This window comes from Lactuca serriola, chromosome 3 (assembly GCF_051521515.1).
Source record: "Lactuca serriola cultivar US96UC23 chromosome 3, Lser_US96UC23_V15, whole genome shotgun sequence".
NCBI classification, from domain to species: domain Eukaryota; kingdom Viridiplantae; phylum Streptophyta; class Magnoliopsida; order Asterales; family Asteraceae; genus Lactuca; species Lactuca serriola.
This window is the reverse complement of record NC_136410.1, coordinates 242,872,959-242,945,047: the sequence shown is the minus strand read 5'-3', so window position 1 is coordinate 242,945,047 and position 72,089 is coordinate 242,872,959. Positions and strand designations below refer to the sequence as shown.

The following is a 72,089-nucleotide window of genomic DNA, read 5'->3' as shown; positions in this document are numbered from 1 at the left end:
TTGCGTAACATAAATCAATGAGTGTCGTGGTTTGTGCGTCGTAAAAGGGTATTTTTCTTGTAGTGCAAGTAACGATCCTATAATGAGACACATAAACATAAGCAACAATAAATATAAATAAATCGATAAGGAGAAGATACATACCCATCACCACATGTGGAGCTGCACGTGCCTCCTCTGCTGTCAACTGGAAGGCTCTGCTCCTCACCACTGGCGCCTCAGCCCAGCCCTAGCGGTCGTCGGTGAGCGGGTGCCGCCACCTGTCCTGCTGCTGCTAAACTCGGGAACTAGGACCGCTTGTGTCCCCTCTGATCACTGGAAGCAAATCAGATATGATATTGTGGTGCTGGTGGTGGTAGCAGTACAGTCCCAACTGACGTGACCAGTTCAGCCGCACTTGAAGCAGCGCGAACTACCCGCCCTGCATGTTCCCTCGTGCAACTTGCCGCAATTGCCACAGCGGATGTGGCCCTACTGGCTCCTCGATTGGTGATCCGATACCTTAGGCTTCTTGGCCGCACTCCCTGACTGAACCCCCTCTAGGTTCCTCTTCTTATCCATCTCCAAATCCAAATCTCTCTCTCTCTCTCTCTCTCTCTCTTTATCTCGCCCACGCAATCCTATCTTCTAGCGTCTTGAAGTTGGATCGGCTCACAAACTGGCGGATATCACTCTGCAGCATCTCATGGTATCAGGCCTTTTTCATCTCCTCGTCTGCCACGTACTGCGGAACGAGAAGGTCCCTCTCCCTGAACATGATAGTGATCTTCGTCACCGTCTCATTCGTCTGTTGGAGATCCTGGAACTCCCTAGCAAGCTATTGCACCTCGATCACAAGTGCAAACTCTGCCCTGAACATGGCCAAAAAGTCACTCCAGGTCATTGCATCTAGAGCAGCATCATCTCCAATGACATGTTCGGCCTCTTCCCACTAGTCATGTGCACAGTCCTTCAGAAGACAGGAAGCAAGTCGGACCTTGTCCCCCTCAGTACATCGGCTCGTACGGAAAGCATTGGTGACATCAGCCAACCACTTGCTTCTAGCAATGGGGTCCCGAGCCCCACGACAGTATGGAGCTCCACAAGCTTGGAACTCCCTGAATGTCATCGTGCGTGCCCCTAGCATGGTCTCCATCTCAGTGCGGAATGCACCCAACCTCTCGTCTAGAATCTCCAAGATTCCCTCCTTGACCGTACCGACCTTAAATGAAATGAACTCTCTCATCTGCTTGTCGAGCTGCCCAACTCCAGAGCCCGAGCCTGATCCCTTACTGGCACCTGAACTGCCAACTGGTCTAGTGCATAGCGTCACCCTACTGAAAATACACCATAACAAACATCAGAATACTCATCCTAACTCGAGGGATCTGTCACACCCCAAACCGCGAGGGCGGAAACATTTAGGGGCGGAGGACGTCATGTACAGTATTACAACAATGCACAATAGTAAAACAAGAAACTACATCCATTGCATTAATAGAATAGTTAATACATGTGTGTTCTTTGTATAATTGTAAGACACCAAAATATATCAAAATAAAAGACGAGTCTGAACCGGCTCCGTCTTCTCCAAAACCTGTGCTAGTGTACCTGCCTACTGATTTCCTGAGAATACAAATTATTTTGAAAGAGAGTATCAACATTTAAGTTGGTGAGTTCATAAGTATTTAGTGTCAAATGCCTACGTTTGTTTCATGAAAATGTTTGTATTTTTTTAGTGAAAATGTGTCACACCCCAAAACCGGAACGACGGAAACGTTCGGGGGCGGAGGACGTCATGTATAGTATCACAACAATGCATAATAGTAAACAAGCAACAACATTATCCATTGCCTTAATAATATAATTTAATACAAGTGCATTTTATGTGTAGTTTATAAGACACCAAAAATGAATAATCAAAATAAAGACGAGTCTTGAAAGCTCCGTCTTCTTAAAACTAGGTCATCGGTACCTGTCTACTGGTCACCTGAGAATACAAGTTATTTTGAAAGCTTAGATCAGCATTAAAGCTGGTGAGTTCATAAGTATTTAATTTCAATGTTTGTATAAGTTTGAATGAAATGTTTGTAAATGTTTGATGTACAAGTTTGTAAGTGTTGTTTGTAAATGTTTGAATACTTCCTAGAAAATCCTATATTTTCGACTAAAGTAGTCTTCTATCAAGACTCGACTGATTTGTAAGTTTGTTATTTTGTAAAAGTGATTGTTTTCCCCAAGTATGACTATCATTAGCAAAATATATTTTTCATTACCGTTTATGTGAGAAGATCACAATATGAATGAAAAGGGAAAATAAAGATGTACCATAGTTTTGTCTAAGTAACTACCAATGTACTAACTACCTTAAACCTTTTTGTTTAATTAAGGTAATATGTGATGATATTATAACCATACTTGATTGACTAGTAAATCACGATGTTCGAGACGTCGAAATGGTATGACATTCGTCACCCGTAGACCTGCAGGTTCCACTGTAGCTAGCAGCAAGGTGTAGGATGGTCAATCTCATATAGATCTATATACAAATTCACACTCTCCCTTCAGGAGACTCTGGTTACAAAACGTGACACGACAGTATATTCTCGCGCCATGAAGTAGTGGCTCACATAAATGTTATCTTGTTATTGTATTAGTGTAGTATGTTCTCTCTTGTTCTAGTATGCAGTATGTTCTCTCTGTTCTAGTATGTAGTATGTTCTCTCTGTTTCTCATTATAGTATTCTTATACTGACTCATGTATGAAATGAGTCTTGTATGTTTCATTGTTCTAGAAATAGTAAGTAATGACTTCCTAAACTATACCAATTATAGTTTACTAGTAAAGTTGTTTGAATGACTGATTATGTTTGAACACCTTTGCTACCCAAAGAAATTGGACTGAAAGAAAGGACTTTTATGCACATATATACATATATATATATATATATATAGTGTTTTATACTTGTATTCTCCCCCATAAAAGCATTTAAAATCATTTAAAAGATAAGTTTAAGGGGTATGAACTCACCTATAGTGAGTGATACGAATGTAAGATCGATACAGGATGCTAAGTGTCAAGTGAAACCTCGAGCACAAACAGATCCTAATAAGCATATAATGATACATATATGGATATAATTAGTGTTTATACAACTAATTATGAAAGGAAACCACCCTAGGAACTAGGAAACACTTAGATTGAAGTGTTATAAGTACAAAGGATTGCATAAAATGGGTGTACGACCACACTAGTGTGTGTACGGCCAAGTGGTGTACGGCCACTTGTGTGTACAACCACTTGTGTGTACGGCCATGGAATGCACGATCGTACAATCGTTGAAGAACATGTCCAAAAAGGCGGTCTAAGGCTCTATCTAGCATCCTCTAAGAGTTCTTGATCTTTATTTGGAGTATAACATGAGTTTTAGGCCAAATATGCACTAAAAAAGGGGTGTACGGCCACAAGAAGGGTGTACGGTCGTACACTCTTTGTGTTCATGCATTATATGATGTTTTAAGGCTAGAAAAGGAGTGATTCACAAGCCTAAATAGAAGATGGAAGAGATACTTACGAATTAGAAGTCTTTAGGGGTGTTTTAGGTCCAAGAACTAGTGTGTGTTCTTGGTGTTCTTGAAGATCTAACCAAAAGAAGTAATTTCATGGATGAAATCATGGATCTTCACTAGATAGTGTAATGAATCAACCAATCAAAGGAAGTAACACTTACATTTTAAAGATCTAGGTGAAAAAAACCCGATGATAGTTGAGAGAGAATCGATTTCTTGGCTTGAAGGAGTGAAAAGTGATTAAAAATGGCTAAGTCCCACATATATATATGTGAGAGTGTACGGCCAGGAGGGGGTATACGGCCGTACACCCATGTGTATGGCCGTACACTCCTCTTGAAGGAGTGTTTGGCCCTTTTGAAATGTGATGAACTTAAGGAGCTAATTTCTAAACCCTAACTTTGATACTACTGATGCATTAACCGCCTTGTAACCAAACTGGTTAATTAATGTTTTAAATGTGATAAGGTTATAACCACGCCTTATTGACTAGTATAAAACACAACATTCTTCAGGCGTCGAAAATGATATGACATTGTCACCCGTGGACCTGTAGGTCCCACTATAGCTAGCAACAAGGTGTGAGATGGTCAATCCCGTATAGATCTATAGACAAACTCACGCTCTCCCTCCAAGAGAATCTGGTTACAAAATGTGACATAGAAGAATATTGCTATAACATGAAGTAGTATCTCACATTTTAGCTATCTAGTTCTTGTTATAGTATGTAAGTTCCTTCCTGTTCTTGTAAATGAATAGTATCCTTTGTAATGAATAGTAATAGTATGTAAGTTCCTTTCTGTTCTTGTAAATGAATAGTATACTTTGTAATGAATAGTAATAGTATGTATGTATTGATTCTCTTTTCTAGAAAATAGTATGTATTGATCTCTAAATTATACCTATTATAGTTTACTAGTATGTTTGTTTGAACTGTAAATGATTTAGAGTAAAGACTCATTTGATCAGCGTATACCACTGAGTTAAGTATGTTGGATGCATCACAGTATACCATGAAATCTTCTATCCCTTCTGGGAGGGATAATATCGGTGTGATGCACAAGGCTTGCTTCAGCGTTTGGAATGCCTTTTCTTATTTCTCTTCCCAGTCAAAGGTCACACCTTTCTGGGTCAATGTGGTAAGTGGTTTCACAATCTTTGAAAAGTTCTAAATGAATTTGTGATAGTAGCCTGCGAAGCCTAGAAATTGACGAATTTCCTTAGGCGTCTTTGGTGCTGACCAGTTCTCAATAGCCTTGATTTTGGAAGGGTCACGTGAATTCCCTCCTCGCTAACCACGTGAACCAAGAATTTGACTCTTCGAATCCAAAATTCGCATTTAGAGAACTTCGCGTAAAGCTTCTCTGCTCATAGTCTTCCCAAGATATGTCGTAAGTGTTGGCTATGTTCCTCCTTAATGCATGAGTAGATAAGTATGTCATCGATGAATACTATCACGAACTTATCTATGTAAGGACGACACACCCGATTCATTAAGTCCATGAACACCGCAGGTGCATTGGTTAATCAGAAAGACATCATTACAAACTCGTAGTGACCATAACGAGTTCAGAAGGCTGTTTTAGGAACATCTTCCTCTAGAACTCGTAACTAGTGATACCCGGATCCTAAGTCAATCTTTGAAAATTAGCTTGCTCCTTGAAGTTGGTCGAACAAGTCGTCTATCTGGGGTAGAGGGTATCGGTTCTTAACGGTAAGTTTGTTTAGCTCGTGATAGTCGATGCACATATGGAATGATCCATCCTTCTTCTTCACGAACAAGACCGGTGCTCCCTAGGTTGAGAAGCTTGGTCTAATGAATCCCTTGCTTAGCAGTTTGTTCAGTTTACTGGATAGTTCCTGCATCTCAGCTGGTGCTAGTAGATAAGTTGATTTGGCTACTGGGGTAGCTCCTGGAATTAAGTCGATTCTGAACTCGACTTGACATTGTGGTTGTAATCTTGGAAGATCTTCGGGAAAGATGTCGGGAAAGTCGCGGAATTCTGGGATGTTCTTTATGTCATTCACCTCATGGCTCGCATCAACTACGTGAGCAAGGAACGCATGATATTCCTTTCGTAAGTATTTCTGGGCTTGAATACTTGAGATGATTTGAAGGTTGATGTCTGGTTTGTCTCCATAGATAACTAGGGTTTCGCTATTTGGTAGATTAAGACGAACGACTTTCTCAAAACACATGATGTCAGCACGAGGAAGACTCAACCAATCCATGCCAATAATGACGTCGAAAATTTTAATTGAGACAGGCATGAGGTCGATTTGAAATGAATAGCTATCTAGAGGAGGGTGCATCCTATGTATATATCGTTAGTGCTCTCAGTCTTCCCGTTAGCCATTTCTATGGTGAACGTTTCTTTTAGTGCTTGTGGTTGTTGTTTAAGTAAGTGTGCAAAATTTTGATTCACGAAACTACTCTCCGCTCCACTATCAAATATGGGTGAGCATGGTGCGGTTCGGTACGATTTTTGGCCAAAACCGAACCAAAACTGCAACTTCGGTTTTTTGAAATTTATAAACCGCACCGTTCGGTTTTTGCGGTTTTTGCGGTTCGTTTTTTTTTGGCGGTTTTTGGTTAGTTTTTTTTGTTTTCGTTTTGCCTTTTTACTAAAACTCAAGTAACTCAACGAGTTACTTTGACTCAGATGAGGAGTGCTAATCATTTATTGGAGATAAACCGATACCACCACCTCTTGGTTTGAAATCAAATTACATAACCACTCATCTAACATGTTTCTAATGCTTCAATATAATACGAATTTAATATAATTTTTGTTTCACAAGTACATACGATATCGTATATCAATTAATATATTCATAAAAATGATACTATACTACTAGTACTCTTCGTAATTAAATGTTAAAAAAATGTCATAAACATTATTTGTTATTATAAATACTACTAAATGTATGCTTAAAAATATACAATCATCCTCCGAAAGATAAAGTAGATATTTATATTTGTAGAAATTTTAATTGTCATGAGTTCTTTGTTCTTACAAATATCAACAGTTAACATATATATATATATATATATACACACACACACACACACACATATATATATATATATATATATATATATATATATATATATATATATATACGGTACGGTTCTTTTTTTGCGGTTTTTGCGAGACTAGAAACTGCACCACACTGAGTATTTTCGGTTTTTGCAAAACTAAAAACCGCACCATCGATTTCATTTTGGTTTCGGTTTATGCGGTTTTTTCGGTTTTTTTTGGTTTGCGGTTCGGTTTTTTTCACCCCTACTATCAAATAGTATGCATGCATAAGAGTTATCGAGGAGAAACATACCCGTGACCACCGTAGGGTCTGCCACAGCTTCCTCATGGCCTATCGCCATAACTCTCCCTACTCCACCAGTATTCCCTGCTTTCGGGCAGTTCCTCTTGTAGTGCCCAACTTCACCGCACCCGTAGCGTGCCTAGCCTACTCCAATACCAGGGACTTGGGTGATTGGTCTTGCCAGAGCTTTACAGAAACGGTCTGTGTGCCCTTTACTTTTGCAGTTAGCACACTGCATCTCCCAACGGGGTCCGTTGTGATGGAAGTTGCACTTGTTGCACTTTGGCAAACTTCCAGCATACTGCTTTGTCGATGTAGGGACAGCAGGAGTTGTTGCGGCATTAACAACCACAATCTGATGTTTCTTGGCAGTGTTCTGCGCCGATTTGTTCTTCTTTGTGTCCCAAAACTTCCTCTTGTTGTAGTTTGCTTGGGCCGGTTCTGGAACAGAAGGGGTTGTTGCTGGTGTGCGAACTCCATGGTTAATGAGTCGTTGTGCCAATCGTTTGGCACTATCGAATGTGGAGGGGTTTGAAGCCAATACGTTCCCCTAAAATGGAGGTACCAGTCCCCAAATGTACCTCTCGATCCTTTTGCTCTCCGTGGGGACCATCCCTGGACATAGAGCCACTAGATCACTGAACCTAGTCGTGTAGGCTACTATGTCGGAGCCTTTCATGGTCAAGATCCAAAGTTCCTGCTCGAGTTTTTGAACTTTATCTCTCGGGCAATATTCTCCTACCATCAAATCCTTCAATGCATCCCAGCCCATCGATTTAGCCACTATGAGAGTAAGTGACTTAACATGGCCATTCCATCATGTGCGGGTCCTTTTCTGAGAAAGTGCATGCAACAAATTTTACTTTGCTTCCTTCTGGGCAGGAGAAAATCTCAAAGATAGACTCCGTTTTCTCTATCCATTGTGATAGAGCAATGATTCCACAGCTACAGTTAAAGGCTTTGGGTTTGAAGTTGGTGAAGTCTTTGTATGAACACTCTTTTGGGTGCCTGTGACTATCACCTTGGGTAGAGTTAGCACCCGTTCCACCTCCACTAGCACCGCTAGCGTTGATTTGAGTTACAACTTCTGTTACAGCCGCGGTCACTGCAGCTTGAAAACCTGCAGGATCGTATTGTGGAGGAGGTGGTGGTTGAGTTGGAGTTATTGGTGGATTGTGTCTGCTCGATCTACGAGGAGGCATCTTTCAACTATAAGTTTATAAAAATGAAGATAATGGTAAGTATTCAACAGTGAGAATAATGAGAGTGTCCCTTGAACTAATTCACCATAGTTCAACCTTTAATTGTTTGAGTGTTTTCAACAGAGGACTACCATTAGAAATATGAAAGTATTTGGATAGAGATTTTCCAAGAGAATTGGGTGCCTGAAAATATCATTGGTATTATAGATGCATAGAGTTTGGGAAAACTTAACCTTGTAATAGGTCTACAACATTCCAATATAGAGAAAACTTTGACAGCACAACGACCTAACGAACTGAAAGTTCAAGGCCTAGATATAAACAGGAAAATAATACTAGAGTCTAAAAGTAGACCTAAGCTATATCCAAAAGAGTGAGTAGAGTATGCTCTACTCGCGAGGAGTGTTGTTCTGGTTGGTACTAGATTCTGCCCTAGTCTCAGCCAGCTGATGTTTTGTTTCCCACACATGCCTTTCCAATGCAACTTGGCTCTGTTGAAGTTCTCTAACTTCAGATCGGTCGGCATTCAGTTCCATCTGTAGTGCATCAGTGTGAGTCCTTGTCAACTCCTGGCCATCGGTCAGATGGTGGAGGTGCACTATGTTGACTCCTGAGTTATCCCTAATTTCCATGACTTGGTCGATGGTTGCTCTTCCTTGTTCAACATTGCGAGCAACACGACGAACCAAGATAGGGAGGATTCTGTTAGCGGAGCCTCCCTCGCTCAAGTTGTAGAAGCTTCGGTCTCCATTGTAAGGAGGTGGTTGTCCCTATTTGTGGCTCCACCTTCCCAAGTTCACTACCCACAGAGGCGTCGGGCCTTGAAAAATCCTGTCAAGGGTTAGGATTTTGGGCAACTTGAGGTGGATTATAGACCTCGGGTTCTGAGTCAGAGTCTTCTTGAACTTCCTCTTCATTCTCTTCGTCAGAACTTTCCTCGGGGTCTTCTTCTATTGGGACCACATGGTCATCTTCTTCTTGTTCAGCTTCAAGCTATCCACCGTTCCCTTGATTGGGAAAGTACGGGTCACCAGGTAGATGAAATCCAACCATGATATCTAAGCGAGAAAAGGGGTGTAAGAGACATATAATAGATGTATTACTAAAGATATATATAGGATGATCCTTACCAGTTACTTCTATACTTACATAGTGCATACCAGCTATATATAACCAAGATAGAATAGACCTTTGAATAAGTGATCCAACTCTAAGACCACAACTAAACAAGGAACAGGAAGTAAAGCAAAGATCACAGATTCTATGTCTATAGCATCTTAGTCACATATAACCTTAGCGTATCCACTCAGCAACTATAGACCTACTAGTAAATACCTTTTTAGTTCTCACATAAGTTAATTATAGTTCCAAAAAATACTCCTATAGTATTTTAAGTTTATGTTATGTTTTAGTGTTTCATTGTAGTAGAGTTGATAAGTTTTAGACTTGTTGCAACACCACAACCATTCCTAGGCATATGCTAATCACTTCTCATATAGATATATTTGATCAGGCTATATCAATCCCAGACCTGATTATATGTCCCCAAGCCTACTTGTGTTGTTCCACAATCACAATACTTTTGTTTTGCTCTAGTATGACACTGTTCTTAGTATGAATGCATGTATGTATACTTTGTTGGATAAGGTGTCTAAGTCCATAACTATTTCTGGTATGTACTTGACCCGTCCCGGCATGGTCCATTTGGGTTGCGTGGCACCATGCAATTGGATAGACTAAATGAGAGAAATAACACTTGTGGTTTATTAATATATTATAAGTTCTAATATATTAATAGTATTATTTAATTAGTATTGATCAAGAATTAATTTGGAATTAATTAAGTGATCAAAAGATAACTAATTAAATATATGGGTTGATTATGTAAATCATCCATAACTTGTATAGTGTGCTAAGAGGCTCCATGGATTATCAAGTTGGGTTAAACCGATAGGATGCTCCATGGGAGTTACAAACCCATAGGTCATGGAAATGAAGAGTCATGACACATTAGGGTTTACATGGTGTAACCCTAGATGTGTCAACACTATATAAGGAACCCATTCTCCACCAAAATTGGCTACACATGAACAAGTGAGGGCTAGGCCGATTTTTACAAGTGTAAGATTCTTTCAAAGTTTACTCCTTTGCATTTGGTTTTGTGTGAAGCATTTGAGGCATCACACTTGGGATGCTAGGCTCACAAGGTTTCAAGGATCATAAGCAACAACAAGACAAACATAGATCCAAGGTTATTAGGGTTGCATGTACACTTAGGAAGTGTAAGAATGCTCAAAACCCATCATACTTTAGTAAAATATTTTATTATTTAAAAAGCATAATCTCTTGGTCAGAGTGTTTTAGTCCCGTTGTGTTTATAGTTGTATATCTTTTATGGGTTGATATACTTAGTTCACTATAAACAATGCTCTGATACCAATATGTCACACCCCCAAACCGCGATGGCGGAAACATTAGGGGGCGGAGGACGTCTTGTACAGTATCATAACAATGCACAATAGTAAAACAAGCGACAAAATCCATTGCATTAATAGAATAGTTAATACATGTGTGTTCTTTGTATAATTGTAAGACACCAAAATATATCAAAATAAAAGATGAGTCTGAACATGCTTCGTCTTCTCCAAAACCCGTGCCAGTGTACCTGCCTACTAGTTTTTTGAGAATACAAGTTATTTTGAAAGAGAGTATCAACATTTAAGTTGGTGAGTTCATAAGTATTTAGTGTCAAATGTATGCGTTTGTTTCATGAAAATTGTTGTATTTGTTTAGTGAAAATGTTTGTATACTTTCCAAAAAATCCTATATTTTCTTCTAAAAATGAAAAGTAGTCTTTTACCCAAGACCCGACTGTTTTGTAAGTTTGTTCTCTTGTAATAGTATAAAATGTATGTTTGTACTTGAAATATTATAAAATGTATGCTTGTACTTGAAATAGTATAAAATGTATGTTTGCCATATTTGTAAACCATTTTTACTAGAAAAATAGTATGCATTTATTATGTGAGAATATCACTGTATGAATGTAATGGAAAATGAAGATTTACAATAGTATTGTATAAAATACACTACTGATGCATTAACTGCCTTGTAACCAAACTGGTTAATTAATGTTTTAAATGTGATTAGGTTATAACCATGCTTGATTGACTAGTATAAAACACGTCGTTCTTCAGGTGTCGAAAATGATATGACATTTGTCACCCGTGGACTAGCAGGTCCCACTGTAGCTAGCAACAAGGTGTGAGATGGTCAATCCCGTATAGATCTATAGACAAACTCACGCTCTCCCTCCAGGAGACTCTGGTTACAAAACGTGACATAGCAAGAATATTGCTATAACATGAAGTAGTATCTCACATTTTAGCTATCTAGTTCTTGTTATAGTATGTAAGTTCCTTCCTGTTCTTGTAAATGAATAGTATCCTTTGTAATGAATAGTAATAGTATGTAAGTTCCTTTCTGTTCTTGTAAATGAATAGTATACTTTGTAATGAATATTAATAGTATGTATGTATTGATTCATGTATTGATTCTCTGTTCTAGAAAATAGTATGTATTGATCTCTAAACTATACCTATTATAGTTTACTAGTATGTTTGTTTGAACTGTAAATGATTTAGAGTAAAGACTCATTTGATCAACATATACCAATGAGTTAAGTATTTCCTTGAAAATGAGATTTAATATTCATGTATATATTTAGCATGCATAATTATGATTTAACCAACATTCGGACTAGTGATCCTACCCTAAGCCCACAACCAAAGAAGGAACATAAGTCAAGGTATTTAGCAATAGTCTTAAGTCCGTTAAAGCATACTTATACATACATACATATATATATATATATATATATATATATATGAATACGATTTTGATAAATAAACAACAATCTAAAATAGTTTAAAAGAGTTTTTGAAATGATTTTAACAACCTTTAAAAGCATAAGAAATCCTTTGTTTGTTTTCACATGTAAATGTTAACACAAGTAAAAGCATTTAAAAAGGTAAATTGTAAGGGTGTGAACTCACCTTATGTGAGTGATTCGTTTGGATGTGCGATATAGGATGATTGTTTCCACGAGTTAGATCTCGAGACAAAATAGGTCCTAAAATGCATTTCACATGACATATATGTATATAATTAGTGTATAGAATCATAGACACGTTAATGAAATCGAATAATTTGTAAGTTTAACTTACAAATAAGAGTGTTAGAAGCAAAAAGGAAGGTTGCTAGGAGTTCACGGCTCAGCCTTAGAGTTTACAGCCCAAGAAGATCTTGGTGTTCTTAGGTTTGCGGTTGCGTGTTCTTGATGAAATAAAGGAGATTCAAGGATTTACGGTTGAGTGTTCTTGAAGATGTGAAGGAGATTCAAGGGTTTACGGCCTAATGATATTGATGAATGAAGAACAATTGAAGATCCAAGCAAGATCCTAAGAATATTCAAAGGATTGAAGGATGATAGTTGAGAGAGAATGAGGGTTTGCAGTTGGTGTTCTTGAGTGTGAGGTGGGTGTTTTCGACTAGAAAAGAAGAAGTGAGGAAGGGTTCATGGTCCAACCCCTATATAGGGTCAAAACTGATGGGACACCTTCATTGGTTTCCACATTGAAGGGATAAGATCGGAGTTTACGGCCGTGAACCTTGTTTGCGGCTGCGAACCGTTTGCGGTCCGAAGTCTCAAGCTATGCGAGGGTTTGCGGCTCGGATGAAGGTTCTCGGTTCCAAATGTTTTCCCTCCAAAACACACAACACTTTTGAATACAATGTTTATACACCTATAACTCATTAATCTAACCAAATTAAGATAATTAAAGAAATAAGTTTGACCTTTATTCGATATGTTTGACTTTCGTTGACCAAGATTGACTTTTACAAGATTTGAAATTACGGGTTTTCATAGGATCACATACACTACAAGTTCCCTGGATTCATCTCATCCCTCCTTGACTCGAGTACGAATCCTCTACTTTTAGTAGTACGGGCCCATACTACCTTCCATATCTATCTATACTTTCCTCAAGACTTGCCTTGACTCCACCAATTCCCTTCTACTACTATTGCTTTTCACGCTAATCTCATCCTAGGCTTGCCCTAGGGTAATCTCCGACTCACTCTCCGCCATCAACTACACAAGAAGTCCCTGCTATCTTTCCCTAAATAGCTCGCGAATACCATTACATATCACTAAGACCAGCTAATTCTTCGAATGAGAGGTCCCACCCTACAACAGTTGGACTCAGAAAAGAGCTACGAAATAGAGCTAGACCTAACCTTATGAAATTATTTAGTCCTCGTAATATGTAACTCAACGTATTCGTTTACTAGTTAGTTAAAGATAACTAGAACTCCTAAAAGCATAAAGAAAGCAGCATTCGAGCATTGAGTAAACCAAACCAAGCATATTCTAATCAGGATGTCATAATACTGACTAATCAGTACTAGCATACAGTTCAATAAGATCATACAACAGGCATATAAGGCATCCTTACTAGATCCTAAACTCTAATCTGGCATGCAGTTCTCATACACATATAACATGCATACAAGGCATCATTCCTATATCCTTAGCCCTAATCTAGCATTAAGTACTCATAATCATATGATAACATAAGAAACTCGTATGGGTAATTTGGGAAAACTTACTTGAGCTCGACTGATTGCATGCACCACACCCTTTTTCTCTTTTCAAAATCCTTTTTTATAAAAATGATTTTTCTTTTAAAAATTTTATACCTATTCCTCAGTTTGAGTTCAGACACACCCAAGAGTGTGCCCAAATCCCTCAAACCAAGGCTCTGATACCAACTTGAAATATCCCAAAAATCATGAGCAAAAATTTCATTTTTAATTATTAAATAAACCATAGTTACCAAATCATTTCATCCAAAAACATAAGTCATCGTATCAAATCAAAGTATCATATCAAAACACATGTTAATATATCATAGTAAAACATCCCAGGCTAAATAAAATGGTGTGTGCACTGCAGTCATCCCGAACTTTTCCCCATGCTACCAGAAGTACCTGAAACCAAAACTGAAAACTGTAAGCACGAAGCTTAATGAGTCTCCCCAAACTACCACATATCATACACATAATCACATAATAACATAATAACATATCTTGGGACTTGCCCGCTAAATCGGGCCCCGCCTGGCATCAGACTGAAGTCAGGCATTGGGCCCCGCCCAGTATCGGACTGAAGTCCGACATCGGTCCCCACCCGGCATCGAGCAAATCTCGGTATACATATAATCATATCAACTAATACACATAAATAATCACATAACAAAAACATATAAACATTCCTCGGGCCTCGCCCGACATCAGACCGAAATCCGAAAACATACAAACATTCCTCGGGCTTTCCCTAGCATCAGACCAGAGTCCGGAAACATACAAAACAAGCACATGCAAGAATCACAAAAACATCAAGCATAAAAACATTCCTCGGGCTTTCCCCGACATTGGACCGAAGTCCGGAAACATATACACCTACATCGGGCATTGCCCGACATTGGACCTTAGCCCAGAATATACTGACATACATAAACGGGCTGACATTGGTGCCTTAGACCCGTTCCTATAGGAGGAAACTCACCTCTATGTCGTGTGAATACTCACACCCTATACATAACAACCTCTTAGATACCATTCCATACTTAAAACTCTCTTCACAGGTCAACCTTGGTCAAAGTCAAAGTCAAAGTCAAGGTCAAAGTCAACGTCCAGTCAAAGTCAAAGTCAACCAGGAGTTGACTCAACTCGTCCGGTCATCTTCTAACTCATCGAGTTTCCATGTTTCTCTGAATCGTGATAAAATGAGTCAACTCGTCGAGTCCTTCCTCAAACTTGTCGAACTTTACCCTTTGCAGGACCGGGACAAATCGTCCCAACTCGTTGAGTTCTTCAGTCTGTTAAGCCTTTCTTAATGGATTAATCCCCTATTCTTCAGATCTAAGTTGCATACTTCACATATATACCGAAAATGTCCTTTTAAGGGTAAAGTTTCCAACTTTACTCGTTAATACCCTTCCTTAAGTGATTTAGCTCGAACTCTAACTCCATAAGACCGAGATCTTGATCCCAAAAGCCCTTAATACTTCAAGCTAAGGCATACAAACTGAGATCTGGACCCTAGACGCTATATGAACACGTAAAGCCTCCAACTTTCTCTCCATGCATGGCCTTTTAATGCTTAAAAGGCCAAAATGATATCCTAAAGCTTGCATGGGGCTTCAATGGCCATAAAGTTTTCACATTTATGCCATGAAAGCCCTTCAAGCCTCCATATCTGAAAGTATACTCACTTGGGGCGACCCTTTCCCAAGGATCATGCTAGTTGGACCAAAAACCCAATAAAAGTGATAGGAAAGAGATCTAAGTAATCATTAAGCAAGTTTGAGACTTGCTTACCAGAAAATACTGAGAATGAAGTGAAGTTGATGGATCTATAACCTCCTTCTTAAGTCCTCAAGCTTCTCCTTCTTCCACAAGCTTCACACACACAAGATTTCTCTAAAAAATGACTCACAAGCTCACACAATGCATTAGGGTTTTGAGATCTAGGGTTTGGGACTTGGAGGCTGGAAATGAGGCTAGCATGAGGGGATTAAGATGCTTAAATAGGGTGCAAAATGTTGGAATAGTGTCTAAGGCTACAACTATATTGGGCAAGTATTTGACCCGATTGTGCATGGTCCTTTTGGGTTGCATTCACCATAGCAACTTGACAGGATGATTTATTATGAGAGAATAAATATTATTAATATATTATGAGAATAATATAAGGAATAACAATATTGTTATTTGATTAATATAAGTCATAAAATTAATTAGAATTAATTTGGTGACTTAAAGAGATTAATTAAGTAAGAGGGTATAAACTGTCAATTGTTTGATAGTTACACTTTGGGCTGTAAATCCTTCATGGATAGGGTTGGACAATTTCTAGGGCTTGGGATAAGCCACAAATCGTCCAAGGGCTTATCTTGGAAAGGATTTGGATTGCTTTGAGAAAAAGTTATCCAATTAGGGTTTAAGGGTGAAACCCTAGGAGCCTTACAAGTATAAATAGACCCGTGGGGTAAGGGGAATCGGCACCTCTAAAAAAGCAAAGAAACCCTGGCCGATTTCTTCCCTCTCCTCTCTCTCAAATCATCCTCTTACTAGTTGGTGTTTGTAAGCCATTAGAGGAGTGACATTTGTGACTCTAAAGCTCCAAGAACAAGAAGATCAAAGAAGTGTTTCAAGGTAAGCTTCTAACTCTGATTTTGTATTGTTCTTATATTCTATTAGCCATTAGAAGTCTTGGATCCAATGCATGTTTAATTAGAGAAACCTAGGTCCAAGCATTAGGGTTTGTATGTGCACATAGGAATGTTCATATGGCTAAAACCCATCAGTGGTATCAGAGACTAGATTGGTTTCTATTAAATTGATGCATGATTGTTTGTTTCTTGCTTGCAAAATTCGAATTTTGTGATTCTGAGTCATGGAATCGACGAGTCCCATGGTGGACTCGGCGAGTTGGCCTGACTCGGTGAGTCCGAGCGTCAGGAAGAGCAAAAATCAGGATTTTTTGATATTTATCTTATGGAAACTTGCCTTTATCATATTAGATCAACCCTAATCCAATTTTTTGATATATATGACTGTAATCTTTATCTAATTAAAGATATTTATCAATTAATAAAATATTTAATTTCCTTATGTGATAATTAATTAATTATTTTGATTAAATTGGTAAATTATTTAGCAAGAAATCATAAATAAATCAAATATGGATAATTATGGAATTAATTGTTAATTAAGATTATTTGTTATTTGATCCTCTATGTTTTGAATAGTTTAAACTTGCCCTCAAGTTTTGAAATTTATGTTTTGTGATTAAAAGTTTAATTTAGACAATTTAAATTTCAAACCCTAGAATTTTACAAGTTTAAAATCCAACCCTATACTAATATAATATTACAAGATTAATATATATATATATATATATATATATATAATTAATTAAAATGCTAGTCTTACCGTTAGTAGGCCTCATTCACGAAGCCGGTCTATAAGGTGGGTATAAGGTTGCTGCCTATAAAATGGCGCTTAATGGGTGTACACTCACACCTACCGCTTGCTTGATCAGTGGAGGGTCGTTAGCCGAACGGGTAGGATAGGGCAACCTCATCCTCTCATTAAAAGTATAATATGAAATACAAAGTAACTACATGTTTTTCTTAAAATTTCCTAATCTTAGTTACTTTAGGAAAAGTGAATTGATGCAATCCCATGAAATTACACTTTGCACCCTTGCTAAGAAGTTAGTGGAGCGTGTGTGGTTTACCAGCACACTAATTGGTTCTAAGCAAAGGTGGCAAATGGTGATTCATTGTTTATCATAGTTTGATGGAGCGTGTGTGGTTTACCGGCACATCGAATAGGTGATCGTTACAATGAAGGCACCATGTAAATTTGCATGGTAATTCACACCCGCTTTATGATCCTCGGTATCCCAGTCACAAACAAGAGGGGCATATCGAGATTTAAAATGCCATTGAAAAGTTTCAATGAATCTCATCTAAACCTAGGAATTCTCAAATACAATTTAGAGCTTAAAGTAATATTTTGTGGTGGAGAATTAGTGAATCGTCATTCACTTACCTTCATACTATTTGCATATTGGATTACAGCATCCCTTTTCTAATATGTAAATATTGTTGTTGGATCCTAGCCCTAATTTTTCTTATTGGGTGATAATTAGGGATTCATATTCTAATCTATCTTTGTCCTTTATATTTGTAGATGTCGAACGCAAACAACGTTGCTGCTAGTTCATTTACATTGATGAGCCTTTGTCAAAAGGTCACTTTCGATGGGACAAACTTTAGCGAATGGATAAGATGCATTCGCACGATTGCTCGCTATGAGGACAAAGAGTATGTCCTCGATGAGAAGCTCGAGAAAATCAACCCTGAAATCGCTACTCTGGCTGAAATGACCGCTTTTGAAACTCACGAGCGCGATGCAACGAAGGTACATTGCATCATGATAGCCACTATCAACTCCGAATTCCAAAAGTCCCATGAGGACATGTACCCGTACGAGATGCACCAAGACTTGTTGGAGAGATACCACCAAAACGCGAGACAAGAGCATTATGAGATTTTCACTAACATGATTTCCGCTAAGATGGGTCATGGAGAGTCTCTTACCGTGCACCTGCAAAAGATGCAAAGGTATGTCGACCGTCTTCGCAAGTTGAATGTTGACTTTGGGGAAGACTTGGCGATCGACATGGTGCTTCACTCTTTGCCTCCAAGTTACAATCAATTTAGGATGACCTACCACATGAACAAAGAAGAGGTCACCCTAAGAAAGCTCCAAGGTCTCTTGAGGGTCGCTGAAAGCAACTTCAAGGACAAGTCTGTTGCACCAACTCCCAATCCACCCGCTGCTCCTGTGTTGGCTATTGGACAAGGAAAGGGAAAGAAGAGGAAGGCTTCGTCTAAGAACCATTGCAAGGTTAAGCCCCGAGATGGTGCCTCTTCTAGTGGGACCAAAGTTGATCCTGCTAAACCCTGTCCTAACCCAAAGGAGGCAGAGTGCCACCACTGCCACAAGATAGGACATTGGAAGAGAAGCTGCCCAGAGTACCTGCAAGCCATCAAGGAAGGAAAGATCAAGCCGTCTTTCGCAGGTATATACACAATTAAATCTAACGATTCATCTCATGATATTTCTTGGGTTCTTGATACCGGTTGTGGTTACCACATTTGTTCTAACGTGCAGGGACTAAGAAGAAATAGAGATGTGGAGCATGGAAGAATAAATCTAATCATGGGGAACAGAAGATCATCGCCTGTAACCAAGATTGGAGTGTATTCTTTAGTGCTTAGGAATGGTTTATCTTTAGATTTGAACAATTATTGCTATTCGCCAGAAATGGCTACAAACATCATTTCATTTCATGGTTTGTTTAGACAAGGTTTTAGATTTTCTTTTAATAATGAGAATGGTTGTATTTTGGCTTATCTAAATGGTGTCTTTTATTTTGAAGCTATACCATGTAATGGAATTTATGAGACCGTTATGATTGTAGATAACTTAGGAAATGATGTTTTATGCATGGATTCTTCCAATAGTATGGATAGAGCATCCTTGTGGCATTGTCGTCTTGGACATGTCAACAAGAAGCGCATAGCCCAACTCCAAAAGGATGGAGTGTTGGAGTCATTCGACCTTAGGGAAGATGACACATGCGAGTCTTGTTTACTTGGAAAGATGACTAAGTCACCCTTCACAAGTACGTGTGAAAGGGGTGAGGGTCTATTTGACCTAATACATACCGATGTATGTGGACCGTTTAGATCAACATCGAAGGATGGGAACCGATTCTATGTGACTTTTACCGATGACTATAGTAGATATGGGTATATCTACTTAATCAAGCAAAAGTCAGAAACTTTTGAAAAGTTCAAAGAGTTCAAGAATGAAGTGGAGAATCAATTGGGCAGGAAAATCAAGATGCTTCAATCCGATCGAGGAGGAGAGTACCTAAGTCTTGAATTCCATGATTATCTCAAGGAGTGTGGAATAGTTTCACAATTGACGCCACCTAGGACACCACAATTGAATGGTGTAGTAGAAAGGCGTAATCGAACCTTGTTGGACATGGTTCGCTCTATGATGAGTCATGCTTCACTATCTATCTCTTTTTGGGGGTATGCCTTAGAGACTGCCGCCCATATCCTTAACCGAGTCCCTACTAAGAAGGTTGCCAAAACACCTCACGAGATGTGGATAGGGAAAGCTCCCTCGTTGGCACATATCAAGGTTTGGGGTTGTAAGGCTTTCGTAAGACGAGATACTTACGACAAGATCGAACCTCGTAGTGAGCGATGTATTTTCATCGGCTACCCGCAGAAATCCTTTGGATATCTCTTCTATAGACCGAAGGACAATGTTGTCTTCGTTGCGAGGAGAGGAGTTTTCCGAGAGCGAGAACTCATAAGCCAAGGAGACAGTGGGAGGCAAATCGAGCTTGAAGAGATTCAAGAGTCGATAGATGAAGGAACCTATACCACTGGCACTCAACCCGAGGAGGAAACTTATGTTGAACCGATTGACGAGTCCTTACCTCTTAGACGTTCCGAAAAGAGTTAGAGTTCAACCCCAGTTTTATGGTTTTCATATTACTGCCGAAGGGGACACGTATATTAGTGATGGTAAACTAATAAACCTTGATGAACCTAATAGCTATAAGGAAGCCATGGCAGGCCCGGTGTTTACAAAATGGAAAGAGGCGATGGACAGCGAGATCCAGTCCATGTATGACAACCAAGTTTGGAATTTGGTTGATAATGTGCCCGGACGTAAGACCGTTGGGTGCAAATGGATCTTCAAGAAGAAGACCGACGTGGAAGGAAACGTACACACATATAAGGCGCGATTGGTTGCGAAGGGCTTTACTCAAACTCCCGGAATTGACTATGATGAGACCTTCTCACCAGTTGCGAAGATAAAATCTATTAGAGTGATGATAGCGATTGCCGCATTTCATGATTATGAGATTTGGCAAATGGATGTCAAGACCGTTTTCCTTAATGGGAAGTTGGCCGAGGATGTTTACATGGCTCAGCCAGAGGGTTTTGTCGATCCAAAGCATCCGAATAGAGTATGTAAGCTTGAGAAGTCCATTTATGGACTTAAGCAAGCATCTCGCAGATGGAATCTTTGTTTCGATGAGAAAGTCAAAGAGTTTGGATTTGTACGAAGCGAAGATGAATCGTGTGTATATGTCAAAGCCAGTGGGAGCATAGTTAGCTTTCTCGTTTTGTATGTCGATGACATACTGCTCATAGGAAACGACATCCCGACTCTGCAGGAAGTTAAGTCCTGGCTCGGGAAGTGCTTCGCTATGAAGGACCTCGGAGAAGCTTCCTATATTTTGGGAATAAGGATAGTGAGAGAGCGAAGTAAGAGACTAATAGGACTTAGTCAGAACACTTACTTAGATAAAGTACTAAAACGTTTTAGTATGGAAAACTCGAAGAAGGGAGAATTACCTATACAAAGTAATGCCAAGTTGAGTAAGACTCAAAGTCCGAGTACAGAAGCTGAAATAGCAGAAATGAGCCGAGTACCATACGCTTCCGCAGTTGGCTCAATCATGTATGTTATGACTTGTACTCGCTCTGATGTAGCCTTTGCTTTGAGCATGGTTAGTAGATATCAAGGGAAGCCTGGCAGAGCCCATTGGATTGCGGTCAAGAATATCCTTAAGTACCTTTGGAGGACGAAGGAATGGTTCTTAGTCCTTGGAGGGAGTGATGACTTGAAGGTGCGAGGGTATAGTGATGCCAACTTTCAAACCGACAGAGACAACTACCGTTCGCAGTCGGGCTGGGTCTTTACCCTTAATGGTGGAGCAGTGACTTGGAAGAGTTCCAAGCAGGAAACCGTAGCTGATTCAACGTGCGAATCAGAGTACATTGCAGCAAGCGAAGCGTCGAAGGAGGCAATATGGTTGAAGAACTTCATCAGTGATCTTGGAGTTGTACCTGCCATAAAGGAGCCCATGGAGATTTTCTGTGATAATGAAGGAGCGGTTGCCTTGACCAAGGAACTGAGAGATCATGGTAGATCACGACATATCGATAGAAAATATCACTTTATTAGACATCGTGTAGAAGAAGGACAACTCGTAGTGAAGAGGATATCATCAGAAGATAACCCAGCAGATCCGCTTACGAAGGGACTGAGTAGGGTTAAGCACTTGCAGCATGCTAGGAGTATTGGGCTGAAGGATGATATTAGTATAGATTAGATAGTAGTAGAAACGTGTAATAGATAAATGTAATTAACATTTGATGATTAAATAAAAGAGTATTATTTATGAGTAATGTTACTGTCTTATGTTAATTGTTTAACTATTGTTTCATTTTGCATGTTTTGACTTCCAGAATAATTGAATTTATTAAGAATAATCGAATTGTTCAAATTGTCCACAATCGTTCATATGTTGGAAGTAAATATGAATGAAGATTGCCATGAATTGGTGTGTAGATTGTCTAAATGGTATTAGACATAGCAAAGGGTTGCTGCAACGTTCATGAGTGCTTATGAACTAGTTTTGAGCATTGGAACAAACCCGCGCTTGTTGGAATCACCTCACGGAATATGATAAAAATGGTGATCGCAAGACGATAATATCATATGGTCTTAAAACCTAGATATATGGTTTGTTATTTGTTAATTGGTTGTACATTGATAATGCGAAAACGCATCAGTAACTCGGTGTTATAAAACGCATTGTTGTGTATAGTTGATTAATGAATAAGTAAATGCATATAAGTTGAAGTTTATCTGTTACTTTTATCCCAAGAGGGTAAAAGCAATATCTCGGCCGCTCGATGATTTGATTTGACTTATGTGCCAGGCCCGGTCAGAACTGAATTGATGTGTTCGATTAAGTTCTATGTCAAATGAATCGGAGATCGAGAAACCAAATACTAGACAAATTATTCCATAGAATTGTCAGCATGATATCTAACAGAGGACTGTACGATCCCTTATCTAAAAGACAAGATTGATTAGATCAAAGTTTGACAACGTCTTTGAGAGCTACGATTGCAAATCGAATTGTACTTGTGCATATAGTTACTAGACTTATCCAAGTGGGAGACTATTGGAATAGTGTCTAAGGCTACAACTATATTGGGCAAGTATTTGACCCGATTGTGCATGGTCCTTTTGGGTTACCTTCACCATAGCAACTTGACAGGATGATTTATTATGAGAGAATAAATATTATTAATATATTATGAGAATAATATAAGGAATAATAATATTCTTATTTGATTAATATAAGTCATAAAATTAATTAGAATTAATTTGGTGACTTAAAGAGATTAATTAAATAAGAGGGTATAAACTGTCAATTGTTTGATAGTTACACTTTGGGCTGTAAATCCTTCATGGATAGGGTTGGACGATTTCTAGGGCTTGGGATAAGCCACAAATCTTCCAAGGGCTTATCTTGGAAAGGATTTGGATTGTTTTGAGAAAAAGTTATCCAATTAGGGTTTAAGGGTGAAACCCTAGGAGCCTTACAAGTATAAATAGACCCTTGGGGTAAGGGGAATCGGCACCTCTGAAAAAGCAAAGAAACCCTGGCCGATTTCTTCCCTCTCCTCTCTCTCAAATAATCCTCTTGCTAGTTGGTGTTTGTAAGCCATTAGAGGAGTGACATTTGTGACTCTAAAGCTCCAAGAACAAGAAGATCAAAGAAGTGTTTCAAGGTAAGCTTCTAACTCTGATTTTGTATTGTTCTTATACTCTATTAGCCATTAGAAGTCTTGGATCCAATGCATGTTTAATTAGAGAAACCTAGGTCCAAGCATTAGGGTTTGTATGTGCACATAGGAATGTTCATATGGCTAAAACCCATCACAAAACCCCTAAATTAGGGTTTCACCTCTGCCAGCCTACTCGTCGAGTTGAGGGCTCTCAACTCGTCGAGTAGGTTACTTAAAACCCGCGTCCCATCTGATCTCTACTCGACGAGTTTGGGGCTTCCAACTTGTCAAGTTTCTCTATAGAAACGAATAATTATAATTTAAATATATACTAGGAATCCGCCGTTACACCATCATTGATAGTCTTTGCAAGGACAACATGGTAGATGATGCTTTAAATCTCTTCAAAGAAATGGTCTTCCAAAAAGCTATTGGTTTCTAAGACCGGATGGAGCCATGTGTGGGAAGGGATACGCGGGGAAATAGGTGGGGGGTGAGGTTGTCGCGTTCTCACTCCTATTCCGATTGGTGTTTAATTTTTTTTGTTCCAACGGTTATATAATTTTAATATATATATATATATATATATATATATATATATATATATATTCCATTCCTCCACTATAAATACCACAACACCCAACATTTTTTTAACCCGTACCTTCTTACTCTCTCTCCAAAAAATAGTAATCAAAACGTCATCATCTTCATCATTCGATTCGATGGCTCAAGAGGAGGCTAAGTTTATTGGTTCCGTCATGGCAAAAATGGTTGTATACTTTGAAAACCGACAAGGCGAAACATCACATACATGATCTAAACTAAGAAACTCATCGTTGCGTAGAAATCACGAAGCCGGACACGATCGTCTTATAGAAGACTGCTTTTCAGATGACGCCATCTATGTTGTAAAGTTTCGACGTCAGTCCCGGATGAGGAAGAAACTATTCTTACATATTGTTGGCGATTTAGAAGGTCGTTTTCCATATTTCCAATGGAAAATGGATGCGAGATGGATAAAAGGTTTCTCTCCAATTCAAAAATGCACGGGTGCAATTCTTTAGTTAGCATACGACATGGGTGCAGACAAATGGGACGAGTATTTGAGGATGTCAGAGCGTACCGTGCGGGAGTGTGTGTACAAGTTTTGCAAAACGATTTGTTTGGTTTATGGGCAACGGTATTTGCGCTAACCAAATATGAACGATATCCACTAATTGTTCACGGTGCATGAAGGCAAGCATGGATTCCCTGGAATGATATGTAGTATCGATTGCATGCATTGTAGTTGGTCATTATGCCCCAACGTATAACGTGGTCAGTACATGAGAGGCAACCACAAAGAGTTGAAGATAATTCTAGAGACTATCGCATCACATGATCTTTGGATATGGCATGCATTCTTTGGTCCACCTGGTGCAAACAATGACATCAATGTGCTAGACCAGTCGCCGGTATTCAACGATATCTACCTTGGAAAGTCGCACGATGTACCTTTTCAAGCAAATGGGGTAGCATATAATCGTGGATACTATCTTACTGACGGTATACATCATCCCTTGTCAGTTTTTGTGAAATCGTTTACATGTCCTAACAACCCGAAAAGGAAAAAGTTTAAAGAGGCACAAGAGTCAGCTAGGAAGAATGTGGAGCAAACATTTGGTGTACTTAAAAGGCGTTGACAAGTACTAGCAGTCGGGGCAAGGTCATATGAAGTGAAAAGGTTACAACACGTAATGTATGCATATATCATTTTGCATAATATGATTCTTGAAGACGAATGAAGAGCGATATGTTGGTACAACGAAAATGAAGTTTTGCCAAATGTCGAAGGAGTAGCCGTTGGTACACAAGAGTATAGGACAAATAGAAGAGAAGCACACAATCACGACATTCATCACACCTTTCGTGCTGATTTGGTGGAGCACTTTATAAGGCTCATATTCAGCCGCTGATAGAGTATTGTCACGATGATTTGTTTGACGAATCAGATGAGGATCTGATATGTTCATCAAGAGCGAAGATTCCGATAACGAGATTGACGTTCATGAGAATGATGAAGACGATGAGGTCGATGACAAGGACGATGATTCCGAGTGACGTATTTTGTTTTGTTTTTTTTTTTTTTTTAATTAGGATATTAATTATGCTTTCTACTTATTTAAATATTAGATTTAATGTAATTTTTATTTTAATTAATGAAATGCTTTTCATTTTTAATTAATTTTATGTTTATCATTAATTTAAAAATTATAAATTATAAAAATGAATTAATTTTATTTAAAAAAAAACAAATAGTGAGAGAAACTTCCACCAATTCATTGGGTTTTAGTGAGAAAAAAAAAGTGAGGAAAGGATGACGTGACAGGGAAAAAAATGATGGAAACTTCCCCTCTTGCGTTCTAAGGGTATGCAATATGCTTTTTCCCATCCTTGGTTTGGAATTTTGTTATGATCCAGTTGTATGTATCAGCACATATCAAGGTTACCATTGCGGTGACTTGTTTTTCGGTGTAATCTACTTACTTTTTTTTTTAATATCATATTAATGTTCAACTTAACATTAAATATTTGTAGCCAGTTTATCATCAATTTTTTTCTCCAAAGTGAACGTCTTCAATTCTGATTTCGATTCAACCCTATATACATTCTTTGTCGGATCTTAAGTCAAGTGTTTTTAAGGTGGTAATTGATGATGTTTATAGCTCCACCTGTTTTAGCCACTTCTATCTGCTATTAAAATTGGTGATTATGGTCTGTTATGTTGTACACGGTTGCTCTGATTCACTATGTTCAAGTTAGGTGGCTCACAATAAATTTAAATGTCCCAAATGATGGTTTATTTTCTCTAATTTGCCAACCTTTACCTTGTGTAGTAAAGAAACACCATTGAAGTCTATGTGATGATTAAAAGAAGAATAAATCATTTGACACTTATTAGACGTGTATATCTGTAACAAAAAAAGATATACAATTTGTCATGGCGTATTACAGTCAAATAATTGTTTAATTACTATTTTGAATAAATGATGAGAGTGATAGTCTGATAGAGGATTACCATTATAATCCTTTGAATGATTTATTGTTTATTTAAATATGATGATTTGATAATTGTTTTGAATATAAATTAAATTTCCAATCAAAAAGGCTAAAAACAAAATAATACAAGTATTGTTAAAATTTATTTAACATGTATTATTAATATACATCGATTTTATTTGATAAAACTTCTCGATTAATGTTATATATTTAACAAATATTCAAATGATTTTAATAATTTCTTATTTTTCAATAATAATCTAACAATCATAATAGGTACAAAATAAGTAAGCATAAATAGTAATACAAACACTTATTTGTGTTATCCCAACAAAACATGGAAAACATATATCATATGTGTCAATCACAACCATTTTCTTCTATAGCACCCAAAAAATGGGTGCCCAGAAATTTTGTTCATGTTAAACAAAAAAGGATATCAGATCTAAGATATCAACCGCTTCGATTTGATATTATTTTATTTCTACAGATATGGTTAACATGAAGAACTACGAAGTAAGAATAGCAATATATATATATATATATATATATATATATATATATATATATATATATATATATATATATATATAGAGAGAGAGAGAGAGAGAGAGAGAGAGAGAGAGAGACAGCGCACTAATAAGTAATAACAAGAGAGAGATAGATAAAAAAAATTATACCGAAAGAATAACTCAATACTCTAACATTATGATTTATCATAATCTTATGTCAAAATTCTTTTAATAAGTCAAAGGTATTGTATATTAGTTAGATAATGGTCAAATAACCTACTCTTTTCTCAAGAAGAAAGCACATGTTGATAAGTGGGTCATCAAATTCATGTACTTCTACTTCCTTTATTGCGGTAGTTTTCTATGTAATGACAATAACATAAACGTAATGAAATATCCTTCTTTTAGTTTCATCGAGATGTACGTAAGGCTTCCATCAGCAAGTGAAAAGCACTTGTTAGCTAAGTTGCACGGAAACGGATACGGCAACGGGAAACGGATACGGAACGGAAACGGGAAACGGCAAAACTCAAAAATTCAAGATACGGATACGGCAAAGATACGGCAATATAAAAATATTAAAAAACATATATATATATATATATATATATATATATATATATATATATATATATATATATATATATATATATATATATATATATATATATATATATATATATATATATAAGAAATTCCAAAATGTAAAGTGTAAATTGAATTTTTTCTTGTTCAATTGTTCTTGATCGTCGACAGGAAGGTGCCCAACAGCGCAAGGCAGTAAACGACTTTGAATATAATTATCATGGGAGGCAACGATCGTTAATAGTTGTAGGGTAATTATAGCCCTTTGCTCCATTAGCCTATTTAGATTTAAAAAGCCCATGTAAAAAAAAAAAAATAAATAGGAAACTTTTTAGAAACTTAACCTGAAACGTTTCTGGATTTGCTGATACGTCCAGGAAACGTTTCACTGCTGTTTCTCCCACGTATCCGTTTCCCCCAAGTATCTGATACGGGTACGACGCCCTAACTACCGTTTCCATGCATCATAGCTTGTTAGTGATTTGGATAAAAAACATATGAGGTTTTAAGTTTGTGGCAAGTTGTATGTTTGGTTTGAATATGAATTACAAGAATATTCATGGAAAGTAAGACACTTTTTGTTGCTTTTTGATACCTAGGCTAAATTACTATGTTAACAATTAGGAAAACAATTTTTTATAGATTGGCATACCCTGATAGGACCAATGAAGACTATAAAGCTACCGCAATGACCAAGTTTCTGGAATCGAAGTCATAGGAACCACATTAACAACCAATGCTCGCGACCATTATATATCGTATAAAATATTTCTAAATTTGGTAGTTACAAACAAAGATCTAATAGATCTAATTAATGATATCCTTATCTGTATATGTTCTAGCGAATATGTATCACTTGAATAAATTTTTTAATCAAATTTCCAAATTTTAGATATTCTTTTATAATACTAAGAGGGTGTTTGGATAGGGAAAAAAATCACAGCTTATTGCTTATTGCTTATTTTCACCACAATAAACTAATTTAAGTGTTTGGATAGGATGCTTAAAAAATTAGCTTATTGCGGTGGGAATAAGCTAAATAAGCTGATTTTAATAAGCAAGGGGGGTAATGCTTATTGCTTATTGCTTATTGCTTATTAGTCATTTTACTCATATAAGCTGTTTTGTTTGCCAAACACTTCAAATGCTTATTGCTTATTGTTTATTCCCACCGCAATAAACTAATCCAAACACATTTTAAAAAAATGCTTATTCCCACCACAATAAACAATAAGCAATAAGCTAATTAAGCTAAAAATGCATTTATCCAAACACCCTCTAAGACGAGATATTTGATCAATTGTTTTGCAACACGCAATGGATGATAATACCAAATTGCACGCCATCCATAATTTTATAAAAGATCATTTTACATATAAGATCAAATAACATTTGTGACATTCTAATCAATTAATAGTTTTTATAAGTTGTAGTTGATAAAAATGCCAACAAAAACAATAGAGGTTGCCAAAAATGAGTAGGTTCGACGAGTTTGATAACATGTCAAAAGTCAAAATCCGTCGTCGGGATGGATTAGATTGAGTTGCATTTGCTTTTCTTTTCCTAAATTATCTAAACATAAATCATAAAAAAAAAAAAAAAAAAAAAAAAAAAAAAAAATGAAACTATTACACAAGTTCTGAAATATGTAAACACACCAAAATAATAGATATAACAAAGAATAATAATACATAATAATACTAAATTAAATCCAACTAACACGTTGTAATAACCTTAGATTGACGCTTCAAGTCATGAAATACTCCTCTTACATATTAGACAAGTTAATGGTGCGTTTAGTTGCAGAAAAATGGGTCATTTTCCGAAAAAAATTTCCAAGAAAAATGAGAATTTTGAAAACGCGTTTAGTTCGTCTATTTTTTCTAAATTTTTCACGGAAAATGAATATTTTCTATTTTCTAAAATTATAAAGAGGTTGGAAATTTTTGGAAAACTGATAAATCATTGTTTTCCACATTTTTCTAATTTCAAAATTTTTCTAAAATATAAACACACACCCACTCCCACCCCATCCATCTCTACCTACCCACATCTTAACACCACCACCCACACACACATACATACCCACCCACCCACCCACACACACACCAACCTACAAACATACCCACCCACAAACACACACACATACATACCCACCAACACACACACCCACCCACAAACACACACACACACATACATACCCACCAATGCACCCACAAACATACTCACACACATACCCACCCACACACAAACCCACACCTATCCCCACCCTCACTGACACACACACCCACACACATAAACCCACACCTACCCCACAAACACAAAAACACACACTCGCACCCCCACCCACCCAACAACACCACCACAATCACCGACTTACCATCACCATCACCACCACCACCACCACCACCGCTGCCGCCGCCATCACCACCACTGACACAATTGTCGTCGCCACCACCATCGTCTGTCATCACAACCACCGCCGCCGACCCGCTACCGTCACCGCCCCCACCCACACCTTACCACCGCTACCATTTTCTAAAAATTAAAACCGATAGAAAAATACACATCTAAACACGTTTTCTAATTTTCTGAAACTGAAAATGAAAAATGAATAAGTTTAACTAAACGCGTTTTCTAAATTTTTCAATGAAAAATGAAAACGGAAAACGAAAATCGAAATGGAAAAACAAAAAATGGAAAATGAAAATTGTTTTTCCGTAACTAAACACAACCTAAGTTTCTTACTTACTTCGTTACGAAAAATGTTACGATTCTAATTGTTTTCAGAAAAACTACATATTTCCGCATATTAATTTATAAGTATTATGTTATAAATGACTATAATTATAAATTATATAAGAAACATAATAACCATAAAATAAACTATTATTATTATTTATTCGCTTTTAATCCAGTAAACATTCATTTATGTACAAATATAAAACAAGCGTCATTTAGTTTACCAGAAGACTCATTTTTCGTATTGGGAAAATGACTTGTAAGGATAACGAAGTATTAGAGTTGTACAAAAAATACCATTGAATTTTTTTTTTGTACACATATCACTAATCAACTATAGCTTTTGTACACATATGACCATTAAACTTCACTTTTGTTCAAAAAATACCATTATGTTACCAGTAATAGTAGGTCACTGACCACGTGGCATGCCATGTGGCTGCTGACGTGAATTTTACTGTATATTATGTACACATTATACCATTAAACTATTTTTTGTACATATTATACCATTATTTTTTTTTGTACATTTTACCATTAAATTTTTTGCACACATTTTACCATTAATCTTATATAATTCATTCAAAAAATATCATTTCAATAAATTTTATAATATTAATTGTAAGATGTGTACAAAAAAAGTTTAATGGTAAAATGTGTACAAAAAAAAGTTTAATGGTATAATGTGTACAAAAAATAGTTTAATGATATAATGTGTACATAAAAAACAGTAAAATCCACGTCAGCAACCATATGGCATGCCACGTGGCATGCTACGTAGCTAATGACCTATTATTATCGGTAATATAATGGTATTTTTTGAACAAATGTGAAGTTTAATGGTCGTATATGTAAAGAAGTTATAGTTTATTGGTGATGTGTGTACAAAAAAAAATTCAATGGTATTTTTTGTACAAGTCTAACACTTTGTTACCCTTACAAGTCATTTTTGGTCAATTGGAATAAAATATTTGATTTTTTCGCCGTTTTTCAAATTATTTAAGTGGTATTTGTTTTCATTTAGAAACTCTTCCAATCTTCCTATTCTAATAAAAGAATAAGTTTAATTTCCTATTGACAAGTGGCATACAATTAGAACTTTTCATTAATGTTATATATCACCTATCATTAATTATTCATTTCAAATTTCAAATTTTAAATTTCTACTTTAATTAAATTAAATTAATAATTGATTATCCATTTCAAATTTTAATTTTTAAATTTCTCATTTTAATTACATTAAATAGATAATTGATTCATCATTTTAAATTTTCTCACTCTAATTATATTAAATTCATAACATTATATTAAAAAATAAAATAAAATTAATATAGATTATACGATGGGGAAATCTTCATAAAAGTCCCAATATTTACGGAAAAGTTACACTTTAGTCCTAAGATTTTTTTTTTGAACGAAAAAGTCCCGAAAACCGGCAAAAATTTATAGTTTGACCCTTTTGACCGGTTGAAACCGGTACCAAATTAATTTGGGACTATTTCGTAAACTAATCCAAAATATTGGGACTTTTCTGTAAACAAAAAATATTAGGATTTTTCTGTAAACAAAAATATTAGGACTTTTCTACAAACAGAACCATTATTATTATTATTATTATTATTATTATTATTAAAGAAATATAAATAAGAATACTATTTTTTGAACTTGTTAGTATTAATATTATTACTAATACATATAAATGAATTTAAGTGAAAAAAAAATAATATTAATGACATTGTTTAAGGGTGAATGTGGAGGAGATGTTGATGCTTTTAGCATTGAAATCATAAATGTTTGCTTGTATATTTTTACTTTGTTATGGTCATTTCACATTTGTTGTTATTGTTTTCAATTCAGAATAATAATACGTAACAATTTAAAAGAAGTTACATATTTGTAAAATTATTTATAAATAGTTTAAGCTAGAAGGATTTCTCACTTTGTATATAAAAATGTTTAAGGTGGATGGATTATTTTTCAAATTCAACAGATCCACTACAAACATCTACATAGGTAGCCCATATCAAAATTCAAAAATATTAATTACAATATCTTGTTTAATAAAAAGTAATAGGACATGTTTTTTGGATTAATACTTTTGAATTTTGATTAACACTTTTGAATTATTCCTATTACTTTTTATTAAACAAAATATTGTTATTAATAATTTTGAATTTTGATATGGGTAACCTATGCAGATGTTTGTAGTGGATTTGTTGGATTTGGAAAGTAATTCTTCTACCTTAAACAATTTTATATATAAAGTGAGATTAAACTATTAATATGCAACTTCTTTCAAATTGTTAAGTATTAATATTCTAAATTGAAAACAATAATAACAAATATGAAATGACCATATACAAAGTAAAAATATACAAGCAAACATTTATGATTTCAATGCTAAAAGCATCACCATCTCCTTCACCTCAACCCTTAAACAATGTCATTAATATTAGTTTTTCATTTAATGCATTTATATGTATTAATAACAATATTAATAATAACAAGTTCAAAAAATAGTATTCTTATTTATATAATAATAATAATAATAATAATAATAATAATAATAATAATAAGGGTTCTGTTTGTAGAAAAGTCCTAATATTTTTGTTTACAGAAAAGTCCTAATATTTTTCGTTTACAGAAAAATCCCAATATTTTGGATTAGTTTATGAAATAGTCCCAAATTAATTTGGTACCGGTTTCAACCGGTCAAAAAGGGTCAAACTGCAAATTTTTGCCGGTTTTCGGGACTTTTTCGTTCAAAAAAAAAATCTTGGGACTAAAATGTAACTTTTCCGCAAATACTGGGACTTTTCTGAAGATTTCCCTTATACGATGATATAACTTCATGTATTTATTTAAATCAACGATTATAATTTTATATAACTAAAAAGATCTCTTGACTAATAATTTATTTAAAATAATTGATTAATAATTTTTATTTTTTAATATAAAATTTAATTAATTTTATAACCATAATTTTCACATGTTATAAACTAGTTTTTTATATCTACACAGACATATTTTTTTGGGTTTCGAAAGCTGCAGATATAAAAAATGTACGCATCCTTAGCATCCTTATTATGTGGAAGACACAAAAGAAAAAAAAAAGAAAAAAAAAATTTGCGCGTTCCACCCTCATCGCCACCACAACATTCCATCGGCGCTTCAGCCTCCCGTCGCCGCCTCACCCTCGCTGGTGCGCCGTCCTTCCGTCGCACACCACAGGTAGGCAACGCCCTTCTCGATTTTCTGAAATCAATCAGCTAGGGTTCATGTATTTTGCTAATGGGTTCTTCCATACAGGTTAAAGTTGTGATTTTGCTATTGGGTTATCTTGCAAATGTAAAAAAAAGTCTCATCTTTTTTAAATTGATTGAAATTATGCAGGAAACAGTAAAAAATGGAGGTACCTGTAGTAATAATTTGAAGATTTCAAAGTCAATATTAACATGGTACCAGATTAAAAACCGGGTCGATATCCGAGATCCATATACCGAGAAGATATTCTCCAACGATCTAGTCAGATCCCACCTCATTAATTATTCCTTTTTCTTCACATTCTGCGCTTTTCTTCCGGAAACAATGGCGACTGATTTCTGGACATCCACACACTAGTAAGATTCACTAACCTCGTTTTATTCATCTAATTGCGTCTACTGTTGGGGTTCTTTGAGTTAAATATTCTGTTTAGTCGTAGCATCAGTGCTCCGATTTGATTGATTTCTTACTCGCTACATGGAATTGATTCATTGAACTGATGTTTCTGCTTATGGTTTTTCTGTTTTGTTGTATTTAGCAAACAGTTATTGGACCAAGAAGAGGTCGATGTGGTGCACAGCCTTGACAAGGAAAGGGGAATCACGCTCGAGGATTTCAAACTCATCAAGTTGCATATGACCAATTGTACCTCTCTCTCTCTCTCTCTCTCATGCTATTTCGGGACGTTTTTTTTCATCTCGTTGCATGAATTTTGATAGCGAGAGAATATGATCAGCATCTCTTTAATGTACTTCTAAACGCATAACTGGTTATACATCAAATTGAATTGACATTTATGTGAAGGAAAATGCACTTTAAGAAGCGATGTAGTTAGGCCTTGATAAACGTTACAGATTTTGAACAAAATCGGGGATTCAATATTCATGTGAGCTCATGTTATCTATGTTGATGATTACAATTTACAAGAACTAGTTCTTTTAATGTCATACTTTGACTTGTGGGTCAAAGTCAAACCTGGTAGTTATGAAATTCATATTCAATATAGATTTTGGATTTTTGTCACAAATTGAACTCCTAGAGTTTCCAGTTTTTACTACTTTGGTACAAATTCTAATGTAAACAATCTTCGCTTGAAAATTTAAGATTTAGACATCTACTTTGAAATTAAAAAAAAAAAAAAAAAAAAAAAAATTCAAACTTGCTTTTTTTTATTTTTTTTTTCTGGAATGATTTTGTAAATTATGAATTTCTGGTGCTGTAACTTGTATTTTAACATCTGAATGCTTTACTTCATAACACATCATATTTTATGTTTTTTTCCTACAGATATTGTGCGATTGGCTCAACATGTGAAAGTGAGGCAAAGGTTATCTCTCGATCTTTTGTTATAAATTGCAGGAGATAGCAACATACTTTCATTTTGACCAATAATAGCAATATGTAACTCATAATAGCAGTGTACTTACTTTTTCGTTACACATAAGAGCAATATATTCAATTATATATTCATAATAGCACAACATATTTGCGTCTTTTTAGTTTTTACCCATGCTAACAATATGTAACAAAATATAAGTTCATTGATATTATAGGCAAACAAATAAAATAACGTACACTGCTATTATTAGTAAAAAAAAATGCAAGTTTCTCATTGCATTTAATACTAATTCAGGGTTGTAGCAACTGCTGTAACGTACATGCGACGTGCTTATACGAGGTATATCTATTTCTTTCCAATCTTTTTGTATTTCATAATATCAAAGATTAAAAAAAACATTTAGAACCTATTTATTACTAAATTTTTTCCATATATTTGGTATTAGGAGAAGTATGGTGGAATATGATCCACGTTTAGTAGCACCAACGTGTCTATACTTGGCATCAAAAGCAGAAGAAAGCACAGTGCAAGCAAGGCTTCTTGTATTTTACATAAAAAAACTATGTAAGATTTTTTTTTTTTTCTGAAACTTAATCATCGTGATTTTTTTTTAAATTATTTTTGTGGGTTTTGAAAAGGGTGTCCTAAAAATTCTTCAAATGTTTTGTATTTGTGTTTGTAGATTCTGATGAAAAGTATCGATATGAAATCAAAGAAATCCTTGAAATGGAAATGAAAATTTTAGAGGCACTAAATTACTATCTAGTTGTCTTCCATCCTTATCGTGCATTGTCCCAGTAAGTCTCTTCCACAAAGAATGTTTCTTTTGTGAATATGAAAAATGACCGTTTTACCCTTCTCTCTAGAAATGATGCCGGATTATATTTTTTTGTTTATTTCAGAACGGTTATAAACTCAAATGGTAAATGACCACAATACAAAATATTAGAAACTAAAAAAATCTCAATTAATGACTTAAGTTGAAGATGGTATTTATTAATTTCAAATACAAAAAAGAAACAGGTTTAAAAACAAATAATACCAAAAAAATAAACAAGAAGAATAGGCTGAATCTTGGGAAAGAAGACAAATAATTTTTTATTTATTTAAAGAAAACGAGAGTTTGATCCAATAAGTCCATGTGTTTAAATTAAGTAAAAAAGAAACACCACTGTAGAATTAATGTTGATCAAAATAAGCCAAAAAAATAATGGTGTGACATTGTATTTTAATTTTTGTTATTCTAAAAAGGTTGCTTCAAGATGCTGGGATGAGTGATGCAACTCAAATGATATGGTAAAGATCATTTTTTATTTTTAATTATAAATTAGAATTATTATATATTCAAAACCACCTGTCTAATCCTGATTTTATTTTATTGAATTATTTTAGGGGGCTAATCAATGACACATATAAAATGGACCTAATTCTGATATATCCACCACATTTAATTGCATTAGCTTGCATATATGTTGCAAGTATGCTCAAAGATAAAGACAACACATCTTGGTTTGAACAGCTACGAGTTGACATGAATATGGTGAAATTTATTATTAATTTTGTTATGAATTCGCTTTTTTAGATTGTTATTTATTTGTTGATTTTTTTTTTAATAAAATCTCGACAGGTGGAGAAAATTGCAACGGAAATACTAGATTTTTATGACTACCATAAAACGATATCTGAGGAGAAAGTAAATGCTGCCATGCTAAAATTAACGATGCGGATGTAGACTTAATTAATTAATTAACTACTTATTTATCTGTAACAAAATTAGGATAGGGTTTTTAAGGGATTGTAGATTTGAATGTAATATCATGTGTTTATATGTTGCTTCAAGTTTAGTGAACAATGTGACAATATTAGTGATAAAATTTAGTGTACCATGTATTGTAACAATGTATAAAAGTTGGCATAGAACAATGTAACAATATTAGTGTTTCGACTATGTGAAACGCCAACGAGTATAAAAGTTGTGACTACGTTGCACAAAAAAGGATACGATATCAACCGATTTGATTTGATATTATTTTATCACCGAAAGAAGAAATCAATATTTTTATGCTTTATAATTAAAATGATAGATTTCTTTTATAGATGAAGGATGCTTTATAAGTAAAATATAGATTTCTTATATAGATGGGTATTGAGTTTTTTTAATACAAAAATCTTATCTATCTTTTTTGCAAATGTTTTTATTTCTTCATATTACTAACTCTCTCTTTATTTATTACTTTTAGTTTTTACTTCATAGCTAGGCTCGGGCTAGGGGGGGGGGGGGGGGGGGGGCATTTGCCATAAGAAATAAACAAGAGATATTTGAGTGTTTAAGACTTGAGTTGAATCTCAAAGTTTTTCATCTGTTGAAATAGTTTGTCTATTTCTGAATAGTAGAGTTCTATCCAAAGTATCCAGAATCATTCACATAAGCATCCAATTATTCAACATAATCCATCATCAATATAATCCAACGCTTTAATCATTCAGGTATAATCTTCTCTTAATCTTTATTAATTCCGTCATGTCTTTAATTTTGGTATCAGAGCTAAGTAACGTTCTTATTATTATTTTGCATACTCAATCTTTTGTTCATAAGAATATATGCATATGCAACATCCTAAACATGATAATGAATATTCATCGTTTTACATATCTGTTCATAAAACCATTATTATTGAAGACACTTGTCATTTCGTTGTCAAAGGAATTATTATTTGTTATTTGTCGTTCTATAATTATTGTTTGTATTTGTCGGTAGAATATGACATAAAGTAGTGTCGGTAGGATGTAACATAAAGTGTAAGACCCTCCATAGTCTAGGGGTCTAAAATGTAAATATATGTTTGTCGTATTGCAATCATATCGATTGCAACAATAATTTTAACCGGCTCTTTCGAGCCTATAAATAGGGTCTTTGACCATATGAAATAAACAAGAGATATTTGAGTGTTTAAGACTTGAGTTGAATCTCAAAGTTCTTCCTCTGTTGAAATAGTTTGTCTATTCCTAAATAGCAGAGTTCTATCCAAGGTATCCATAATCATTCACATAATCATCCAATTATTCAACATAATCCATCATAAATATAATCCAACGCATCATTCAGGTATAATCTTCTCTTAATCTTTATTAATTTCGTCATGTTTTTAATTTTGGTATCAGAGCTAAGTAACGTTCTTATTATTATTTTGCATACTCAATCTTTCGTTCATAAGAATATATGCATATGCAGCATCATAAGCATGATAATGAATATTCATCGTTTTACATATCTGTTCATAAAGCCATTATTATTGAAGACATTATTGAAGACACTTGTCATTTCGTTGTGAAAGGAATTATTATTTGTTATTTGTCGTTGTATAATTATTGTTTGTATTTGTCGGTAGAATATGACATAAAGTAGTGTCGGTAGGATGTAACATAAAGTGTAAGACCGTCTATAGTCTAGGGGTTTAAAATGTAAATATATGTTTGTCGTATTGCAATCATACGATTGCAACAATAATTTTAACCGCCTCTTTCAAGCCTATAAATAGGGTCTTTGACCATATGAAATAAACAAGAGATATTTAAGTGTTTAAGATTTGAGTTGAATCTCAAAGTTCTTCCTCTGTTGAAACAGTTTGTCTATTTCTGAATAGCAGAGTTCTATCCAAGGTATCCATAATCATTCACATAATCATCCAATTATTCAACATAATCCATCATCAATATAATCCAACGCATCATTCAGGTATAATCTTCTCTTAATCTTTATTAATTTCGTCATGTCTTTAATTTTGGTATCAGAGCTAAGTAACGTTCTTATTATTATTTTGCATACTCAATCTTTCGTTCATAAGAATATATGCATATGCAGCATCATAAACATGATAATGAATATTCATCGTTTTACATATCTGTTCATAAATACTCATATTCAAAAGTCATTGTTATTAAAAATCAATTCACCAACAATTGAAACAATTGTTGTAAGAAGGTTTTAATATCATTATGAATATGTACTAAGAAGTTAAATTCACAATTCATCTTTCACAAAAGTTTTCAACTCTCCGTATTACAAAGTTAATATCATCACCCCACTATATTAAATTCTAAAAACTCTATACGTAACTTTGAAAAACATTATCATTTTGTTTTTATAAGGTTTAATCATGAGTTTTGTAAGTTTAAATATTAATAAACAAGAATTAAATTTTTTTCATGAAACATTATTAATTGTATATCTAAAATTGAAGCAATACATATAATAAATAATAATATAAATTGGAAACAAGAACAAATAAAAAATCTTGAAGATAAAATAACACAACTAATCTGTTAAATATGTCGCAAGAAATAGAAAAATCACTAATAATAACTACTTCGTTAGTAAAAAGAAACTAAAGATTTCATTTCTAAAAATACACACAACTTATTAATATTGAAACTTTACAAGAAAAAGTAGAAACATTAACTAAATTATTTGCAGCATTAGAAATTTCATCTGAAATTCAGAAAAATAACACAGAAACAAAAAATAATTCAGATAATAATGACGCAGAAGTAATATATGATTTTTCTTTATATGACGAAAATCCTTATTCAAATCCATATAGAAATTCACAAAACAATTATATACATATATTAATTCCCATCGCATTTAGGAATAGTATACTTCTTCAACTTCATACTTTGGCCACACTATTTTATGAGTATTACTTATGAAATGCACACATCTATTCCCTCTTCCGATCAAAATTCCCTAAAACCACAAGTCGACTCAGATTCTTTTTTGGTCATTTAATCATCGAATTTCTATTACAGATAAAAGAGATGGGATTAATCGTTGCAGGCTTGCAGCCTACGATTTCTGTGTGGAGAAGAAAAGGGGTCGCGACCAAACTCTGACTCAGGCATTGATGGGGCTTCAAAGTAAGAAATCACACTTGAATGTATCTGCCTTCAACACAGGAGTGAGAGAGATGTTTTGTGGAGGTTTGGTTAGCCATTGTTATTGACGATGATTGTAAAGGTGAGGAAACAACAGGGATTGTCGGTGTTGTTGTATTTGGGGTCTGCAAGGGAGGTGTTTTGGTCGGCGCCTTCACAGGTCAGCCGCTATTCTATTCTACATATCCATTAATAAATTCATAAAACACATACAATTGGATATTGATATGCGTTTTACTCTTCAAATTCAGGCGTTAGGGTGGTTGGCGGCAGTTCTTGGAGTGTGAAACACAATTCTTGAAGTTATTGTTCATTATTCTCATATGTTAATCCATCCAATCGCAAGTGTGTCGCCCTTTTCAATCGAATTCCTTTTGTGGGTATGTGATATTAGCTTCAATCTTCATAAATACTGCAGATGGCTTGCAGGAACCTGAAGACATTTAGTCAGGTAACAACGATTTGAACCCATTTAAGCCTTTTATATGATTGTGCCTCGTTTGCACTTATGTGTTGTTATATGGGTTACGCTGTTATGCAATGGATCATCTTGATTATCCAACTTCTGTTATACTCAAGGGCCAAGGCAAGATAACATAATAGAACTTGCACTTGCTCTTGCACCTCATATTTATGTCAATTGTTCTATATGTGTTTGACATTAGGGATATTTATGTCAATTATTCTATCTGTGTTTGACATTGGTTTCTTTTACTATTTTGGTGGCAGAAAATACAACTTTGGACTGGTAAAGAGCTATTTAGATATGAGAGATTATCCGAATCTTATTGTTACTGAAAAGAGTTGCACTAACCCACAAGGATGGACTTTACTCGGTTCTTCTTAGGGATTACAGGCCAGATGAATGAGGTTTTTATGTAGTAGAGTTTGTTTTTGTGAATGTTTTATAGTTATAGTAATGATCCACCTGATTGAAGTCAATTTACCCCAATGGCAGCTGTTTTTGTGAATGTTTTATAGTTATAGTAACGATCCACCTGATTCAAGTCAATTTACCCCAATGGCATCCGATTATGATACTGGAATTCAAACAACCTTGTATGTTTTTTTACCTGAAATATGATAGTTAAGGATCAGTTAATTGTGAGTATAAGAAAAAAAATTGTCCCAAGCGAAGCTTGAGATCACCTACTAGTTTTAGATTAAAACGAAAACAATCATATGTTGAAGATGATTATCAAACTCAATATATTTATGGACCACCTTCATTAGAAGAAATTTTTTTATATAGACAAGGAATGGTTAAAAATAAACAAAACAAATGGGAAAAAAATACCTCCACAATACATACCCAAATTATTTACTTTCCCAACAAATTCAGATATTCTTTTTATTAATTGTGATCAAAATCCCGAAGCAAAAATTCAAGAATGGAGTAATAAAATGGGAGTACAAATTCAGTTAATTGAAGAATTAAGAAATTTACACCCAACACATCTTCTTAATTATATCATTCATAAAACACAAGGTAATGCATATCGTTTTCTCTCATCTCTTGACGAAACTGAAACAATGATCATAACTACTACTGATTCTATGGAAACATTTAAAAATATATTAAGTCGTCTTATTCAGGAATTCATAGGAAAACAAATTGAAGATAAAGTATCACAGGAAGCTTTTCAATTAGAATCGTTATGGCATTTAACAAATCTACGAATCTGTAATATGTATTATCTAGACCCGTTTATATGCGAATATTCTGAACATTATTATAATTTAGGTTCCACTGGAAAAAAGGTAGCATTAGATATGTTTTATCAAAAATTACCATCGTTAGTAAGCCAAAGTGTAATAAAAGATTTTCAAGAAGCCTTACAACAAAATAAAATTGCAGATACTCTAGGAGCACGAATAAGTATACTAAAAGCATGGATGCAAAAAAGATGTTTAGAACAAAAAACCACACAAGATGCAAAAATTGATTTATGTTGTGAAGCCCTTTCTAATAAAGTTAATCAATATGGTTGTAAAGATAATAAAAGACAACGATATAAAAATAAAATTTGGAAAAAACAAACTTATAAACCTAAATATAAACAATATTATAAAGAAGGAGAAAGAAAATATTTTCGAAATAGAAAGCAATATAAACAAAAATATCAATCTAAAACAAATTATTGCCCATCAAATAAAAAGGATTGTAAATGTTGGATATGTCAAGAGGACGGGCATAAAGCTTATGAATGTCCAAAAAAGACAAAGAGGGAAAAAGAAACAAATTTATTAAAAATTGCATATGATCTAGGATATGAACCTATAGAAGATTCAGATATAGATTCAGACATAGATATTTATGCATATACAATTGATTCTGATTCAGATGCAGATAAATAATCCTATAGGGAAAGCATTATTGGGATTAGAACGTAAGGGAAACCTTATATCTAACCCATCCGAAGTATACATTGAAAAAGCATACAGTGGTATAAAAACACCACCAAAAAGCATACAATAATAAAGTATACAGTGATTTAAATATATCACCAAAGCATACATTGATATGAAAATTCTCATATCATCATTTGAAATATTAAAAGCAAACAGATATAAGCAATCATTTAGGTACCTAAAAGGCGCAAGTATTCAGACAGTAGACATATTGACATGGAAGCAATCATGAAGCAAATACAACACCAGCTCAAACAGAAGCAGGAGCAAAAAGCATCATTAATTAGACAACTTGAAGCAGTCAATCGTGAAGAAGAGCAACTACAACAGACACTACAAATTCTATCATCTTATTCAGTATCTAAAGAAGAGGCAGCTAGCAACTCAACAACAAAGCAACCAAAAGAAGACATTCAAGAAATATCATCTGATGGCAGTCAGTCATAAACAATACATAAAACAGAAAAACAACATATGACACCAAACCAAGAAGAATATCCACCACTTCAAACCAGATTCGAATTACGCACAGATTCTAAGTATCTACTTGGCTTTTGGCGATATAAATTACAAGAAGATTATTGTCGAGGACGATTGATTCATTGGCAATTACAATTACATCAATTTCATCCATAGCTCAAGTATATTAAAAGCGCCAACAATCATATAGCAGACACATTGACAAGAGAATGGAAGCCATCATAGCGCAACAACTAAAAACCTCCTTACTCAAAAATGGAAGAAACACCGTTCATGGAAGACTAATGTCAGCAATGACTAAAGCACACATCATTCAGAAATATCTGTCCTTTCGGTGGCGGGAGGAATGACGCAAGCAATGACGTATAAAGCCATTATTATTGAAGACATTATTGAAGACACTTGTCCTTTCGTTGTGAAAAGAATTATTATTTGTTATTTGTCGTTGTATAATTATTGTTTGTATTTGTCAGTAGAATATGACATAAAGTAGTGTCGGTAGGATGTAACATAAAGTGTAAGACCCTCCATAGTCTAGGGGTCTAAAATGTATATATATGTTTGTCATATTGCAATCATACGATTGCAACAATAATTTTAACCGGCTCTTTCGAGCCTATAAATAGGGTCTTTGACCATATGAAATAAACAAGAGATATTTGAGTGTTTAAGACTTGAGTTGAATCTCAAAGTTCTTCCTTTGTTGAAATAGTTTGTCTATTTCTGAATAGCAGAGTTCTATCCAAGGTATCCATAATCATTCACATAATCATCCAATTATTCAACATAATCCATCATCAATATAATCCAACGCATCATTCAGGTATAATCTTCTCTTAATCTTTATTAATTCCGAATTGTAATTATTTGTAATGTAATAAAGTGTTGGTAGATTTGTAATTATTAAAAAGTGTTGGTAGCATACGAATATATTTTTCGTAACAATGTGAATCTGATGTGACATAAAGTTAGTAAAGTGTGTAAAACCCACCATAGTTTAGGGGTCTCAAATGTAAATATAGTTTAGGGATAATGACTTGAAAGGGTAACGAACTTTCGACTTTTGTCACATTTAGTCACTAAACTTTTTTTCGTTATCTATTTGCCATTGAACTATTGAAACTGTTCATATTTTACCCTTATGATCGGTTGTTACCGGTCATAAGGGTAAAATGTGAACAGTTTCAATAGTTTAGTGGCAAATAGATAACGAAAAAAAGTTTAGTGACTAAATGTGAACAAAATCGAAAGTTCGTTTCCCTCTAAAAAGTTCAATGACTAAATGTGAACAAACTTCTTATTGTATTATGTTTTAGCAAATTATTTATTTTTGTTTAATTGTAGCAACATTTGTTGATGAAGAAATCTATGAAATAAAAAAACATAATGTAACATCCGGATTTCCAGGTATCATAATTTAAGTATTTTTCTTTTGAGTTAGGAAGAGAGACTCGACGAGTTGACGCCTCAACTTGTTGAGTAAGGTCGCGACTGATGACTCGGATTAATGAATGGACTCGATGAGTCGGTGAGGCGACTCGACAAGTCCGCGTTGTTGGTAGAAACCCTAAATCTTTGGGCCCGAGCCATATTTAAAGGCACTTATGGCCTTCAATTGCGACTACCTTTCCCATAAGTGAGAACCCTAGCGAGCTTGAGTGTGTAGAGTGAAAGGAAGAACTATCTTCAGCTTTTTGGTGTGATAGATCTAGACCCTTCTAGGTCCAGAGAGTCGAGAATATGAAGCTTTAGTAGAGTAAACCTTGGGGTTCGAAGTTAGGAAGCATTTATGGGATTTTTATGGTATATATAGTTATCTTCATCTTACACATAGATATGAAGTATTTTATATAAATTACGTGCTATGTGTGCATATTATTTGAATACTTGCTGTCTATGATGGATGAACGATTTTATACATGTTTTAAAAGATTTAAACGGTATATTTATTTTATATCTACAAATATGTTGCGGATGAAACATGGGTAGATGAAATAGTTGGTGTGTGATGAAATAAAATGATGAGAGATAGGTGATGACAGAAAGGTGATGATAATTAGGTAAATAGATGATGATGAATATGTGATGTAGGATGAAAGGAGATACCATAACCTTAACCGACAATGTGGCGATGTAGTCATCTACCAGAGTATAGATGGCGACCATGGACTATTCTAAACAACCCAGTGGAAACACCAGCAGGCCCATAACCTGTAGGTGATGAATTACGAGTTCAGGCGATGTTGTAACTACGTATTCATGCGATGATACTCTAACCCCTTACTATGAATTACGAGTTCAGATGATGTTGTAACTACATATTCATGGGATGTCACAAATTCCGCATGCAAAACTAATGGTCTTAATTCACATCAGTGAGAATGGTTCATTTTTTTGTAAAACCAAAATCAGATAAGAAATTTTGATTTTTCATTTTGGAAAATGTCAAACCATTGGTTTTTTATTTTGGTTTTGGTTTTTTATTTTTTTTAAATATATTTTCAGGGTTCTGTTTTTTTTTTTTTATTTCATAGATTTCTTCATCAACAAATGTTGCTACAATTTAACAAAAATAAATAATTTGCTAAAATATAATACAAGAGAAAGTTTGTTCACATTTAGTCATTGAACTTTTTAGAGGGAAACTAACTTTCGATTTTGTTCATATTTAGTCACTAAAGTTTTTTTCGTTATCCATTTGCCATTGAACTATTGAAACTGTTCACATTTTACCCTTATGACCGGCAACAGCCGGTCATAAGGGTAAAATGTGAACAGTTTCAATAGTTCAATGGCAAATAGATAACGAAAAAAAGTTTAGTGACTAAATGTGACAAAAGTCGAAAGTTCGTTACCCTTTCAAGTCATTATCCCTATAGTTTATTGTATTACAATTTTATTTCATTTTATGGAGCTTTTTATTAGAGTTTTATAATGTTTCTATGATTCAACACATAAGCAATATTTACGTGTCTTTTATATAGTTTTCCTCTCCTATTTAACTGAAAGATCATAATTCTTTCCAAATTATTTGGTGTAAACTTCAGCCATTATAAACAACAATTATAAACATCAGAGGTGGCTTTGAGGGTGTATGAGGTGGCCGACCAAATAGGACCCATGTCGTGGAAGGAGTTTTTACATACGATTCAGTCCATTGTCCAACAATCAACAATTTGGTAATCCGAAAAAAAATTTCATGTTTTATTCCAATTTCAAGAGCTCTTGCTACAATTGAAAAGTCTAACAACTCATATTTTAAAAATTAAGATTAAATTAAAAATTGTATTTGGGCTAATAATATGGTAATGTAGATTGCGACAAGCAAAAACTTTTGTTTGTTTGCTTCTTCTTGTTGTTATTTTTCTTTCTTTTTTTTTTCAAATTTATGACAACTACAAAACTTAAGCAACGTTTCTAGTTTTTTGGTTTTCTTATTCTACTGAACTCCACTTATCCTTTATGATTGCACTCCCGCTCTCATCTTTTATTGTAGACTGAAATTAAACAAGTATTCCATTATTTTTGATATCTGAATTTTATGACCTATCGTTTTTATATTCTGATTGTTGTCACTAATTAATGAACGTAACACACTAACACACATACTCTAAACGATTGAATTTCTAACTTCACGTTAGTGCATTACGAAATGTGATTTATGTTTTGAGTGATTTCTCTAATTGCTACTTCCCACATGTTGGGATATCACCAGCTTAACTCCGTCTCTTTGAAGGATGGAATGAAGGGCCTGAGAATCACAACAAAGGAAAGAAGATCGTCAATCTTCGTCCGAGAGGCAATCCCGGAACGAAGCTCCGACAAGCAAGTCAGTTTGTCACTTAGAAAGAAGGTGAAAAAGTGTTAGACAAGTGTTTAAGGGTTTATTTCTTGATTCTTTCTCTTGGAGGAGAAGGGACCTTTTTATACCTGTGGTCGGGGGGGGGGGGCAGATCCCGAATATTATCTTTTACCTTTTCGAGATTGGTAGGGATGGATAGCCTTTGATTGGTAGATCGTGCTCCGCGAGTAGTCGTTTGCCATTGGTGCAGGGTTGGCAGGAGCAGTGTTCTGAGTGTTACACCTGTCGCTATGAGAGACGATTGGTACTATTTTGTCTTTGACACTGGCTTTGGTGCTTGGGCCCTAAGGAATGAATATGGGATCGCGAGAGTGAGGGCGAGAGCGAGGACCCGACGTTAGACGTACGCCGCTCTTTGCCCAAACCGTCTATCAGACTGGCGGTTCTGCTATTTTTGACGTATTCCTGGTGGGATACGTTAACAAGTCCCCTAGGCTAGTAGACGTCATCGTTTGGTTAGGGTAGATAAGTAGTTCTAGCTTACATCTGGGCACACATTTGGTGGGAACGGTTCATGACGTGTTTCTAATGTAATAGAGTCGTCTGGCGAGATAGCGTCGTTTCGTTTCGATTTTTTTCAAGGGCCCTCTATCTTTAGGAACGGTTATACACTTTCTCTCTCCATAATTCACTACAAGAAAAAAGGCCTTTTATGACGCTCATTGCGCGTCGTAAAACGCTCAGACGACGCGCAAATGCGCGTCAAGGAAGGCCCTGTCATAAAGAGAGACGACGCGCTTTTGCGCGTCATCTATAGACGACGCACATTTACGACGCTCATTTATGACGCGCATTTACGACGTGCGGTTATGACACGCAATGCGTATCAAGGAAGGCCCTGTCATAAATGAAGACGACACGCATTTGCGTGTCGTAACCTTACGACACGCGTGTTTATGACACGCAATGCGTATCAAGGAAGCCCTTGTCAAGAAAGGCCATGTCATAAATGAAGATGACACACATTTTTGCGTATCATAATTTTAAATGTTCTAAAAAAAATATATTTATATATTTATTAATTTTTAAATTAAATTTGCATTTAATGTCTCATAACAAGAAAATAAAATACCATATATAAAAAATACTATCCATTACATAAAATTTTTTGTCATACAAATAACAAACTGTATTTTATATTCATACATATGATTACATTATTCATTAAAAAAAACATATACATACATCTTCCCCTAAAATGTTATTACATGATGTTGGCCACTTCATTGATGGATCACCAAGAGGAAAAACAACAACTAACCTAAATGTTCCATGATGTGCCGATACTCATGTCCTGTAACTTTAAATAATAATAAATATTAATTGGAAGTAGTGATAAGTTATTAAATCAAACATACCACACCAACACTGTTTTTGACAAGATTGCCTCTGTTTTCTGCACTTGCTTGATGTAGCATCTGTTTCACAACCAATCCCCCCATGCTGCAATACAATATAATAATATATTAACAAGAATACCAAAATGGCTAAAAGAGAAATTCTTCTGTTTTTTCTCTTTCATTCTTAATTAAATATTTCAACCTATGAGTTACAAATACAACAGGTCGATCTCCAATACGTGCTGCAATAAGCTTTTCCAACAGCATCGAGCTAACTTCCTACAAAATTTCACATTCCAATTTATTTACATTTCCAATAACCAAACATCTCCAAATCTCATTTATTTTTTAAATATATTTCTAATAACACACCACAAACCTGAAGAGGCAAGCTTGATCCAGACCATTGTGTAAGATTCGTCTGCAAAACAAAAGATATAACTCAAACTTCATTTACAATTTACAATCATGTTTTTATACAAAAACAATTTATAATTTTATATAATCACAAACCTTGTACTTAAGACTAAACAAACGTGCATGAGGGAAATCAGTAGAAAGCCACTCCCCTGGCCAAAAAGTCCCATGTTTTCCTGCCTCTTCATCAATCTTTTCCACAAGCCCAGATTTAGATGATGACTTGTTTTCAGATAACCTCCAAGTCTTGTAGGGCCCACCACGAAGCCCATGAACAAAAATAACATCAAGTGAAGGACTCTCTAATCCACCTTCAGAATCATTATTATTATTATTATTATTATTCCTTCCTTTTCCAGAGCATTCCTAATGACTCATTCCAGGGTTAATCAAAATAACATCAAGTGAAGGACTCTCTAATCCACCTTCAGAATCATTATTATTATTATTATTATTATTCCTTCCTTTTCCAGAGCATTCCTAATGACTCATTCCAGGGTTAATCAAAAAAATCGTCTCACCATAACGAGCACAACCATGATTTTTAGAGCCATTATTTCCATCTCCATCATCATCATTATCATCATTACAGAAGATGTTCAACAATGTTGCTCTAGCATAGCTTTGAGTTTTCAGATCACTACATATCTTTCCATTTGCACATTCATCAAGCCAATTACACCAATCTTTATCTTCCAGTATCATTTTTTTAACTTTTGGATGAACTGAAAGGACCATTAACAATCGAGCTGCATGTCTACGGACATGAGCTGTAGGTGGGACCCGGACACTAGACGGGTCCCGGGCATCAACAACAGATGAATCGCCATGATCATTGGCTTCCATGTCTCTTGATGCATCATATGCTTCAATTGCTGATAACTTCTCATAATCATCACTTAATAAAAAGCGGCGTAACAGAGGAATTATGCCATAATCGATTATTTTCTTTTGAGAAATTAAATCATCACTGCAGATTTCTGTCATTGCTTTGATACCCTTTAAAGTTGCAAGTGCAGAATCTAAAGCATTCACTTTAGGGATATTTCCTTTCTTTAGATTTTTGTATGTGTTAATAAATGGTTCAAGGGTAAGAAAATCTTCCAAAGCAAATGAATCACCATTGACTGCTAAGTTGACCACAACACTAGCCAATTGGTTCACACTTTGGGTACCAGAAAGTACATTTGCCTGATCGATTTGTGTCTGCAAGAGAAGGGTATTTCCATAAATTACCATAAACAAAAAAGAAAAAAAAAAGTAACAATGATACAAACCTTGACTTTGTCCCTAGGTTGAGCACTCCCTTTAAGAGATAACTTTCTGGATTTGAGAATGTCTGAAAGCATAATAGCTAACCAACCTTGGGAAATGGGAATGGAAGAAGGCCCATAATCTTCACAGATACGAGAAAGGATTGTGATTGCAGAAGATCTAATAGCATCAGATGAAGTTTCCCTAAATACCCATGGAAGCAGAATGCAAGACCACTTTTGTCCTTCTTCAAGAGACAAACGCATGTCCCCTGAACAAAGTGATTCTAACCCTTTTGCTAATGATTCTTGAACAGACTTATGATTCATAGTCCTTTTAGCAGTCTCCCTCATTAAATGAAGACCTTTTTCCATAACTACCCTTTGAGCACCAGGGCACCTCTCGAGAGATAGTAAAAATGCAGATAAAGCCACACGAGTTAAAGAGATATCATCGGCTTTGCTTGCTTGAGAAACGGTTGTAAGAAGGGTAGAACTCCAATCATAAACAAAATCATTCATGGGGAGATTTTCGTCTTTTAACGACAACTGAGCTACTAAACTCCCGTGAAATTTCACGGATCTTTCAGGAGCAATCAATGCAGACATGACATCATGTCCATTGAAGTCGAGTTCTTGGATATGGGATCTATTTACATCTGATGCCATTGCCCAATTTGCTAAAGCCCATGCAGCAAAAGGAACATCGGACAACTTAATAACAATAATAATACCTCCTAAAAATAAAAATGCACAAGAAACAACACATCATAATGGGATTTGCGAGCAAACAGGAGAACATGATGATTTCCTGCATGCAACCGTTATATCAAGTGTTTGAAGCTTCCCGTAGTCCTAATTACTATACCATCAGTTCATTTTAGGAATAGGAAAAAGGGAAAATTGCATCAATGTTATAGTTAAATAAAATCTTACTGTGAGCATCTTGGCTGGATCAAAACTTTGCATAGGTGGACAAGAACCAAAGATCTTGTGAGTGAGCTAAAGAGCAAGCTGTACAACAGGTAGTTTGCTGTCAATTTCTTGTATCAAATCAGCTGAAAAAAAAATATTACAGAGTATAAGAGTTCCAATTTTTGAATTAAAAAAATGAAACCATCTATCCATTCAAATCCTTGGTTTAAAATAAGAAAAGTAAATTAGCTGCAAGATTTTAGAGAATATTCAAAAGATGTATAAACTTCAAGCTATCCATGAACAGAGAGAGTCGATATGGGATTTTATACTCAAACAACCTTTATACTCTCAGAGTTGTACTCCATCTCTAACATCATACTCTCATTATTGCCCTAATTAGAACAAGAGAAGGGGCAAAATTATCCCATGGAGAATCAGAGCAACCCATAGGAGTATTGCCACCATAACAAGGAGAAGGTAATCGTACATCAGATGAAGCACAAAGTAACATTGGTGATGGTGAAGGAATGGAAATAAAACAGAAAAAAAAAACAGAAACCCTAACCAACCTTGGTCGTTGAGATGATGGTGGAGCTTTTCCCTTGACGCAAAACCCTCCATGGTATCAAGCTCAATCTCTGTAGCCCTACGATCTGCCATGTCCAAATCTCTCTCGTCCTCCAGAGAATCGTCCAACCCAACCGACCTTCATAGCCATTTCTATTGATTTCCAACTCGATATCATAAATTATGTTTCGACATGAGAGTGTGGGGAGGTTTCAAGAAGAACAGAGCAGAAGCAACAACGCAAAAGATAACATTAGGTATCGAGGGCTAATCGAGTTTGATTAAAAAGGTTATAAAACTCGTAATAAAGGAAGACAAACCTCTGGAACAAATAAAGAAGTAGAATGTTGATGGTGATTGACCATGGAGTTTCGAGACCTTGACTTTAATGGAGCTACTGTTCTACTTGATATGGAAATCACTCTAAATTTGTAGTTGTGATACAACTCTTCTATTGATTGAGAGGCTGAGAAAGTACTTGAGGAACTGAAGATCGAGGGAAGTAGATGAAGGGTTTTTGAACTGAAACCCTAGTTCCAACAATAGTCATGGTTCCAAAAACTGTACCCCTTTGATCAATTTCATGGCCTAGTGACCAAAAAACCTTCGATTTCACTAAGAACCGGAACCCTAGTTCCAACAATAGTCGATTTTTGGTATTTGATTGAGAGAGAGAGAGAGAGAAGAACGATTAAAAGAAGGTAGAGGAGAGCATGGCGGGGTTTTTAATTTTTTCAGAATTTCATTTCCCCTTTTCCCCCACTATTAAAGGATGGAACGCGCGTTCCATTAAAAAATATAAAGCGACATCCTTAGACGACGCGCATTTTATTATAGGTGCCCTCCGTGTTTTTTTTAGACACTAATTTAAGGGCGCGCAATAATGCGTGTCTTCTATCCTTAAATTTTTTGAAGAGATGACATTTTTCTAATGTCACTCTCCTTTGCGTAACATAGATCAATGAGCATCGTATTTTGCGCGTCGTAAAAGGCCTTTTTTCTTGTAGTGATTCGCCGTCTCATCCTCTTTTATCGCTTCTCCTTTCTCCCACATTCTTACTCTCTGATTCTTGATGGCCTTTGTTAGATCTGGAATCGCTCCTACATCTGAGGAGTTTGAATCTCTTCAATTCCGGTTTGGGTTCATGCCTGAGCATGGAATTCAATTCCCATCGGAAGGGTCTACAATTTATCAACCGCTAGTGGGGAAGGTGGGTATTCTGGTAGTGATCTTCGAGGTCGGGTTTTGTCTTCCTGTTTTTGATTCTTCGACGAGGTTATGTGAAAATATGGTTTCTATGTTCACGAATTGACCCAAAATGCTATGAACAAGATAGTTGGGTTTGAGTTACAGTGTCGAGCGTTGGGTGTGCTTCCCCATCTTCAAGCATTCCAGTCTTTCTTCAATTCGTCTACCCATTCGAGTGTTCACATTTTTTCTCAGCTTTGTAACACACATTCCTTCATAATTAACCAGAAAGCGCCTCGGAAGAACTGGCAGGATCGGTGGTTGTGGTTTAACATTGATTTGGTCGGGGCTAGCTATCCTCGTGTGCCCATGAATTCGGATCGGGCACCCAACCTATCAGTGGTGTAACACTCTAAAAATTCCAACCAATTTAAACTTTTCAAAAACAACCCAATTTCATTAAGTTATTACAAAAAGGTTTTGAATACATTTATTATCAGAGTATTCCCAGAACCATATCATAAAACATAAACATGAGGAGCGATACGATCACGCCTTTTCCTTGCCACGGTCTCCTGAAGTACCTGAAACGTTAAACCATACTGTGAGCCCGAAAGCTTAGTGAGATACCCCCAAAATACCAACCACATATACCATACACATAACATATCATAACATAACAGAACAACCATGCACTTTGGGTCTACTGTGTGACTGGTTCGCCGCACCGGGCCTTCAGTCCACCTGGTCCACCCTCCGAGTCTAGCCATATACATCGAGTCTGCAGTGTGGTTGGTCCGCCCGCACCGGGCCTTCAACCCTCCTGGTCCACTCTCTGAGTCTACAGTATGAATGGTTCGCCCGCACCAGGCCTTCAGTCGGCCTGGTCCAGTCTCCGAGCCTCGACATGTCTGGTCCGCCCTCATGGGGCCTACAGCCTATCCGAACCGCTCGCTGGGCCTTCTGAATATCCGGCCCGCCCTAGGTATGTTGGCCTACAACACAAAGCAGGACCCGCTTTAACCCAACCCCAGTCAACCAACCATGTGCACATAAACATATAATCATATAACAATTAATCACCAATCAACCGATCTAGCAGATCACATACATAGCATACTCTAACCAGGATACCGACCTAACCAGTCACAAACATAGCATCATCCTATATTCCAGGATTCCGACCTTAACCAGGTCTCTAACATATACCATCCTAACTACCAGGATGCAAACATATAGCAAAGCAATAACATAACCACTACCCGAATTTCCATCCGATAAAGGGCCGGCCTTGGTGCCTTAGACCCTGTCGATATAGTGAGGATAACTCACCTCGCAACTGCTGACTGAAAATATAAGATCATGCTGCTCCAACCTCCGACACGAACTCCACCACTGATCAATACCAAAAGTCCGAACTCAATAAATACCAATAATTACCAAAATACCCCTAAAAGTCAACTGGTCAGCTCTCGGTCAATGTCAAAGTCCTCAGTCAAAGTCAACCTTCCTGACTGACTCTACCCGCTGAGTCAACCCACTGACTCGTCGAGTCCCTATACTCAGAAACTCCCAATCCACGACTCAACTTGCCGAGTTGCCCCAAGACTCGTCAAGTCCAACCAACTCTGAGTCACTTCCTTCTCAACTCACCGAGTCGTCCCTCGACTCACCGATTCACTGCTCAACTAAACAAGTTAGGACTTTACCACCAGAATCGCCTAGTCCAAGAACAGACTCGTCGAGTCCAAGGCAATCTTCAATAGACTCGCCGAGTTGTTCTTCCAACACGTCGAGTTCCTGCCTATCTTCATCCAACTCGCCGAGTTCACCCAGGGAACTTGCCGAGTCTCTTCATTTCTCATTCCATACAGAGGCGTTCCAAGTCATGCAGGGGCTCAAATCTCTAGATCTACCCTTCTACATGCCATTCCTCACGTAAAGTGGCAAACTTTACGTAAACTTTAGGAGCTATGCCCAAAATTCTCTAGGGCTAAGGCTAAGGACAAAAGAGCTTCACCAACAACTCTTATACAAGAACTTTATGACATATAGAACCATCACAAGCTTAGATCTGAAGTAGCATCCTCAGATCCAAGCTTCTATCTCGAATTAGATCTCATATCAATCACCATACATGAATCCATGAAGAAATAGATTAAGGAAATGGTTCCTTACCCCTGAAATGAGCCCAACCAGCTGTAGATTTCTGATCTCCCCAAGCTTCCTGATACAAGCCTCCAACCTTCAAGCTTCAAGCACCAAAGATCCTCCTCCAAGCTCTATATCACTCAAATGTGGGGCCTCCTCACGAATTAGGGTTTTCTGGATCTCAATGAGCAGCAAAGAGGCTGAGGGGAAAACATAAGGTTCCTTATATAAGGTGCAAACCCTAAAAAATAGGGTTTCTCATTCTAGCACCGACTCGCCGAGTCCAGCCGCCAACTCGCCGAGTTGGTCACTAAACTCGTGACCAAAACCGCGACTCGACTCGCCGAGTCTATCCATGGACTCGCCGAGTCTATTCTCCTTAATTAGACCAAGCACCCTGAACTTGCACTTCTAAACTCGGGGTGTTACAATTCTCCCCCACTTAAATTAGGCTTCGTCCTCGAAGCCTGCAGCAACACATCCCAGATGACACTCTTTCAATACAGCCCCTGGTCTCAACCGACCCAGGTTCCTCCAAACACTGCTATGAAACCCCTATAAAGTCAACTCTTTCTCACAGAGTCACGAAAACTGCTTCAAGCCTGACACCGACTTCTTTCTCTGACAACAACACTTATCAACCAACCCATGAAACATGCAGAACGGCGAATAAAAATACAACACCACAAAATAACAAGATAACCAGACAACAACAAAACGAAAACATACCCGCAACCGAATCCGGCTCTGCCCTGACCTCCTCTGCTGTAAGCTGAAAAGCGCTCCCCTGAGCTCTTGGGGGCTCCGCTCCACCCGAAATCCTCAAAGTGGCCGGTGCTGGAGCCTGCACCGGTCCTGTAGCAAGCTGTGGACAGTTGGCCATCATGTGACCAACCTGATGACATTAGTAACAAATCCTCATATCCTAAACCAGGGCAGACTGGCGGCAATCCCTTGCGTAATGCCCCTCTCTTCCGTACTTGCCGCATGCACCACCGGATCTACAAACTCCGGTGTGACCCTTCCCGCACTTCCCACAAGTGTGGCTGCTCTGATCTCCCAACCTAGAATCAACGGTCTTGGACCATTTCGGTGCAGGTTGCGACTGCACCGGGGCCTGCCTCTGCTCTTTCAACTGCAACTCAATCTCCAACTCACGCCTCCGAGTGGCCTCCTGCAACTCCAGCAAGGTCTCGCACCTCTGCGTAGACACAAACTGCCTGATGTCCCTCTTGAGCATACTCATGTATCGGGACATCTGAGCCTGCTCCGAAGCAAACTCATGGCAAAACATCGCCCTGTCAGTGAACATCCTGATGATCTCCGTCATTGAATCTGAATCCTGTTTTAGTTCCAAGAACTCCTGAGCCAACCCCTCTCTCTCTCTCTCTCAACCCGTGGAACATAACGAGTGCTGAACATCTCCCGAAACTGATCCCAAGAAACCGCAGCCCGCTGCGCATCCGAATATGACCCCATAGTCAACCTCCACCAATCCTTCACCCCGAGCCTCAATAGGTTTAGAGCACACCTCACCCTCTGATCAGCAGGGCATGAATATGTGAAGAAATATCCCTCCACATCTGACAACCATCGCATAGCAACAATCGGATCCTGAACTACATAAAAAGTAAGGGGCTTCGTATTATCGAAATCCCGACACTGAAAACCTCTGCTGGCTCCTCCCCCTGCCGTTGCTACATCTGCTGTAGCCGCCGCGGCATCCGTCTCTGCAAGAGCTGCATAACACTTATCAAAATACTCGACCATGGCGGTCTTGATCGACCCAAACAGTTCCGGCAACTCGGCCCGGAACATAGCAGCAACCTCATCATGCAGGATCTCACGAATCCTAGCATCCAACTCGTCTGTGCTCATCTGACCAATAACCTCGGGTGGTGTTGATCCATCCTGACTGCCCCCTCCTGCTCCCGATCTTGACCCGGATCCGCTCCCAGCATGCCTCGTAACCACCATACTGAAATTACTGCAAAACATCAGATGCTTCCCATTAACCCGTGAACCAACTCCTAACCCAACCCTAGGGGTTGTGACTTCCTTGATACATGTATGGGTCCTGTGCTTTCAATAGTACGAGCCCATACTACCTTCCACACCTACCCATATTTATATCAAGTATCACCACAACACCCTAGTGATGAACATGCATAACAAGCACTCAACCCTCACTCCTAGAGGAACACTGGAAATCTCATACAGAAAGAAACCCTAGGCTAGCAGGCATCAAAAATCAGGCAACTCTATCATGCAATTCCTGAAGATCCCTTGCCTAGTACTAGCATGCTGTTCTATCATATCTCATAAACAAATAACTAGTATGGTATTTTGGGGTTACTTACTGGCTCCGACTGATCGTACCTCCATGTCCTCCTTTACTCATTTTTTTGAAAACCATTTTAAATTCTCTTTTGAAAACTCTCTTGATTTGAGACTGGATTCACACGAATGTTCCTCCAATTCACTCAAACCAAGGCTCTGATACCAACTTGTAACACTCTAAAAATTCCAGCCAATTTAAACTTTTCAAAAACAACCCAATTTCATTAAGTTATTACAAAAAGGTTTTCAATACATTTATTATCAGAGTATTCCCAGAACCATATCATAAAACATAAACATGAGGAGCGATATGATCACGCCTTTGCCTTGCCACGGTCTCCTGAAGTACCTGAAACGTTAAACCACAACTGTAAGCCCGAAAGCTTAGTGAGATACCCCCAAAATACCAACCACATATACCATACACATAACATATCATAACATAACATAACAACCATGCACTTCGGGTCTACTGTGTGACTGGTCTGCCGCACCGGGCCTTCAGTCCGCCTGGTCCACCCTCCGAGTCTAGCCATATACATCGAGTCTGCAGTGTGGTTGGTCCGCCCACACCGGGCCTTCAGTCGGCCTGGTCCACTCTCCGAGCCTCGACACGTCTGGTCCGCCCTCATGGGGCCTACAACCTATCCGAACCGCTCGCTGGGCCTTCTGAATATTCGGTCCGCCCTGGGTATGTTGGCCTATAGCACAAAGCAGGACCCGCCTCAACCCAACCCCAGTCAACCAACCATGTGCACATAAACATATAATCATATAACAATTAATCACCAATCAACCGATCTAGCAGATCACATACATAGCATAATCTAACAAGGATACCGACCTAACCAGTCACTAACATAGCATCATCTTATATTCCAGGATTCCTACCTTAACCAGGTCTCTAACATATACCATCCTAACTACCAGGATGCAAACATCTAGCAAAGCAATAACATAACAACTACCTGGATTTCCATCCGATAAAGGGCCGGCCTTGGTGCCTTAGACCCTGTCGATATAGTGAGGATAACTCACCTCGCAACTGCTGACTGAAAAGATAAGATCACACTGCTCCAACCTCCGACACGAACTCCACCACTGATCAATACCAAAAGTCTGAACTCAATAAATACCAATAATTACCAAAATACCCCTAGAAGTCAACTGGTCAGCTCTTGGTCAAAGTCAAAGTCCTCAGTCAACGTCAACCTTCCTGACTGACTCTACTCGCTGAGTCAACCCACTGACTCGTCGAGTCCCTATACTCAAAAACTCCCAATCCACGACTCAACTCACCGAGTCGCCCCAAGACTCGTGGAGTCCAACCAACTATGAGTCACTTCCTTCTCAACTCACCGAGTCGTCCCTCGACTCACCAATTCACCACTCAACTAAACAGGTTAGGACTTTACGACCAAAATCGCTGAGTCCAAGAACAGACTCGCCGAGTCCAAGGCAATGTTCAATAGACTCATGGAGTTGTTCTTCCAACTTGTCGAGTTCCTGCCTATCTTCATCCAACTCGCCGAGTCTCTTCAGTTCTCATTCCATATAGAGGCTTTCCAAGTCATGCAGGGGCTCAAATCCCTAGATCTACCCTGCTACAAGCCATTCCTCACGTAAAGTGGCAAACTTTACGTGAACTTTAGGAGCTATGAGCCCAAAATGCTCTAGGGTTAAGGCTAAGGATAAAAGAGCTTCACCAACAACTCTTATACAGGAACTTTATGACATATAGAACCATCACAAGCTTAGATCTGAAGTAGCATCCTCAGATCCAAGCTTCTATCTCGAATTAGATCTCATATCAATCACCATACATGAATCCATGAAGAAATAGATTAAGGAAATGGTTCCTTACCCCTGAAATGAGCCCAACCAGCTGTAGATTTCTGATCTCCCCAAGCTTCCTGATACAAGCCTCCAACCTTCAAGCTTCAAGCACCAAAGATCCTCCTCCAAGCTCTATATCACTCAAATGTGGGTCCTCCTCACGAATTAGGGTTTTCTGGATCTCAATGAGCAGCAAAGAGGCTGAGGGGAAAACATAAGGTTCCTTATATAAGGTGCAAACCCTAAAAAATAGGGTTTCTCATTCTAGCACCGACTCGCCGAGTCCAGCCGCCAACTCGCCGAGTTGGTCACTAAACTCGTGACCAAAACCGCGACTCGACTCGCCGAGTCTATCCATGGACTCGCCGAGTCTATTCTCCTTAATTAGACCAAGCACCCTGAACTTGCACTTCTAAACTCGGGGTGTTTAGTGCGGTGCCCCACCTGTCAAGGCGGGGGTCAGGGCTACTTCTCCGGTCAGGGGATCATGTATGGCTAGTGGTTAAGTCGTCTCCCGACATCGGTTTGTTGCTGTGGATCCCACTCTTGAGGAAGATATCAGTGGTAGTACTATTGGCTGGCTTTTACGTCAGAAACGCAACATCAATCCTCTACTCGCTAAGTTACCCATTGTTATTGAGATTAATGATGGTGACGACTCGCAAGCAATGGAGAGGGCGGGTTTGCGTCTGCTGGGAGAACCAAGCATTTTGGGCACTCGCTCCATCCCATCCTCAGTTTCAGGTGATGCCCCGTCAGCGGCGGTTCCTTCGTCTTTGGGTGCGTCTGGCGTGTATCTCCTGGTGTGGAACCTTACGCCCATTTCCCTTGTATCGGAACAGGGTCCCACCCGTGAGTGGTGTCGACATGCATTTCCTTCAGCTACCCTGGAGGCTCTCGATGCTCTTTCTTATTCTTACATAGCGAAAAATCTTCAGTATGCCGCTGCTCAGGCTGCACCTTACTTGGTTGTAACATCCTGTTTTGGATTGTCCGTGATTAGTTTTTGTGGGCCACGAGCCGGTCATGAGGAGGTCTCAGGTTGCAGTGAGTTGCTAAAAAGCGTAGGGCATCTCATCACCTTTCCGTAGATATGAGGATCTTTGGAACCAGAGTTATATCAAAGAAGCTATGGTAGTTTGGAAGATATGGCAAGTTTAGTCCTTATTGATAAATGGGTGGCAATCGGGTACGATGGGCATAAGTATGGGTACGCTTAGCGTACCTATAAGCGTGGGACGGACGCGAGGACCACCTAGTACGCTAGGCGTACCAGAGGGTACGCTGGGCGTACTAGGCACAGGAGGAAAACCCTAATTCGAGTAGTGTCCCTATTTAAAGAATGAGATGGACTCATTTCTGGCCACCTTCCTCAGTCAATAAACCCTCTCAAACCCCAATATCTGTTCTTGAGGTTATGTGTATGGCCATGTGGAGCTTATATGTGTTCTTGTGGGCTCTTTGGAGTTAAGAAGGAGCATGGAAGAGAATGGAGTTGAAGTCCAGACCTTGGATCTGGGCTTTCCTGGGGCTAGAGCATCATTTGAAGGTATAAAGCTCAAAGCTTTCCCATTCTTTTTGATTTATGCTTAGTATGGTCCATTTTAGGGTTTTTGGTCCCAAAGCTTGAAGCTTTGTGAGTTGCTAAACTCTAGAGCCCCATTATCCGTCCTTTTGAATGTTTTGATGGAGTAGTTTCATAAAAATGAGATCTTGGAGGTTAGAATCAAGTCATGCATGGGTGGAGAGCTTAATGAGTAAAGAGAATGAGTATTTTGTGTGTTTGTGATCACATCAACCATGCAAAGGCTTAAAGTCCCTGACTTTATGGAGTAAGGATTGCTAGGGAGTCTAGATCCAAGAGATGAGTTAAGGTCTTAACGGGTTGAGACCCAGAAAAGAAGATCGAGCAAAGCTGAGCGTACGCCCGACGTAATTTCAGTACGCCCCACGTACTGGGTTGAGGTCCCCGATCAGTTCATGTGCGCTTGAGTACGCTAAGCGTACCAAAGGGGTACGCCCCGCGTAACCCTTCTGTGGGCTTTTGGGCTAGACTTTGTTGTGGGCCTTATATGTTAGGCCTGAATCTTTGGGTTTGTGTAATTAAGACTATGAGTAGAGAATATTATAATTAAGCCTTTGGCCCTTGTGTTGGGCTTATCATGTAGATTGAGGTTTGGGCCTCGAGGAAGCCCATTTATTATTGGGCATTGGTAGGCCTAATGGGTTTAGGGTATTGATGGGCTGGTAGGTGGTCTATCTTTAGACCTAATACCTGAGAGGTTGGACTTAGCTCCTAATTGAGATAATTGTTGGGTTGGCACAGAGTTAGAGGCCGATGCGTAGCAACAGTGTCTATAGGAGCTGTTCTTCATCTGATGTGAGTCTTCTCACTATACTTTACCAAAAGTGGTAATTAGAGTTATGTGACAGAGTATCTTGTATGCTATTTATATGATGTGATACACTGCATTATTTCTATGTGATTTGTGCTATGTATGATTTAGAGTTTACAGAGTTAGGACCGGAAGGTCCACAAAGTTATGGGACTGGAGGGTCCTACTGAGACACATTGACCAGAGGGTCATACAGAGTTATAGCCTCGAGTGGCTAATATGTGTTGTATGTGGTATTTTGGGGGAACTCACTAAGCTTCGTGCTTACCGTGTTATGTGTTATGTGTTTCAGTTTCTTATCAGGATCGCGGGAAGGGGGCGGCTCGATTGTACATGCAAAGAGAAAAGATTTATAAATGAGGATCCTGGATTTTGATAATGCTTTGGAAACTTTGTTGAGTATTAAATGGTGTTTATTTAAAATGACATTTGTTTTATGAAATTAAAAATGAAAAATTTGGCTTGAAAATTTATGTTGTTACATTGGTAGCGAATGTCGGTCGTCTTCGTTACATAGGGGACGATTTAGATGAGTTGGTTGCTGTTTAATTAGAGCGTGACGAGCTTTCAGAGAAGGGTTAGCTTCTCGAAGAGGAGCGACACAAGTTTGATGAACGCTAACTTATGTTGTCTGGGGAGAAGACTGTTATAGAAGCTCTGGTGGCGACTCTGGACGGGGATGTAAGTCTCTTATCCCAGTAGTGTAACAACGTAAATTTTCAAACCAAAATTTTCATTTTTCAAACACAATGAAACACATGTCACATTTCCTCCAAAAACCTCAAGTATCAAATATCATTATAAATTTCAAAAATTGTTTATCACGAATCTAGGAACCAAAATAAATATAACCCCAGCTCAGATGTGTGTGTACAATCAAGATGGTGCCTTCCCGCGATCCTCGGAAGTACTTGAAACACATAACACGGTAAGCATGATGCTTAGTGAGTTCCCCAAAATACCACATACAACACATTAGCCACTCGAGGCTATGACTCTGTAAGACCCTCCGATCTATGTGTCTCAGTGGGACCCTCCAGTCCCATATGTCGTTGGAGCCTCTAGTCCAGTCTAAGTGAGGACCCTCCAGTCTCACAGCTTGTTGGACCCTCTGGTCCAGTCTTAGTAACTCATAATATAGAATAAATATCACACAGAAAAATTCAGAACTCAAGTAAGCACATACGGCCCTCTAGTCACACATAATTACCACTTTAGGTAAAGTATAATGAGAAGACTCACCTTGCAAGAATTGGATAACCTCGAACTTGTATCACCAGTCTAGCCTTCGCCTAACACACATAATAATTATCCCTAATTAATAACGACTATCACAAAGATAGAAAAACCCTTCCATACACTCACAGAAGGGTAAAAGACCATTTTACCCCTCCATAGGCTTAATAGACCACATGTTGACCAAACCCTAAAAGACAACCAAAAGTCAACAGCAGCGAACACACTGCGCGTAACATATCTCTACGCTGAGCGTACTCGACTGGCATACATATATCGGGGATGGGCGTCCCCTACGCCGCGCGTACTGGGATTACGCCCAACGTAAATCCCAGTTTCAGTCTTCTCACATATATGGTCTTAATCGGTTAAGGCCTTGGCTCATATCACAGATCTAGACTCCCTAATATCCCTTAATCCATAAATTCAGTGACTTTAAGCCTTTGCATGGCTGATTTAGTCACCAACAATCAAAACATTCAATCCTTTTCCACATACAGCTCATATCTCATGCATGGCTTGGGCCTAACGACCAAGATTGGATTTTTATGTCATTATACCACAAAACACACTAAAAAGGAATGGATAATGACCTCTGGGGCTCATTAACTCATAAAGCCTCCATCTTTTGGGACAAAACCCTAAAAAAATCTATATAAATGCTCAAAACAAAAGAGTGAGAAAGCTTGAAGCTTTATACCTCTAGATGAAGCTTTCAACACAGCTATGCTCAGATCCAAGGTCCTGGCCTCTCACTACTTCTTCTCCAAGGTTTCCTCTCCACTTCAAGAGCAGAACAATACACTCACAACCTCTCAAAAGCACTCACAAGCTATTAGAACGATGATTTAATGTTAGAGGGTCTGATATGTGGGAATGGTGGCCAGGAATGAGGCCATCATGTCCTTTAAATCGGGAGCTTACTGTCACAACTAGCAATTTTAACTAGGAAATTCTCTACTCCTGTAAGCATCATCAGTTGTGATACATGTAATTCTTACTAATATCAAACATTATGCTAAATCAATGACAACAAATTCAATCAAGGTTCATCCAGTAAAAGTTGAAATCTTTATACAAAACGTTTCAAATAGTCAACTAGGATTTTGAAAACCCTAAGAATCCCAGTTCAAGTTCAGTATGGACTAGGATTTTCTTATTGGGCCTAATGGACCAATAAGCATCTAATTTGACAATGTTGGTCTTAGAACCCTTAAATGGGCTCTAAATGGACCTACATCTTGAAAACTTAATATTTTCGGCCATGTGGACCTAAAATGGTTTAGTTTATCCCTAATGGGCCTTATTGGGCCATAATAACTCCAATCACCCTAAAGAGCCATAAAACTACCTAATGGACTTTCATTGGGCCGTGAACACACCTAAAGGCCCAATGGGCCAAAAAGCTTCACTATGGGCCTCTTAATCTCGAGCCAAATCAAGAAAAGGCCCAAGCCTCTCCATTCTTTCTCTTTCTCAGCCCATGTGTAAAAAAATGGCTAATTTACCCAAACCATGCCACCTCATTTTTGTTTAAAGGACAACTAGGCATTTTATACAGCACACAACAAGCACTCTCATGTTTCCCTGCAAAACCTTCTCTTTCCCTCTCTTTTTCTTTCTCTTGGCCGAAAACAAACCATACACACATAATATCAAATTCTCTTCAATACACTCTCAAGAACACCCCTCCCTTCCATAAATTGTTTTCGAGAATTAAAGCTTTCCAAGGAGATTTTTGATCCAAAATCACCTTAAGCTACACTCTTGTGGTAAGATCTTATAAACTTGAGTTGATTTAATCCATATTTAGCTAACTCACTCATTGTAAACACCTATTCTCGTGATATTTGCTTCCTAGAACCTCCTAAGTTTGAAAACCACTCAAAGAGCTTGCTAGAGCCAAAAAATCACATCAACTTCTTCCATTTCTTCTTCAAAACCGAAACATCAAAGCAAAAGTGAGTTCACACCCCCTTGTTTTCGTTTTTTGCTTGTTTTTGGGGGGAGAATACAAGTGTTGTGTGTTGATCTATGTATTTATGCATGTTGTATGTGGTTTCTTTGATTTATGTTGTGTATATCTGTTAAATCTTGACAAATCTTGAGATCTTTAACAATAAGGGATAAAATCCATACATTAAAACACTTTATAGGATCAAAGAGGTTATATTTGGATGAAACTGAATTTTTATGATAATCACCCTTTTTAAAGGACCAAAGATGTAAATTTTAGCATATTGGGCTTAAATTTAGGGCCTTATGGTTTTAGGGCCCAAATTGTGAAAAATGTAAATTTTAGGGATTAAAAATGTTATTTGGCCAAAAGCTTGAGCTAAAATCGTAAATAAACTAAAATAAGGGTTAAAAAGGACATTTATTTCTAAATGGGCTAAAAATGCAAAGTTTTTGGAATTTGGGCTAAAAATGTAAAATCTATTGAAAAGGGGCTAAAAATGTAAGCTTTTATACCAATAAGGGATGAAAATGTAATTCTATGAGAAAAAGAGGCTGAAATGGTCAAATAAATATTTTGGGTCAAATATGTCAATTATTGAACAACTAGACCAAAGATGTAAATTTTTATAACATAAGGGTTTAAAATGGTATTTATATATATAAACTAAAATATATCATTATAAATCAAACATTGGATATTTTATAACATCACGTGTTAATGTTTCATCTAGAATCACCATACCACAACAAATATACAAAAATAGAATAATGGTACGAATATTGGGCCTAATACTTACTATACATGCTTATTGGGCCTTCGTGATCCATTTGCATGTTTATTAGGCCTAGTATATTCATTTCCTGTCGATTGGGCCTTAGTGCCCCAATTATATGCTTAATGGGCCTAAATTAGTTTTACATGTTATTGGGCCTTAGTGGCCCATTTGCATGCTAATTTAGCTTGGATAAATTCATCATATGCTTAATGGGCTTTAACGTGTCCATTTGCATACTATCAAGCCTGGAAATAACTTACATGTCTAATGGGCCACAACTGTGCTTCTTTTTTTTCATGTTCGTTGGGCCATGTCTTTTCACATTCAAGTATCATCTAGTGTTTGTAAATCAAAATACATATAACATTAAACATATTCATGTGGCAATCATTGGGATCTAGTGAGACTTGTCGGTTGACACCATTGAGTGTATGGCCGTAGCTTGTAGTTATAATCAAAGTCTCTTGGAGGGAGAGAGAGAGAGTTTGTTTATAGATCTATACGGGGGTGACTCCCCCACACCTGAGCTGTTCGCTATAGTTAGACTCGGTCGGTCAAGGGTGACAAAACCTTGATCAAAACTGGCGTTTGGAAAAATGTCAAGATAGGCAAATTAGTCATTATCATGCATGGTTATAATGACTCACATAGAGATCCATTCGATACAATACGGGAATCAAAGTTCTTAAATCATAATAATACGAAAACAATTCATAAGGTGATACAAGGACTACGACACTTTTATAAATTAGAAAATATCGGATTTTCTGGGGAAATACTATTATTCATTACCTTTTACTTACAACAAATACAATACAAGGAAAATTTTGAATTGCTTACTTATACATGTTTTTACAATGGAAATGACACACACATCTTACTTGATCAGTACATCATTTTGGTACAATTTACAGAAAATATCGGATTTTCTGGGTTATACAAACAATACAAAATCTTTTAGTCAAACATTCTTATGAACTCACCAACATTATATATGTTGACCGTTTTCAAAATAACTTGTATTCTCAGGTAATCGTTAAGCTGAAGAATCTTCAAGAGTATTTTGGGAATTTCTTTTTAATGAAATGTTAATCATCGTACAATTTATTTTTTGGAATATGTACTGTAAACAATGTACTTGATGTGAACAATGACGGTTGTATTATGTAATGCGTGGTGATGTTTATGTTATGATTCATGTATATTTATTGTGATGATCTTTCAATTGTTAGTCACACGAGCCCTCGGACGTTTCCGCCGTCTGGTTCGAGGGTGTGACATGTTGGTATCAGAGCATTGTTTATAGTGAACTGGCACATCTAACCATACATGATATGCAACTATAAATACAATGGGACTAAAGCACTCAGAATAAATGCATACACTAAAACATCTAGAAGCCTACCTCATTTTCAAATAAACTTAGGAACCCAAACTTAATGATTAAAATATACTATAGGGATAATCTAAATATGATTTATTTATACGCTCTCGTGCAATCAGTATGGCTGGTTTCCACCACCCTGGAGATCCTTATTTTCCCAATCAGGGAAATAACGAATGGCTGGAAGAACCAAAAGAAGAACCTGAAGAGGACCCTGAGGAAGAGGAAGAACAGGAAGAAGAAATCGTAGATGGACCTGCAGAACTCGTGGCAGATTTCGGAGGAGAAGAGTCTAGTGATGACAACGATGATGATTCGGATGCAGAGTCCGTAGTCATCAATCCACCATTTCCAGTGAGGGTGCCATCTCACCGAATGGGCCCTAGTGGCCCTACACCTCCCTGGGGTATCGATATTTGGAAGTGGAGCAGACAGAAGGGACAACGCCCCCAGAAATTAAATTAGTCGCATTCCAAGCAACAATTTCCACTGCGGTCACTGCATCGCTTGCAAAAATTCGCAATGGGAACAATGAGGAAGGCAACAGACAGGGAACTGGAAGCACAAATCAAGGAACAAACCAAGGAATCGTAAGAACTTTCACATAAAAGAATTTCACAAACGCCAAGCCTCGAACCTTCAATGGGACGGGAGGCGTAATAACCTTGAAACGATGGATTGAGAAGGTGGAATCAGTGTTTGAAAAATTGAGGATGTCCGGATGAGTCTAAGGTCAAGTTTGCGGCCTGCACCTTTGTGGACCAAGCCCTCTCCTGGTGGAATGGTCACATAAAGGCTATGACGCTCCCGGTGGCGAATGCGATACCATGGGAGGAACTTAAGGAGATGTTGCTAGCTGAGTACTGTCCCTAGGGGGAAATTAAGAAATTGGAATAAGAACTGTGGAGCCTCACAGTTCAAAACTCTGACATTGATGCATACATAATAAGGTTTAGTGAGCTATCTATTTTGTGTCCTGGAATGATCACATTGGAAGGGAAGAAGACCGAGAGATTTATCTGGGGTTTGACCGCGCCAATCCAAGGAAATGTTGTTGCAGCAAATCCGACCACGTATGATAGCGCAAAGAGACTAGCCAAGAAATTGTATGATCACGGCAATAAAAAGGGAGCCGAAACAGGAGAAGCGGAGGTTAAGAAAGAAGGTGGGAACAAGAAGGGGAAAAACAACAAGCGGAAGGGAAATCAAAATTCTGAATCATCAAAGAAACAAGAAACCGTGGCTGTCCATGCTGCTACTCAAGTGGTCACCACACCACATGCTCTAGTCTCATCCACCCCAAGTGCCCCTAAACAGTATTCCGGGAATCTCCCAAAGTGCAACAAATACAATCTACATTATCACGGTGAATGTAGGGAGATGCATTGCACCAGTTGCAACCAAAAATGTCATACATCAAGATACTGTAGGACCTATCCTCCATAGAACCAGCAACAAGGAAACAACAACAACAACAACAACAACAACAACAACAACAACAGCAACAACAACAATAACAACAACAACAACCGTAATAACAACAACAACAATAACAACAATAACACTGGGACCAACCACACTTGCTATGAGTGTGGGAGAAATGGACATTTCCATCGAAACTGCCCCAACGTTAATAGCCAAGGAAATGGAGGATTGGGAAGGGTTTCGAATCTCGAATACCCGTAGAGAGACAAGTCGAATTTCGAATCGACCTCGTGCCTGGAGCCCCTCTAATCGCCAAATCACCCTATAGGTTGGCTCCTGCTGAAATGCAAGAATTATCAAGCCAATTGAGTGAACTCCTGGATAAAGGATTTATAAGACCAAGTTTTTCTCCATGGGGAGCTCCGGTCCTTTTTGTCAAGAAGAAAGATGGATCCTTCAGGATGTGTATCAACTATAGGGAACTGAACAAGCTCACTATCAAAAACCGGTATCCACTTCCACGAATCGATGATCTATTTGACCAGCTTCAAGGAGCTAGTTATTTCTCCAAGATAGATTTGAGATCTGGTTATCACCAACTCCGAGTCCGGGAGGAGGATATCCCAAAAACCGCCTTTCAAACATGGTACAAACATTACAAAATTGTCGTGATGCCCTTCGGTCTAACAAATGCCCCTGCCGCATTTATGGACCTCGTGAATCGAGTTTTTCGCCCATTCCTTGATAACTTCGTAACCGTTTTTCATTAATGATATCCTCGTGTACTCAAGAAGTGAAGAAGACCATAGTCATCATCTCCGACAAATCTTTGAGACCCTGTGAGCTGAGAAATTATATGCGAAACTCTCCAAGTGTGAGTTTTGGCTCTGCAGTGTAAATTTCTTCGGACATGTTGTCAGTAAGGACGGGATTCATGTAGATCCTTCCAAGATCAAAGAAATTGAAAGCTAAGCGATCCCAACAACACCGACAGGAATTCGCCAATTCTTGGGTCTTGCAGGCTACTACCGAAGGTTCATTCAGAACTTCTCCAAGATAGCCAAACCTCTCACCACATTGACACAAAAAGGCATACCTTTCAACTGGACTGAGAAGCAAGAGATTTCCTTACAAACCTTGAAGTAAGCCCTCTGTAGTGCACCGGTACTATCCTTACCGGAGGGAACTGAAGATTTCATAGTCTACTGTGATGCTTCAAATCAAGGTTTAGGTTGTGTCCTTATGCAACGCGGGAAGGTAATTACATATGCGTCCAGGCAACTAAAAACTCATGAAGTAAATTACACCATCCATGATCTCGAGCTGGGAGTTGTGGTCTTCGCATTAAAGATCTGGAGGCACTACTTTTATGGTACAAAGTGCACCATCTTCACCGACCACAAAAGCCTCCAACACATTCTAAATCAGAAAGAGTTAAACATGAGGCAACGAAGATGGATTGAGCTGCTAAATGATTACGAATGCGAAATCAAGTACCACCCGGGCAAGGCTAATGTGGTAGCCGACGCCCTGAGCCGAAAGGAATATTCAATTTGTCATGTAAAAACCCTCTCGATAACCATTCAGTCTCACCTAACCTCGCAAATCAAGGAACCCTAGTTGGATGCACTGAAACCAGAAAACACCGCAAGCGAATCATTGCACGAGATGGAGACGAGGTTTGAAGTCAAGGAGGATGGAGCATACTATTTCATGAACAGAATCTGGGTCCCTAAACTTGGGGGATTTAGAGAAGTAGTCATGAATGAGGCTCACAATAAACGATACTCCATCCATCTGGGTTTAGATAAGATGTACCTAGATATCAAGCAACATTATTGTTGGCCTAATATGAAGGAAGAAATCGCCACTTACGTGGGCAAGTGTCTCACTTGCGTTAAGGTGAAAGTGGAATATGAAAAGCCCTCAGGACTATTACAACATCCAGTGATACCCGAGTAGAAATGGGAAAGGATTACCATGGACTTTGTGACCAAATTGCCCAAGACAACTGATGGGTTGGATGCAATATGAGTAATTGTTGATAGGTTGACAAAATCTGCTCATTTCCTGCCAATAAAAGAATCCTACAAGATGGAAAAGCTGACCCGAATCTACATCAAAGAGATCGTGAGACTCCATGGAGTGCCAATGTCTATTATCTCAGACCGAGATAGTAGGTTCACTTCAAGATTTTGGCAATCTCTTCAGAAGGCAATTGGAACAAAGCTAGATATGAGCAGTGCCTACCACCCACAGACGGATGGTCAAAGCGAGCGAACCATCCAAACGCTCGATGACATGCTCTGAACATGTGTGATCGACTTCAGTAAATCATAGGATACCCTCCTGGCTTTGATCAAATTCTCATATAACAACAATTATCATACGAGCATCCAAACGCTCCTTTCGAGGCCCTTTATGATCATAAATGCAGATCGCCTCTACACTAGGCCGAGGTGGGTGACATCCAACTAGCAAAAGGGCAATTTCCAGCCAGTGCTCTCACAGGACCAGAGATCATCCGTGAAACGACCGAAAAGATAAACCAAATCAAAGCTCGACTTCAAGCATCGCGAGACCGATAGAAGAGCTATGCTGACAAGCGGCGAAAGCCATTGGAATTTCAAGTTGGGGACCGAGTGTTATTGAAGGTCTCTCCATGGAAAGGAATGATCCGCTTTGGGAAACAGTGAAAACTAAACCTGCGATACATTGGACCATTCGAGATTCTTGCCCGAATCGGTCCAGTGGCTTACAGGCTGCAGCCACCTGCAGAGCTCAGCAGCGTACGCCCCATGTTCCACGTTTCTAATTTGAAAAAGTGCTTATCCGATGAAACTCTTGTCATTCCGTTAGAAGAAACTGAAATCAACGAGAATCTCCTGTTCATTGAAGAACCAATTGAAATCATGGATAGGGAAGTGAAGCGTACTAAACAAAGTCGCATTCCAATTGTGAAGGTTCAATGGAACGCAAAGCGAGGACCGGAATTTATATGGGAACGCGAAGACCAAATGAAGCAGAAGTACCCTCACTTATTCTCTTCTTCTTAATCCTAACTTTCAAAAGAATTTCGGGATGAAATTCCCTCTAATGGGAAGATAATGCCACAACTAGCAATTTTAGCTAGGAAATTTTGTACTCCTATAAGTATCATCAGTTGTGATACATGTAATTCTTACTGATATTACACATTATGCTAAATCAATGACAACAAATTCAATCAAGGTTCATCTAGTAAATGTTTAAAGCTTTATACAAAACGTTTCAAATAGTAAACTAGGAATTTGAAAACCCTAAGAATCCCAGTTCAAGTTCAGTATGGACTAGGATTTTCTTATTGGGCCTAATGGACCAATAAGCATCCAATTTGACTCTGTTGGGCTTAGAACCCTTAAATGGGATCTAAATGGAGCTACATCTTCACAACTCAATATTTTGGGCCATGTGGACCTAAAATGGTTTAGTTTACCCCTAATGGGCCTTATTGGGCCATAAAAACTCCAATCACCTTAAAGATCCATAAAACTACCTAATGGACTTTTGTTGGGCCGTGAACATACCTAAAGGCCCAATGCGCCAAAAACCTTCACTATGGGCCTCTAAACCTCGAGCCAATTCAAGAAAAGGCCCAAGCCCGTCCATTCTTTCCCTTTCTTGGCCCATGTGTAAAAAAATGGCTAATTTACCCAAACCATGCCACCTCATTTTTGTTTAAAGGACAATTAGGCGTTTTATACAACATACAACAAAGCACTCTCATGTTTCCATGCAAAACCTTCTCTTTCCCTCTATTTTTCTTTCTCTCAGCCGAAAACAAACCACACACAATATCAAATTCTCTCCAATACACTCTCAAGAACATCCCTCCCCTTCCATCAAAAAACTTCGAGAATTAGAGCTTTCCAAGGAGATTTTTCATCCAAAATCACTTCAAGCTACACTCTTTTGGTAAGATCTTGTAAAAGGGAGTTGATTTAATCCATATTTAGCTAACTCACTCATTATAAACACCTATTCTCGTGATTTTTGCTTCCTAGAACCTCCTAAGTTCGAAAACCACTCATAGAGCATGCTAGAGCCAAAAAATCACATCAACTTCTTCCATTTCTTCTTCAAAACCGAAAAATCAAACCAAAGGTGAGTTCATACCTGCTTGCTTTTGGTTTTTGCTTGTTTTTTGGGGGAGAGTACAAGTGTTGTGTGTTGATCTATGTATTTATGCATGTTGTATGTGGTTTCTTTGATTTATGTTGTGTATATGTGTTAAATCTTGACAAATCTCGAGATCTTTAACAATAAGGGATAAAATCCATACATTAAAACAC

General features: G+C 37.4%; 2 protein-coding genes, 1 long non-coding RNA gene and 1 pseudogene across 3 annotated transcripts; 3 read left to right on the top strand and 1 right to left on the bottom strand.

The window, feature by feature from the left end:
- Nucleotides 1-24,726: 24,726 nt before the first annotated feature.
- Nucleotides 24,727-25,083, top strand: LOC145096126 (uncharacterized). The gene has a single exon (XM_079033896.1). The coding sequence runs from the start codon at nucleotides 24,727-24,729 to the stop codon at nucleotides 25,081-25,083; it is 357 nt and encodes a 118-aa protein (XP_078890022.1).
- An 8,275-nt stretch (nucleotides 25,084-33,358) lies between these two features.
- Nucleotides 33,359-36,790, top strand: LOC145093792 (cyclin-C1-2-like). Its single transcript, XM_079032032.1, has 10 exons — nucleotides 33,359-33,510; nucleotides 33,673-33,899; nucleotides 34,082-34,188; nucleotides 34,831-34,870; nucleotides 35,177-35,221; nucleotides 35,328-35,446; nucleotides 35,565-35,679; nucleotides 36,134-36,178; nucleotides 36,275-36,422; nucleotides 36,510-36,790. The coding sequence occupies exons 2-10, from the start codon at nucleotides 33,868-33,870 to the stop codon at nucleotides 36,612-36,614; spliced, it is 756 nt and encodes a 251-aa protein (XP_078888158.1). The 5' UTR covers nucleotides 33,359-33,510; nucleotides 33,673-33,867; the 3' UTR covers nucleotides 36,615-36,790.
- A 1,039-nt stretch (nucleotides 36,791-37,829) lies between these two features.
- On the top strand, nucleotides 37,830-40,769 carry LOC145094854 (uncharacterized). The gene is made up of 5 exons (XR_013703607.1): nucleotides 37,830-37,988; nucleotides 38,508-38,618; nucleotides 39,692-39,977; nucleotides 40,069-40,268; nucleotides 40,547-40,769. It is a non-coding gene; the product is annotated as an uncharacterized LOC145094854 (long non-coding RNA).
- A 7,063-nt stretch (nucleotides 40,770-47,832) lies between these two features.
- LOC145096125 (uncharacterized) lies at nucleotides 47,833-51,159 on the bottom strand (annotated as a pseudogene).
- Between the last annotated feature and the right edge of the window lie 20,930 nt (nucleotides 51,160-72,089).

Bases quoted from the DNA above. Each gene is read 5' to 3' on its own strand.
- LOC145096126 (XM_079033896.1), top strand. From the start codon at position 24,727: ATGAGAGGCAACCACAAAGAGTTGAAGATAATTCTAGAGACTATCGCA.
- LOC145093792 (XM_079032032.1), top strand. From the start codon at position 33,868: ATGGCGACTGATTTCTGGACATCCACACACTA. The intron at 35,447-35,564 runs GTAAGATTTTTT...TTGTGTTTGTAG, and splicing joins ATTTTACATAAAAAAACTAT to ATTCTGATGAAAAGTATCGA. The intron at 35,680-36,133 runs GTAAGTCTCTTC...TATTCTAAAAAG, and splicing joins CCTTATCGTGCATTGTCCCA to GTTGCTTCAAGATGCTGGGA.